The sequence below is a fragment of the Podarcis filfolensis genome, assembly GCF_964270895.1.
Source record: "Podarcis filfolensis genome assembly, chromosome: 6".
Classification (NCBI taxonomy): domain Eukaryota; kingdom Metazoa; phylum Chordata; class Lepidosauria; order Squamata; family Lacertidae; genus Podarcis; species Podarcis filfolensis.
This window is the reverse complement of record NC_139609.1, coordinates 9,261,555-9,332,967: the sequence shown is the minus strand read 5'-3', so window position 1 is coordinate 9,332,967 and position 71,413 is coordinate 9,261,555. Positions and strand designations below refer to the sequence as shown.

The following is a 71,413-nucleotide window of genomic DNA, read 5'->3' as shown; positions in this document are numbered from 1 at the left end:
GCAGTACCTATTTATCTACTTGCAGTCTGACATGCTTTCGAACTGCTAGGTTGGCAGGAGCAGGGACCGAGCAACGGGAGCTCACCCTGTCGTGGGGATTCGAACCTCCGACCTTCTGATTGGCAAGTCCTAGGCTCTGTGGTTTACCCCACAGCGCCACCCGCTCCCTATCATTCAGCCCAATAGCTGACCACAATCCCAGTCTGTTCTTCCCCTGGGTTCCTATGGAACCCTCACCTTGGGTATAAGAATAGGAGAATCTCCCTTGGAAGAGACGCAAGGGAAGCCTGACTGCACACTGTGAAAATCATGTGTGCTCAAGCAGTGAAGGAACAAGGCAACCAAAAGTGACCAAAAGCCCTTGAGCCACAACCGCTGTGGAAATCGGATTAAAAATGGGGAGAGGAGATTCATGGCCAGGCACCAGCTTGTGCTGGATGTGGAACCATGTGCTGGAACTGGAACCACTGGGCTGGACACCCAATGTCTCCATGGTGTCTGGATAGTATAGGAATGACGTGGGTGGTGCTGTGGTCTAAGCCACGGAGCCTCTTGGGCTTGCTGATCAGAAGGTCGGCAGTTCGAATCCCCGTGACTGGGTTCTCTGTTGCTCTGTCTCAGTTCCTGTAAACCCAGCAGTTCAAAAGCATGCCAGTGCAAGTAGAAAAATAGGTACTGCTGCGGCGGGAAGGTAAACGGCGTTTCCGTGCGCTCTGGATTCCGTCACAGTGTCCTGTTGCCCCAGAAGCAGTTTAGTGCTGCTGGTCACATGACCCGGAAAGCTGTCTGTGGACAAACGCCGGCTCCTTCGGCCTGAAAGCGAGATGAGCGCCGCAACCTCATAGTCACCTTTGACTGGACATAACCAGTGGTCCTTTACCTTTACCTTTTACTTTTACCTACCTAGTTTTCCTTCCACCTCAGCCTTGGCCGCATTCCCTGCTATCTCCGTAGCTAGAAAGTGAGGAAAATGTGACTTACTGTCCTATAATTCCTTTCCTTCTACGAAATGCCAAGCAGTATGAAAGCACTGGAGCCCAGAGGGGTTGCTCTTAGGAAAAACCAGTCGAGGGATGATTGCAGGAGAGGTTTTGGTATGTTGGATGTTATGTATATCACTATAATTACTGTAGGATTTGACTCAGAAATGTCAGCGCAGCTAGTGCTTTGGATGAGATTTGTTTTAATGAATTAACTGAAGTTCTTTTTCTCGTATCCTGCCCTTCTTCTCCTAAGAGCCCAGGGAGACTAACGACCATCATGGGAAAAGAAAGCAACTTTAAAATCACCATTTAAAATCACCAATGCACATTAAAATGTTGTCTGTTATGCAGATTTGAATTCCCATGTGTCACAAGTGGAAATTTGTTGAAGCACCATCAGCTAGAATGGGGAAGCCTTGATGAAATCAGGTGTGGCCACGGAACGAGTAATTAAATTTCGGAATATATCTGTCCCTCGTAAATATTAATCTTTCCTTCATTTAAATAATGAATGTCACTATCTTCAACAAAATCCCCATGATGTCTCTAGCCCTCATGTCATTTGTTTTGTTCCTGCCTGAAGAACGTGTAAAAAAGGCCACAAAATGCTTGCAACCTCTCGAAGATAAATTTCGCATGGATATAATTTTAGACTCACTGTCAGGAAGGCGGAGTAGTTTGCACAATACACAGTGCAGATCTGTAACTTTTTTGTAAAAGGAGAAAGAATAGAAAGACCTGTGAAGTGGGAAGATGTTAAGTTTAAAATGATTTAGGATATATCTTACTTACATGGTTAAACTACATGTCTGAGGCAGTTCCAGGAAGGTAAGAGGAGAGCTATAATATCAGAATATATGATGAAAACTGAAATAAATGTTTAAATGTTGGAACAGATACCATCATGAGAATGGTGCTGTAGATAAATATTATGAAAATATTACGTGTAAGTGGAAGGGACTCCACACGGCTCACCTAATCCAACCGCTGTCAGGGATTTTATTTTATTTTTTTTTAAAAGGAGAGCGGGAAAATTCTCAGGGACGATTCACACCCCAGCCAGCACCTCTTTAATCTTCTACCCTCGGGCAGGAGATATAGAAATATAATCAGTCGTACCAACAGGCTAAAAAACAGTTTCTATCTGTGGGCTGTTAGGCTGCTGAACGGAAAATAATATAGTGCAACTGACTTTCGGGGTTGGTGTGTTGTGCGACAAGCACACAGAGTGCAATGAGATTGTTTGTGCGGGAGGAGACTCAGTTAATTTCATTGTACACTGGTTGTACATTGGCAATAAAGGTATTATTATTATTATTATTATTATTATTATTATTATTATTACTAATATGTAAAAAATAGATAAACTAAAGGGGTGTGCTTACAGGTAAACAGTTACCAGTGTGTATGCCCATTCAGGCAAGAATCAAGAAAATACAGTTGGTCCCTCTTAACTGACATTCTTAACTGAACAGAACTGAAGGGAGGGGCTGGTTCTGGAGCAAAGCTGTTTAGATTGGGTTTGGGTGGATGCGAAGAGGATGCCTCAAACTTCTTGGGCTTTGCTTCGCAACTTATTCTGCCTTCTGGGACCCCCCCGCCCCACAGCCCAACACCAGCCACCTCTTGGATAGGTGAGCATGCAGATATTTTGGAATGTGAGTGTGGGGCAGGTTGACCGTGTACGAAAGCTCATTTTAGCACAAGTGCTGGTCCCCCTTTTTCCTACCTCTCTCCCCACTCTTGTCTGGCAAGAGAACACATCTGGTTGCACTAGACTCTGAACGGAAAATCTCAAGCTGGCCAGCTCCTTGTTCAGGGTCTCCAAGGGAGAGAAAAGGGAACCTCAGTTATTATTTGCCTTCTGAGGACAATGTCTCACTCCCAGAGCCCCAATACTTACGGCTGCTGCACAACGGCATCAGGACATTCAAGGGATCATGACCCATCCAGATCAAAGCACACAAGCCCTGCCCACCAGATACCAAGCACTCTGCTGGGAAATTACGGGTTTTTTAATTGGCTGAACAATTAGAGTTTCAGCCCTTGGGGAATTTGATTTCTTAAACGTACACCTTCCTCTACCTCGTGTCCCTGCTGAGGAAAGCCAATCCTGGCTTTCTTCCTTTGATTTGCTGACTCATGAACTCTGTACATGCACAGAGGCTATATCCCTTGAAGGCAAGACCAAAGCCAAAGTCAAACCCCAAAGATGGGCGAGATGGGGCATATCTCTCCAGGGAGTGTTGCCACCTGGCTCGATGGGATATTGCTTATGGCCAATGAAAGCCCAAGCAGGGATTCCTAGTGGGGGAAGTTGCTGTCGTATACTAGAGGAGCAGGAACAGGAGGCTAACTTGGATGCCTGAGAACAGAAAAAAGCAGCAACAAAACAACTACATTTTATCAAAAAAAAAATTTTTATTGGTTTTCACATTTATCACATAAAAAACAAAGAAAAACAAGAAAAAAGAAAAACATTACCACACACAAAAAACAAAGAAAAACACATAAAAATAAATTTTAACTTCCTGACTTCCTTGAATACCCTCTAACTGAATTTTATTATATCACCTATTTAGCAGTTCTCCAAATTCATATTTCTAATAATATTAACTTCTTTCATTTACTAACCTTTATTAATATTCTAATCCTTAATATTTATATTATTTTTTTGGTGAACAGGGAGCGGGTTATTATTACAATAATCCCGCCAGGGTTCTTATCTGTTTACAATTTGTCTGCAATTATTCAATAAACCATTTCCATTCTTTTATAAAAAAGTCTGTTCTCTTGATCCTAGAAACGGTCAGCATGCAACAGAGGCCGCATCCTGGGAACAGCTTCGACTGGCCACCTCAACCAGGTGAGGGCAGCCAAGGAGTCTCAAATGCTCAGTGAGTTTGGAACTTCCCCTGTGTGCAAAGACAGGCTCCAGCAGATTGAGCGGACAAGACCAAGCGTGGGCCCAGTGGTCAAGAAGGTGGTTTCTGCAATGCTGTGGAGGGAAGTGAGGCGCAGATGGGGCTCATTCACCTATAAAGATAGCCCATCGAGGAGAAGGAAAACTCTGATCCTAATTTGCCTCGTGGGATATCTTTGGGAGCTGAAAAGTCTAAGGAGTAAACCCTACACAAATCTGGAGTGGAGTCCCTCAGGCGGTTGGATGGCGCTGTTTACAACCCCTTCTGACAACTCCTGCAGCCCAACTGGTGCCTAATTCTGCTTTCCTTGGAGACACATCTGCAAGGCCAAGAGAGGGAGTCTTGTCATCTGGGAAGCCCAGGAGCTCCAGACACACTGCCCAGTCTTGCTCCCTGGAGAGGTCACTTTGGGACTGCTAAAACAATTCACTTTTTACCTCACCCCCAGAGGGCACTCCATTGCTTCTCAAGACAGACAAATGCCAACATTGAAAAACTATTTGAAAGAATTTTATTTCATTCACAAAAGACAATCTGGCATGTGATTAGGATAAAGGTTTTCAGACAACGGGTGACACGTTTATTGATCCAGCTTGGAAGTCTCTGTCTTGTCTTCGCACATGCGCAGTTCCATCTAGGAGCAACAACAAGGGAAGGAGCCAAACTGTCGACTCCTGCAGCGAGACTCGGGATTTCCACCCATGCTCACAAATGTAGGAAAAAGCACCCCATAGGACAAAAGGATGATCACAGACTAGCATGTTCATAAGGGAACTTTATTAGAATAATATTTATTTATTTATTTCTCTATTTGGGTTTGTAGGGAAGGGGGAACTGGGTCTTGGTGGGGAAGGGAGATCTGTGCTAGAGCTTGCGGCCTCACTGTTGTGGCTTCCTGGAGGAGAAAAGAAAAGAAAATATTTTTATTTTTCCCATTTATTATTACGTTGATAGCCTATCTTTCCTGAAATGATCTCCAGGTGGCTAACACTATTCTCCCTGCCTCCCTTCCTCATCCCATCCCCACAACAGCTCTGTGAGGTGGTCAAGAGGCAGTGAGTACCCAAGACCACCCATTAAGTTCCATGGGTGAGGCGGGATTTGAACCCGGGTCCCCAAGTCCTAGTCCAGCAGTCTAAGTTGGGTTGCCAACCCTTTGAACCCATGGGCACACCTGCAAACCTGAGAGACTGCAGTGAGCGCTACACCGTAATGGAAAAGGACAGAATTAAAGAGAAATCGTTCTCTTTCTTCTTCAAAAGGGATGTCCCGGAAGTCTTCTTGAACTTTGAAGTGTTGGACAATCTTGAATTGTTGGACAAAAGCACCCCCAAGGATAAAGTCATGATCAAAGACTTTATTAGAATAACAATAGAAATATTTATTATATTTATTTTCTAACTGGATTTCTGAGGAAGGGGAACTGCGCAAAGGCAGGGGGAGAGCTGTGCTGGAGCTTATGGCCTCACTGCTGTCACTCCTGGAAGAGAAAAGAAGAAAAAAGATTCCTAATATTTTCATTTATTAAGATCAACACTCACCACTGGTGGAATCACTGGTGACATCCATCCCCTGGTCTCTTGGTCTTACATAAATGGTTCTCACTTTAATCTTTCTTCCATCTACCACCACGCTTTCCTCCTTCAAACAGTCCAGGGGATGGATTTTGATGGAACGGCAACAGAAGGCCAGCAGTTCACCCAGCCTGTGCAGACTGCGGAATCTGGGGAAGAAGAGGGAAAATAGTCAGGAAATGGCTTCTAGTTACTTCCCTGATACTCTCTATCTCTGTGCTGAATTTGGTTCCCTATGTTTCTAAATCTTGAGGGATAGCATAAGAAGCAGAATGCAGAAAGAATGTGGAATCCTACTTACACTTTAGATGAAGAAAGTCTCTTCCTTGCACTAGAAAACATGTTTGCTTCCTCAAAAACGTCCTCCTCTCACATGGACTTTCAAATAATTGTTCTTCCCAAAGTCTTCATCCCATTCCTGAACTCTTCTTGAATAAGGGAGCTGCCTCTCCCCCACCCCCCTTCAGTGAGACAGATTCTCTCCGGCCTCCCTGTTCCTCATGAACAAAGATCAGCACTCACCATCCATGTTGGTATCGGTGGCATCCATCCCCTGGTCCCATGGTTTTACATATATCCTTTGGATTTTCACATTCTCCACCTTCTCGTTCTTTATGATGTTCACTTCCTCTCATTCATCCTTCTCACAGACCAGGGGATGGATCTTTGGCATGCAACAGCAGGAGACCAGCAGCCCATGGAGCCTTCTCAGACTTTGAAACCTAGGGAAGAAGAGGGAAAATAATCAGGGAATGGGTTCTAGATGCTTCCTTGATACTCTCTATCTTTCCTTTCCCTTCTCCATCACCATCACAGTCTCCTCCTCCTCACAGTCCAGGGGATGGATCTTAGTGGCACGACAGCAGGAGACAGATCAACACTCACCACTGGTAGAAGCACTGGTGGCATCCATCCCCTGGTCTTTCGGTCTCACATAGATGGTTCTCACTTTAATTCTCCTTCCATCTACTATGACACTTTCTTCCCTCATACAGTCCAGGGAATGGATTTTGATGGAACGGCAACCGGAGGTGAGCAGCTCTCAAATTCTGCGCAGACAGGAAGATCTAAGGAAGAAAAGGAAGAAGGTCAAGAGGGCACACTCTTTGGTTAGGAAGGGTGCAACCACAAAACGTGTTTTGTTGGAGGCAAGAAGGCAACATCGGTTGGCTCTCCCACCACATCTGGGAGCCTTGCGACCACCATCAAGCTCTGCTCCAGGCGTCAGGTGACCTGGGATTTCCACCCATGCCCACAACTGTTGGACAAAAGCACCCCCAAGGAATAACAATAGAAATATTTATTAATTAATTTTTTTAACTGGATTTCTGGGGAAGGGGAACTGCGCAAAGGCAGGGGGCAGCAGCTGTACTGGAGCTTCTGGCCTCACTGCTGTCACTGCCTGGAAGAGAAAAGAAGAAAAAAGATTTGTAATATTTTCATTTATGAAGATCAACACTCACCACTGGTGGAATCACTGGTGGCATCCATCCCCTGGTCTCTCGGTCTCACATAAATTGTTCGCACTTTAATCTTTCTTCCATTTCTATCACGCATTCCTCCTTCAAACAGTCCAGGGGATGGATTTTGATGGAACGGCAACAGGAGGCCAGCAGCTCTCTCATCCTGCGCAGATCAGAACTTCTAGGGAAGAAAAGGAAGAAGGTCACAAAATGGATTCTAGTTATTGCCTCGATACTCTCTATCCGTGCACTGCAAGCCATTTCCTTCAAAGTATCTAAGGGCCCCTGAGGACAATCTTTAAAAACAAATCTAACCATGACCTGGTTCCCTATGTGTCTAAATCTTAAGGAATAGCTAAAGAAACGGGAAAGAATAAGAGATCCTACTTACAGACGAGATGATGGTTTCATTTTTCCCCAAACCACAATTCACTTCTCACACTTTCCCTCTCTCACTCAACTCTAATAGATGCTCTGCTCAAAGTTCTCGGCCAAGTCACTCAGCAGGGGACATGTCACAATGGAGGACATGACACGGTTACTTTAGCTACCTTGCTTAACAATGGGCATGGCCTCACTGCTGTTACTGCCTGGAAAAGAAAAGAAGAAAAAAGATTCGTAATATTTTCATTTATGAAGATCCACACTAACCACTGTTGGAATCACTGGTGGCATCCATCCCCTGGTCTCTCGGTCTCACATAAATCGTTCTCACTTTAATATTTCTTCCGTCTACCACCACGCTTTCCTCCTTCAAACAGTCCAGGGGATGGATTTTGATGGAGCGGCAACAGGAGGCCAGCAGCTCTCTCAACCTGCGCAGACCGGAACATCTAGGGAAGAAAAGGAAGAAGGTCACGAAATGGATTCTAGTTGTTTCCTCGATTCTATCTCTGCACTGCAAGCCATTTCCCTCAAAGCATCTAAGGTGGCCCTGAGGACAATCTTTAAAAATAAATCTAACCATGACCTGGTTCCCTATGTGTCTAAATCTTAAGGGATAGCAAAAGAAACGGACTGTGGAAAGAAGAAGAGATCCTACTTACAAGCAAGATGAAGAAATCTTCATTTCGTCCCAAAACACAAGTCAGAAACCAACTCCTCTCTCACTCACTATACTCAAATAGTTGCTCTTCCCAAAGTTCTCAGCCAAGTCACTCAGCAAGGGGACGTGTCACAATGGAGGACATCACAGTTACTTTAGCTACCTTGCTTAACAATGGGCATTGTTCCCCTTAACATTTATTTTTCAAATATATCTTCCAGTGGGTTAAGCGGTTTTATTCAATTTATTTAGAAAAGATCTAGAGCTGTCTTCATCCAGCAAGGTGCATTTCTGGACAGGATAGGAAACACATTGCAAACAGACAGATTTTTCAACATGGGGGGTCACCAAGGGAAAACACTTCTGACCTAGACTCCCTTCTGGCCTATTTTTCCCAGTCCTTTTCCTTATTAAGATAATAATAACATTGATAATAGTAACAATAATATTAGCACCATTCATGCCACCTGCTAGCACAACCGAACAGAAAGGGGTCATTTCTCTACCTGGCACGTGTAAGGGCACAGCAAGGGGCGCTCCTAGCCAAGCTGTGCAGATGGCTAAAAAGATTAAGAAGAGGTGCAATCTTCGGTTAGGAAGCGTGCCTCCACAAAACGTGTTTCCGATGGAGGCAAGAAGGCAACATCGGTTGGCTCTCCCACCACATCTGGGAGCCTTGCGACCACCATCAAGCTCTGCTCCAGGCATCAGGTGACCTGGGATTTCCACCCATGCCCACAACTGTTGGACAAAAGCACCCCCAAGGAATAACAATAGAAATATTTATTAATTTATTTTTTTAACTGGATTTCTGGGGAAGGGGAACTGGGCAAAGGCAGGGGGGCACAGCTGTACTGGAGCTTCTGGCCTCACTGCTGTCACTGCCTGGAAGAGAAAAGAAGAAAAAAGATTTGTAATATTTTCATTTATGAAGATCAACACTCACCACTGGTGGAATCACTGGTGGCATCCATCCCCTGGTCTCTCGGTCTCACATAAATTGTTCGCACTTTAATCTTTCTTCCATTTCTATCACGCATTCCTCCTTCAAACAGTCCAGGGGATGGATTTTGATGGAGCGGCAACAGGAGGCCAGCTGCTCTCTCATCCTGCGCAGACCGGAACATCTAGGGAAGAAATGGAAGAAGGTCACGAAATGGATTCTAGTTATTTCCTCGATGCTCTCTATCTCTGCACTGCAAGCCATTTCCCTCAAAGCATCTAAGGTGGCCCTGAGGACAATCTTTAAAAATAAACCTAACCACGACCTGGTTCCCTATGTGTCTAAACCTTAAGGGATAGCAAAAGAAACGGACTGTGGAAAGAAGAAGAGATCCTACTTCCAAGCAAGATGAAGAAATCTTCATTTCGTCCCAAAACACAAGTCAGAAACCAACTCCTCTCTCACTCACTATACTCAAATAGTTGCTCTTCCCAAAGTTCTCAGCCAAGTCACTCAGCAAGGGGACGTGTCACAATGGAGGATATCACAGTTACTTTAGCTACCTTGCTTAACAATGGGCATTGTTCCCCTTAACATTTATTTTTCAAATATATCTTCCAGTGGGTTAAGCGGTTTTATTCAATTTATTTAGAAAAGATCTAGAGCTGTCTTCATCCAGCAAGGTGCATTTCTGGACATGATAGGAAACACATTGCAAACAGACAGACTTTTCAACATGGGGGGTCACCAAGGAAAAACACTTCTGACCTAGACTCCCTTCTGGCCTATTTTTTCCAGTCCTTTTTCTTATTAAGATAATAATAACATTGATAATAGTAACAATAATATTAGCACCATTCATGCCACCTGCTAGCACAACCGAACAGAAAGGGGTCATTTCTCTACCTGGCACGTGTAAGGGCACAGCAAGGGGCGCTCCTAGCCAAGCTGTGCAGATGGCTAAAAAGATTAAGAAGAGGTGCAATCTTCGGTTAGGAAGCGTGCCTCCACAAAACGTGTTTCCGACGGAGGCAAGAAGGCAACATCGGTTGGCTCTCCCAACGCATTTGGGAGCCTTGCGACCACCATCAAGCTCTGCTCCAGGCGTCAGGTGACCTGGGATTTCCACCCATGCCCACAACTGTTGGACAAAAGCACCCCCAAGGAATAACAATAGAAATATTTATTAATTTATTTTTTTAACTGGATTTCTGGGGAAGGGGAACTGGGCAAAGGCAGGGGGGGCAGCTGTGCTGGAGCTTCTGGCCTCACTGCTGTCACTGCCTGGAAGAGAAAAGAAGAAAAAGGATTCTTAATATTTTCATTTATGAAGATCAACACTCACCACTGGTGGAATCACTGGTGGCGTCCATCCCCTGGTCTCTCGGTCTCACATAAATTGTTCGCACTTTAATCTTTCTTCCATTTCTATCACGCATTCCTCCTTCAAACAGTCCAGGGGATGGATTTTGATGGAACGGCAACAGGAGGCCAGCAGCTCTCTCAACCTGCGCAGACCGGAACATCTAGGGAAGAAAAGGAAGAAGGTCACGAAATGGATTCTATTTATTTCCTCGATTCTATCTCTGCACTGCAAGCCATTTCCCTCAAAGCATCTAAGGTGGCCCTGAGGACAATCTTTAAAAATTAATCAAATCATGACCTGGTTCCCTATGTGTCTAAACCTTAAGGGATAGCAAAAGAAGCAGACTGCGGAAAGAAGAAGAGATATACTTACAGATGAGATGGTTTCATTTTTTTTCAAAAACCACAATTTGCTTCTCACGCTTTCCTTCTCTCAAAAAGCTCTAATAGATGCTCTGTCCAAAGTTCTCGGCCAACCAATCAGCAGGGGACGTGTCACAATGGTAAACATGACTCCGTTACTTTAGCTACCTTGCTTAACAATGGGCATTGCTCCCCTTAATATTTATTTTTCAGATATATCTTCCAGTGGGTTAAGTGGTTTTATTCAATTTAGAAAAGAACTAGACCTGGCTTCAGCCAGCACGGTGCATTTCTGAACAGGACAGGAAACACGGTGGAAGTCTTTTTTTAAAAAACACACACACTTTATTTAAGGTAGATAAGGACAAGATGAAATTATACAATTGAATATAAATATAGATGGGAAATGACTATGTATTGTGAGTACTTATCTACTTCAAAAAAATTTCACCTATGATCTTTTTCTTTTACTTCTTTATTTTCCTTTTTCCTTTTTCTGATATCTTTCATTTCACTGCTTTATTGTGAATAGCATTTTATAGAGGTATAAATAACTGTAAATATGAGAAGAGACAAAATATTCTCTAATTTTTTCCCCTTGGTTATATGTAATTTCTTTTTCTTTTCTATTTTCTTTTGTTGTAAATATGTATGTTTTCTAATTTGTACTTAATAAAAATATTTAAAATTTTAAAAAGGGGGGGAGAAAAACCTTGCAAACACACACACTTTTCAACATGGCGGAGTCACCAAGGGACAACACTTCTGGGCTAGACTATGGATGCTGTTTCTCACTTAATAGTTAAAAATAGCCCTTCTCAACACCCTATAGTATTCTGTCCAGTATTATGATGGACAGGAGCAGGACTTCACCCTTAGACCTCCTCATCCCCCTGTTTCTTTCAGTTTCTGCCCAGTGTGTTCTGCCAATAAACAGCTTTCCTTAGGTTGCAAGGAAGTGAAATGTCATGAGTTTGTGGGTGCCAGGCACTGAACCCCTGGACACTGAACATCTAGGGAGTTGATCTAAGCCATGTTTAAATTTACCCAGTGCTTTTTTCTGGGGGGGATGCAGGGGTACACATACCCCTAAACATTTTGGGAATCTAACAGGAGAAGAAACAAAGATTTTAGAATTTCTTAGTTTCTTCTCTAGTACGGTGAATCGTCAGTTCCAAAGCTGCCCCTGATGGCAGCCTCATTTCCATTCCCGGTGTTTCCTGAGTCTCAGACGTAAGCGAGCGTTTAATGTGTGGAATGTGGATGTGTGGTGTTTTAGCGATGAAAGTTTGGCCTCATTGAGGGACAGTATTTTAATATGAGTAGGAAAATTACAAACTATTTTTCATCAACACAGCCAGAAAAGAAGTGTAAAGTTAATGAAGACACTGTAAAAAACAAAAGATGGGACAATGGTGTTGTGTAATATGAGGTAACGCATGTTCTTTGTACTTTTGTCCATTTACTGTTTTTATTTTCCTCAATTTGAACTGTAAAATGGTGAGTCAAAATGAGAGTACCCATAAACATTTTTTTAAAGAAAAAAAGCACTGAATGTACCCCAAGCTCTACATTTGATTATTGGCTATTAAAAACTGGTTGAAAGCATTTTATTTCATTCACAAAAGAAAATCTGACATGATTATGATAAAGGTTTATATAATAAAGGTGACACGTTTATTGATCCTTTTTGCAAGTTGTTTTTTGTCTACTTTAATGTATATATAGTAATCAATAAGGGGCTGGGAAACAGTTTTGAATATGAAACTGGTGGATGGCTGTCATTAATCCACATCAATTTCATAGAATAATAGGATCTTTGAGTTGGAAGGGACCCAGGGGTCATCTATTCCAACCCACTGCGATGCAGGAATCTCAGCAAAAGCATCCATGGCAGATGGCCATCCTAGCTCTGCTTAAAAACCTCCATGGAAGAAGAGTCCACCACCTCTCGTGGGAGTCTGTTCCACTGCCAAACAGCCCTTACTGTCAGAAAGTTTTTACGAATATTTCGTCAGAATCTCCTTTCTTGTAACTTGAAGCCATGGGTTTGAGTCCTACCCTCCAGAGCAGGAGAAAACAAGCTTGTTCCCTCTTCCATGTGACAGCCCTTAAGATTTTTGAAGATAGCTATCAGATCTCCTCTCAGTCTCTTCTTTTCCAGGCTAAACATACCCAACTCCCTCAACTGGTCTTCATAAGGCTTGGCTTACAGACGCTTGATCATCCTAGTTAACCTCCTCTGCACATGTTCCAGCTTGTCAACATCCTTCTTAAATGGTGGTGCCCAGAACTGGACACAGTATTCCAGGTGTGGTCTGACCAAGGCAGGAGAGAGCAGGACTGTGCGTTCCCTTGATCAGGACCCTGGACTTCCGTTGGTGCAGCCTAGAACAGCGTTAGCATTATTCTGCTCCTGCACATTCCTTGTGGCCGAGAGTCAGAGTAACACTGGGATCCTTCAGTTCATGGTGTCAACATGACTGTGAGGTGTTGAAAGTCATTAACTCCTAGCCTTGTGGCCATGTCTCTGAAAACACAAACCATCCCAGCTTTTCAGAGCCGGCTATCATGGCTTCTTTAATCTTTGTGTATTGCTCCACCATGTGGCTGAATCACATAAAGCACTGACTTTTATATATCTATTTTCACTTCCAAACGTTGTGGGGGGCCCTTTTCCCACAGTTTGGCGCCGCTTTGGAGTGAATCAGACAATGATAACTCCAAGATAAGTAATAATACTGGATGCATTCAGGAAATCTTACAATGGGGCAGCAACAAAGAGGAAACCATTCTGTCACACCCCATTTCTGTGCCACTGAAAAACGGCAGCTGTTAAATTTTGGTCTTTTGTCAGCACCTGGTTCTGTAGTTTTTCTGCTTATTTTAAGCTCAGGTCCTCTTTAGACAATCATTGTCTTTTTTAGCCATATTATATGACAACTATGATTATGGTCATGGTTACCAGTAAGATCTGCAACAGAGGCTGGAATGTGGAATGTTCTTTTTTAAAAAAAAGATTAAAAAAAATTCGGCATAATAATTTAAAATAATTTTACATCCTTAAGATATCGATGACTTCCCTTCTTCTCTTTTCATGGTTCATTTTACATATCATAAATCCCTGCATATTTTACAAAAACTGTACCAATCAGTTTTCCATTATTGCATCAACCAAAACTTATTTTCATTGTTGAATTTATCTTAATGCCGCCAGTGGTTTCAGCTGTACACAATTCAATATATTCAATAAACTTTTTCTAATCCTCTTCAAACGTATGTTCTTCTTCTTCACTTCTTCTATATGTTAAGTCTGCAAGTTGTGCATATTCTGTCAACTTAAGTTGCCATTCCTCTTTGGTTGGGACCTCGCTCGTTTTCCATTTTGGAGGTAAAAAAACACGGGCAGCAGTTGTAGCGTACATAAATAACCTTTTTTTTTTTTTTTTTGATACCTGGGAATTTCAGTCTGAATTTTCCCCAACAGAAAGGACTCTGGTTTTTTGTCGGGGTAAGTACTTTTAAACATGCTTTTCAATTCATCATGAATCATTTCCCAATACTCTTTTACCCTTTTACATGTCCACCCCATATGAAAAAACATTGGGAGCTGGGCCAGATGTTCCGGGCATCTCTTAACTCTACACTTGAATCCCCTACTCACATTTTTCCAGGTTAGGAATGGTAAAGCTTGCAGGTTCACTGCATGCGGGCAGATTGCTCAGTGATTACGAGTTTATCTCAGTGAAGACCTTACTAGGAAAATCAATACATCACAGGTGGTTAAGAAAGCCCAACAGAGACTCCATCTCCTCAGAGCATTGCGAAAGAACAATGTCAATCAACATTTGATGATCTCCTTCTACCGGTCCACAATAGAAAGTGTCCTTTCATACTGCATCACAGTGTGGTACGCTGGTTTGACATCGTCTGATAGGAAGTGCCTACAGAGGGTGGTGAATACAGCACAAGATATTATGGGCTGTCCCGTGAATAGCGGAAGAAAGTTGCCTCAGGAGAGTGAGGAAAATTCTCGGGGATGATTCACACCCTGAAGAGTGAGGAAAATTCTCAGGGATGATTCACACCCTGGCCGGCACTTTCTTGATCTCCTGCCCTCAGGCAGAAGATATAGAAGGATGATTAGTTGCACCAACAGGGTAAAGAACAGCTTCTATCCATGGGCTGTTAGGCTGCTGAATGAAAAGATAACAACAGGGCAACTGACTTTGGGGTCTGGTGGGTGTGCGTCAGTAAATGAGGGGAATTAAGACTAAGAGAGCTGAGTGGGGGTGGGTGCTTGTGTAATCTCACTGTATACAAGTCGTACAAGTGACAACAAAGTATTTCAATTTAATTTCAATTAATCATAGCGTTATCCAAAAGGGATGAGACTGTGGCTGCAAAGGATGCTCTCCAACGTCAACTCCTGGCTGCTCCCAAGTGGGGAGACAGGCATTTAACTAATGTGCTACTCTGGCCGAGTAGCTGATCACAGGCTGCAATTCTCACAGTTCATCTGTCTGTTATGCTTCTGCCCCGAACTCTGCCTTTTCCTCCCATTTTGAGAATACGCTCACCAGAGGTATTTGTTTTATTTCCATAAACAGCGAGAAGGTGCAGTCATTAAGTGTGTGCAACTAGACCTCCATGCACCAGTAGCCATGGAAACTCCTCCGAGAGCTTCAGTTTCCTCCTCAAGAATTAATTTACATGAAAATGCAGGTGTGGGAGCAGTGCAGATCTCTAACAAGCAACGCTATTTATAGCACAGATCCATAGGCTTTTCATAGACCGGGAGGCAGGGCTGAGGAGCCCATGGTGCCAGCAGGACACATCTGGGTTTGTCAGGGTTTCCATGGTCTCTGGCTGAAGAAGTTTTGCAGGGTTCTCTCCCCCCCTTCCGCCCGCAATGTCTCAAGGCCCTGCTTTTCAGGTGGTTGAACTTGTACCACCTGATTTACTGCGAAGCACCACTGCAAGGGACACGAGTGGCACTGTGGGTTAAACCACAGAGCCTAGGACTTGCCGATCAGAAGGTCGGCGGTTCGAATCCCCGCGACGGGGTGCGTTCCCGTTGCTCGGTCTGCTCCAACCAACCTAGCAGTACGAAAGCACATCAAAGTGCAAGTAGATAAATAGGTACCACTCTGGCGGGAAGGTATACGGCATTTCCGTGTGCTGCTCTGGTTCGCCAGAAGCGGCTTAGTCATGCTGGCCACATGACCTGGAGGCTGTACACCGGCTCCCTTGGCCAATAAAGCGAGATGAGCGCCGCAACCCCAGAGTCAGTCACGACTGGACTTAATGGTCAGGGGTCCCTTTACCTTTACCTTACCAGTGCTTTAAAGGTACACCCGAAAAGCTGGATTCTGTGCAATTTGCATGTATTTTGCTACAGCAACCTGTGACACCAAGATGAAGCCCTAAGGCTTCCAGATTCACTTTCTGGGACTGGCTGGATGCTGAGGAGTGGTGGGAGGCACAAGCTGGGAAACCCCTCAGGGGAAGCCCCAGGGGAAGAAGGCTCAGACCCAGGGGATTGGTGGTGGGACAACGATTAGTGGTCAGAGGGAGAAGAGGGAGCAGATGATGGTGGTGGTGGTGGTGATGAAGATGATATTTTATATACCGCCCTATACCCAGAGGTCTTAGGTCAGTTCACTGAAAAGATCACAACACACCGTATTGGCCCGAATATAAGCCACACCAGAATATAAGCTGCACTTTTAAAATTCAAGGGGGGGGGGAGACAATACCCAAATATAAGCCTCTCCCTTAATATTCCACAGTCACACCCGTTCCGTTTTACCATATGTCTGTTTCAGCAACAATATCGTAATGCCAAGACCACATAACACCGGTCTTGAAAGACCTACACTGGCTCCCAGTATGTTTCTGAGCACATTTCAAAGTGTTGGTGCTGACCTTTAAAGCCCTAAATGGCCTCGGTCCAGTATACCTGAAGGAGCGTCTCCACCCCCATTATTCTGCCCGGACACTGAGGTCCAGTGCCGAGGGCCTTCTGGCGGTTCTCTCGCTGCGAGAAGCCAAGTTACAGGGAACCAGGCAGAGGGCCTTCTCGGTAGTGGCGCCCTCCCTGTGGAACACCCTCCCACCAGATGACAAAGAGAACAACAACTACTAGACTTTTAGAAGACATCTGAAGGCAGCCCTGTTTAGGGAAGCTTTTAATGTTTGATGGATTGCTGCATTTTAATATTCTGTTGGAAGCCACTCAGAGTGGCCAAGGAAGCCCAGCCAGATGGGCAGGGTATAAATAATAAATTATTATTATTATTGTAAGGTCGCGAATTTAAGCTGCACTTAAATTTTTGTTTGTGGGACATTCCTAGCTTTCTCATGCCTTGAGAGAGTGTCAGCAGCTGGAGTCTGGTGCAGATTAACAATAAAACAACCGCTGTCAGTGAATTCTTTCTTCAAAAAAACACCCCACACCAAAACAGCTCATGCCTGGTGATCACAGCCAGTCTTCCCAGTAGGTCTTGCCCCACTGAAGCTGTTACAAGGACTGAAGGTCCTCAGCTTTCCACCGCTCTCTAAGGCTCCTTCCCCAGCAGCCTAAGGCTCCTTTGTTTTGTCCTCTACATTTATCTGCATGTTCTGCGGCAATGGGAATCTCCCCATCCAAATTACTAGAGCAGGATATAGTCCCAGCTAAAAGAACAGTAACCTGTAAACTAGAGGAGATGGACTTGCAGCAGAAAATGGTTTTGGGCAATGGTACCTGCTCACCTCTAAACCTTGGTTTATTACCCCTCTTAAGGCTCCCAAACTATTTGAATTCCTTGACTTCTTCGGCACATAGATATGCCTTTGTAAAGGCAAGATTCAACACCTTCCCATCGAACGTGCTGAGAAATAGACTCTCCAATGGACAGATATCGCTCTTATGTGATTGTAATTGTGGGGCACCGGAATCGTTGCATCACATAATTCTTGACTGTGCTTTTCACTCATCGGCCAGGAGCAAGTTTCTTGCTCAATATCTAAAGGGAATTGCCGATGATACGAATGAAGCCAAACTGAGATATCTATTAAATGATGATGACCCCCTAAGATCACTCATGGTTGCCAGATTCTTGATCAGCGTCCTATCCCTAAAGAAGAGAAACGGACTCCTGTGCGGCTCGGATAATCCCTTTAAACTATTATCTATATTTTAGGTTGTAATTAGGTGATATCACCATTGATGTCTTCTACTAATTTATGAGCAGAGGGCGATGTTTATGTTACAGACTTATTGTAATGTATGATGTTGGGTTTTGTTTTGTTTTTGCTTTGGTTTTTGTCTGTTGTTTGTAAGCTTTGGCGGTTTTAAATTTGGAGGTTTAAGTACATTATGTTGGTATGGGAAACTGTCGTGTGATGGGCCAATGGCCATAATAAAGATCAATACAATAAAGATCAATACAATCTGCATGTTCTGGGAGACCAGGAGCAAGGGAGCTGGTCGCAGGAGGAGTGGAAGACTCCCTGGATTCTTCAGCAGCCTGCCTGATTTCTGCCTCCTGGTCCCCCTCCTCTCCTGCCTCTGAGTCTGGACTGCTCTCTGCCCCATCCGCTTCCTGCTCACTAAACCCTGTTGCTTCTTCAGCTTCCAACACCTCCTTCTCCTAGCTTTGTTTCCGGGCCCAGTTCAAATTGCTGGCTTTGAGCTATCAAGCCTTAAATGGCTCAGGACCGCAACACCTCAAGGACTGCCTCTTTCCATATGAACCTACCTGGACCCTGAGATCATCTTTGTGTGCCTCCTCCTTGAGAGGTTCGGAGGGTGGCTCCTCATCTGTGGAATGCTCTCCCCGGGCAAGTTCGCCTAACACCTTCATTATACACCTTTAGGTGCCAGGCAAAAATGTTGCTTTTTGACCAGGCCTTGGGTTGACCTGATCAACACCCTATACCCTTTAAAATGTATGTGATGGCCTGGGATTCGGATTCGGATGCTGAACCTGAGGAATCCCAGCCTGCACAGGATTCCCCGCCTCCAGAACCAGCTGAGCCGGGGCTGGGGCTTGAGCCTGAAGGATCCTCACCTGTGCTGGATCCTCAGCTGCAGGCACCAGCTGAGACTGCTCTGGCTCCTGAGGTGATGGAGGACCCATTGCCTGCAGGTGCCCCACTCTCAGCCCCGTCAGGGGAAGCTGAGGTTGCCTCTGGGTCCGGTAACCCTCCAGCCTCTCCTGAGCTGCAGAGGCTCAGGGCAGAGAGGCGGAGGGAACTAAGTTCCAGCAGGAGGAGTGCTTGCCTCCAGACCAGGAGAGGCGAGTCACCTGTGGACTGGGGCCACCCTATGCCTCGGGGCAGATAAAAGCCAGCAAGCCCCAGTCCCAGGTTGCGGGAGCAACATTGTTGGTAGCCTGTTCCTGCCTGCACCCTGTCCTGCTCTTCTGCCAGAGTTCCTGACCTCACCCAACTCCCTGCCTTGGACCCCGCTTCAGCTTTGACAGACAGCCTCCATACTGCACCCTCGACCTCGGACTGGACTTGGACCTCGCCGCACAGTCAACCCTTGGGACCAGCACACCTTCCTTTGTGTGCCTCCTCCTCAAGAGGTCCAGAGGGTGGCAACATGAGAACGGGGCCTTCTCAGCAGTGGCTCCCCGTCTGTGGAATGCTCTCCCCGGGAAGTTCGCCTGACGCCTTCATTATAGACCTTTAGGCGCCAGGCAAAAACGTTCCTTTTTGACCAGGCATTTGGTTGACCTGATTGACATCCTATACCCTTTCAAAATGTGGCTCTTTTGGCAGGGAGGAGGGGCAGTGTTATTGGGTTGTCGTTTCCGTTTTGATTGCAGTGGTACCTCAGGTTAAGTACTTAATTCGTTCCGGAGGTCCGTTCTTAACCTGAAACTGTTCTTAACCCGAAGCACCACTTTAGCTAATGGGGCCTCCCGCTGCTGCCACGCCGGCGGAGCACGATTTCTGTTCTCATCCAGAAGCAAAGTTCTCAACCTGAGGTAATATTTATGGGTTAGCGGAGTCTGTAACCTGAAGCGTATGTAACCTGAAGCGTCTGTAACCCGAGGTACCACTGTATTTGTTGTGGTGTTTTATGTTGATCTTGTTCTGTGAACAGCCCCGAGACCCTCTGGGTATAGGGCGGTATAATTAATTATAATATTCTGTTCACAGACAGAATTATGGAGTAGAAGACCACCAATGGCGACTAATCCCGATGGCGCTTGTACTGCCTTCAGGCACAGAGGCAGCCTCACGGTGGCAGATTTTGGGAATCATGGGGAGGGAGGGAGGGAGCTTTTGCCCCCCTTTCCAGAGGCATCTGTTTGGTCTCTGGGGGAAAGAGGATATTGCATGAAATAAGCCTTTTTTCAGGTCCAGCGGGGCTCCTAAGAAGGGAAGGAAAGAACAGCTGCTGTCATGATAAACATTCAAACAGTTTCAGTGATGAGACTGCAGCTCCACCCCCTTCCCCAGCCCGAGTTGTCACTGAAGCACCCCTCAGTATATCACTTACTGGCAGGGGCAGTCTGGAAAAATAGCAAGGTCCCCCCTGCCCCCCAGGACACTGCTCCTTCCTCCATCCTGGAAGCCTTGCCTGCCAGGGTTCTGCAGCAGCAGTGGATTCCGGCAAGAGATCCACAAGATCCAGCTATAAGCTGCTGCAGCTGTGCGCCCAAGGGAGGTGGCTTCGGGGAACTGTCTCGCAGGATTTGGCCGCCTGAAGTGGCTGCTTCAGTCATGAGCGAGCCGGCCCTCCCTGGCAACCATTTTCACTTCAGCCCCCGATCTCCCTTTTCCTCCAAGGTAAAGGTAAAAGGTATAGGACCCCTGGGCGCTCATGTCACTTTCAGGCTGAGGGAGCCAGCGTTTGTCCACAGACAGCTTTCTGGGTCATGTGGCCAGCAGGACCAAACTGTTTCTGGCATAACCGAACACTGTGACGAGTGCCAGAGTGCACAGAAACACCGTTTACCTTCCCGCTGCAGCAGTACCTATTTATCTACTTGCACTGTTGTGCTTTCAAACTGCTAGGTTGGCAGGAGCTGGGACAGAGTAACGGGAGCTCACCTTGTTGTGGGGATTCAAACCGCCGACCTTCTGACTGGCAAGCCCAAGAGGCTCAGTGATTTGGACCACAGTGCTACCCATGTCCCATGCAAGGAGCTGAAGGTGGCATGAGAAGTTTCCCTCTTCCCAGTTCAGTTCTAGTACAGTGGTACCTCAGGATAAGTACTTAATTCGTTCCGGAGGTCTGTTCTTAACCTGAAACTGTTCTTAACCTGAAGCACCACTTTAGCTAATGGGGCCTCCTGCTGCTGCCGCGCCACCAGAGCCCAATTTCTGTTCTCATCCTGAAGCAAAGTTTTTAACCTGAAGCACTATTTCTGGGTTAGCGGAGTCTGTAACCTGAAGCGTATGTAACCTGAAGCGTATGTAACTCGAGGTACCACTGTACTATGAGAGGGAAAAGAACCTGCTTCCTCCATGCCACACATAATTGTATAAACCTCCATCATTGCTAAGCCTCCCTCTCCCCCTGCTTCGGCAGCCCGGTCATTCAGTAGCCTCCTCCTGAACCTTTTCCCTTTGGAGACAAGCCTGCCTAGAGCTGAACACAAGATCCAATTGTGGTTGCACCACAGATTTGTAGAAAGGGCAGCTGTGATCAAGGTGAACCCCACGCTTGTGGCACGTGAAACACATAACAGTGAAGTACAACATTCCTAGAATGGTCATGCTAGGGGATGCTTTGTACCAGCCAGGAGAAAACTTCCTGTTTCCTCCTGAGCTGGGAAATACTTCCTCTGCATGTGACTAGATGTGGGTGTGGCCTAAACTGGGTAGGGGAGTACACGTTCTTCTTTTGCTGCTTCTTCTCCATTTTGTTTTTTCACGTGTTAGCAGAAGTGACTGTCGGCAGTCACATGGGACTAACTCCCTAATGGGATAGTTCCACATGTATGTATACTTTTGTAACCTAAGTCTGCCTTCAGGGATCCAACTGTGAACTGAATGAATGTGAGTAAATTGCTTTTATACAGACTTTAATAAGATTGTCGTGTCTGTTCTTTTTAAGAGGGACAAGAAGGGATCTTACCAGGAATCTTATACAGAGAGGCTCAGATGAGCCTGCAACAAGCAAACCGCTGTGCGTTTAAAGGGGAATGTTTAAACTCTGCTACGATATAGAGCTTGCTAATGCAAGTTAGGAAGGATATCATTAAACAATATATCCTCTCCTGCCTCCCTGAACATTCCCACAATGGTAAAAGATCATTAGGAAAGGGATCCGAAAAAAGACTGCCAGTGCCATGATCTCTTAACATGACATTTGCCCTTTTCACAGCTGCCACAGGCTGAGCCAGGGGTTGCATTAAGCTGCCTGCTATGAGTTGCAGGATTGGTTCAACCAGGAACTTGAGTATTAGCATCTAAATAAGAGGGAGTGACAGAGAATGGTCCCTAAAATGATGGGGGAGGGAGCCTCCATCGAGTCCTGCTGGTGGCTGTTTTTAGCTGCCTCTTTCGGTTACTCCTCACCCTGCTCCCCCCACAAAAAAATTTCATATCCTCCCACTGTGACTCTGAGATCTCTTCCCTATAAGCCTCGTCCTTTGAAAGGATTTGCTGCCAAGGAACTACATAGCATCACTTCCGAATGGATTGCTTATTCTTTGGAAGAAAATAGGTCATCCCCCCTTCCTTCTGGCTTTCATCCAAAGGAAGACTCCCTCTCCATGCCTGCCCCACTGCTCCCTTCGGCGGCAGCATCTTTTCTAACAGCATAGACCATGCCGAGCGTGCAGAAAGCGTAGCATGATGCTCCGAGTCTGGGACTGAATCATTGACTGTCATACAGCCGTTAAACGCTGACACTCTGTACCTGGGGCAGGGGAAGGGAAGAGCTGCAGCAACAGCACCTAGCTAAGAGGTGAGTCGCAGTATCTGTTGAATTCGGGATGGCCCCCTGGAGTCCTCCCTGGAACTTGCCTTCATCTTGGTTCCTTTGCACCTCTGCCTGCTGGGCAAGCCAGGGGAAGCAAGCCAGGGGAAGGCAGGCCATGTTGCTACCACTGTAATAATAATAATAATAATAATAATAATAATAATAATAATAATAATAATAATAATAACAACTTATTATTTATACCCCGCCCATCTGGCTGGGCCTCCCCAGCCACTCTGGGCGGCTTCCATAGAACCAAAAATACAGTAAAATATCACACGTTAAAAACTTCCCTGAACAGGGCTGCCTTAAGATGTCTTCTGAATGTCAGGTAGTTGTTTATCGCTTTGACATCTGCTGGAAGGGCGTTCCACAGGGCGGGCGCCACTACCGAGAAGGCCCTCTGCCTGGTTCCCTGTAGCTTTGCTTCTCGCAATGAGGGAACTGCCAGAAGGCCCTCGGCGCTGGACCTCAGCATCCGGGCAGAATGATGGGGGTGGAGACGCTCCTTCAGGTATACTGGACCGAGGCCGTTTAGGGCTTTAAAGGTCAGCACCAACACTTTGAATTGTGCTCGGAAACGTACTGGGAGCCAATGTAGGTCTTTCAAGACCGGTGTTATATGGTCTCGGCGGCCGCCCCCAGTCACCAGTCTAGCTGCCGCATTCTGGATTAGTTGTAGTTTCCGAGTCACCTTCAAAGGTAGCCCCATGTAGAGTGCATTGCAGTAGTCCAAGCGGGAGATAACCAGAGCATGCACCACTCTGGCGAGACAGTCCGCAGGCAGATAGGGTCTCAGCCTACGTACCAGATGGAGCTGGTAAACAGCTGCCCTGGACACAGATTTGACCTGTGCCTCCATGGACAGCTGTGAGTCCAAGGACAGCTGTAGCCCTCCAAGGAAGCCCCATCTGGGAAAACTGGCCTAAGAGGCCCTGATGTTGTAACTTAAAAGGGGCTGCCAAATTAAGGGCAATGTTCTGGCACAGCCCTAAACTTCCGGGTCAGGAGACGCCCTGCACATGCCTCCTAAAAGGGATGAGGGTGGCGCTGTGGTCTAAACCACTGAGCCTCTTGAGCTTGCCAATCAGAAGGTCGACGGTTCAAAACCCCATGATGGGGTGAGCTCCCGTTGCTCTGTCCCAGCTTCCGCCAAACTAACAGTTCAAAAGCATGCCAATGCAAGTAGATAAATAGGTACTACTGCAGAGGGAAGGGAAACAGCGTTTCCATGCGCTCTGGTTTCCATTGCACCAGAAGCGGTTTAGTCCTGCTGGCCATATGACCCGGAAAGCTGTCTGTGGACAAACGCCGGCTCCCTCAGCCTGGAAGCGAGATTATCGCCACAACCCCATAGTTGCCTTTGACTGAACTTAACGGTCCAGGGATCCTTTACCTTAACCTTACATGCCTACTTAAAGGGCTTTACTGAAGACCCTGTTGGAGCACTTCCGGAGGCTCAGAGCACCTGCTCTCTGCCCCTTCCCCAGCAAGAAGAGTTGGCCATGGGGCCAGAGCCAGGCTGCCCCCAAGGCAGACTGAAGCATCCACGTTTGGCGGGGGAATCCCATGGGGCGGTTCCCCCATGGATGCCCCACTCATTGCTGCTGGGGTTGCACAGCAGCAGCAGTTTCCAGTCATATCAGGGAGTGCTCCAGCACATTTTACCAGATGCCCCGGTGAGAGAGGCTTTGGTGGCAGGGCTAGCTGTTACCTTCCCCTTTCACCTCAGGAGGTGAAATGGGATGGGCCGCCCCTGGACCGGGGGGAGATAGAGGAGCATATGAAGTGGGTGGCGCTGTGATCTAAACCACTGAGTTTCTTGGGCTTGCTGATCAGAAGGTCGGTGGATCGAATCCCCGTGATGGAGTGAGCTCCAGTTGCTCTGTCCCGGCTCCTGTCATCCTAGCAGTTTGAAAGCACACCAGTACAAGTAGATAAATAGGTACCGCTGTGGCGGGAAGGTAAACAGCGTTTCCGTGTGCTCTGGTTTCCATCATGGTATCCCGTTGTACCAAAAGCGGTTTAATACTGCTGGCCACAGGACCCGGAAAACTGTCTGTGGACAAACGCTGGCTCGCTCGGCCTGAAAGCGAGATGAGCACCACAACCCTATAGTCACCTTTGACTGGACTTAACTGTCCAGGGGTCCTTTACCTTTTACCTTTTTGATTAAGTGGATTGTGGGGTGCTAAGAAAAAGAAAGCAACACCGAACGACTGTCCCTGCAATGGCTGAGAACTGTCCAAAGAGCCTCCACTGAAATGAACTGAACATCTCCTGGCCAACCGCTCAGCAGAGACTCCACACATTCCCAGCATGATTTGGGGTGGGACAACAATGCACCTGTCCATGACTTTGGTTTGTGTTGCTTTCTTCTCCAGAAGCCATGTTACTGGCTTTATAAAAGCTGCTCTGATCTCCCCACCACCCAAGAGAAGGAAGTGAACCAGTAAACCAGAATATTCTTTTACAAACAACCACTAAAGGTAAAGGTAAAGGACCCCTGGACGGTTAAGTCCAGTCAAAGGTGACTCTGGGGTTCCAGCACTCATCTTGCTTTCAGGCCGAGGGAGCTGGCGTTTGTCTACAGGTCATGTGGCCAGCAGGTCTAAACTGCTTCTGGCACAACGGAACATCATGATGGAAACCAGAGCACACAGAAACGGTGTTTACCTTCCTGCTGCAACAAGTATTTATCTACCTGCTCTGGTGTGTTTTTTGAACTGCTAAGTTGGCAGGAGCTGGGACAGAGCAACGGGAGCTCACCCTGTTGTGGGGATTCAATTCGCTGACCTTCTGATCGGCAAGCCCTAGGCTCTGTGGTTTAGACCACAGCGCCACCTGCGTCCCTATAACAAGCAACAACTACAAAATAAGGATCCATGTCCAATCTCAAAAGCAAAAACCCATTAGGTGACGGCAAGAGCGGCTGTCAGCCTTCCTGGTGGACTCCCTGGGGGTGTGCTGGTCCACTCCTAGGAAGTGGGCTCCTTGTCTCCTTAACCTTACCTTCCTGCATGCAGAGGTACAAAACCAGCTGGTCCTAGTTCTGCAACGGGGGCTGCAAGGTAGTAGGATGGGTTTGGAGAAGAATATCAGCTGGAGGGGTTCTCTGCCATAACTTGGCTGCGTGGAACTGGGTAGCTGGCCTCCTGAGAAAGACCAGGAGGAGGATCCTACAGAGATGGACTTCCTGTACAGGTATTTGCAGATGTTGTGCGGACTTCTGGAGAAGAGCAGGGATGAAATTGAAGTGTTGGCAAATAAGACACACAGATAGTGAAAGCAGCTGCCTGCTGGGTGTCCAGAACCCTTTATTACATAAAAACAGAACTGTCTTCAAACAAAATAAAAACAGAGTCCTGTGAAGGGACCAAACTCTCCCTCGGAATTGTGTTGCTTCCCAGGCAAGTGACAACGTGATCTGAGAGTGCCCTCTTGTTGGGTGAGCTCAGCACCTTTCTATAATTCCTTTTTGGGACGGCTGCAGCTGGATGACTCCAAAACACACACCCTGCTGTTACGGCCTGAGAGTAGCGGATTCGTAGGAGTGGTGGATATGCAATGAAGGCCCCCCTGGAGGCAGGGGAGGGTTTCAGGGCCCAAGAGGCTGCTGCTCCCAGCGCAACACCTTGCAAAGCAAGACTCCGCAGCACAGACCCCCTTGAGTCACCCACATTTTCCCGGACACACCCCTCCTCTGCTCACCCTCTGTTTCCATCTCCTCATATCTCTCCCCGCCATTACTTGGTGGAGTGACAATTCCATGGGTCAGAAAGCTCAAACCTTTCCTTTGCCGTTGAGCCTCGGGGTCCCTCTCCTCTGCTGCCATCCGCTTGGAGGCATGGAACACAATGGCTGGGTATCGCTTGCCCGGTTGAGGGGGGGGGAGGGTTAGAGGAAGAAATGGCAGCCCATGGGGTTTGCCAGCCCCCTTCCTTTTGCACCAAGGCCCACCTCCTCAGAGAGGCACCCCATTGTGGGTTTGCAAAAAGGAACTGATGTGTTCTGTTCTGACACCCAGGCCAAGGTATCAAAATGTACAATGAAAACACGGGCTGGTGGCAACCTCAGCACAATTGGGAACTTGACCGCTTGGGCTATGGCAGCAGGCCACCAAACGGGACCCCTTCTCCTGTGCAGCTGAACGGGGCAAGTGAGCAATGGGCCTCATGGCTGAAGGGGGTACAGAGGCGCATGGCGCATGACACATGCAATGGGAGCAGCTGCCCCCAGACACTGCGAGGCTGCCCAGGAGAAGCCAGAGGTTGGTGTGGAAATTGGAGAAAAGATCACCGATAAGGAAGGGGCCACTGGGACATGGCCCTGCTTGGGTGTCAGCCTTATTTGCTGCTAGCAGCTTCAAAGCGGGACAGAGACACTGAAAGACCTTATTTCGGCTTGGATGGGGCTTCCATTCTTGGTAGCGTTTTCATGGTGCTTGGATCTGACTGCTGCCCATCCTCTGCTGGATCTGACTGCTGCTCCTCTGACCTGCACAGAGGGAGTGGCTCCTGCTCTCGCCTAGAGAAAGACTGTGTGGTTTATACAAAAGCAGCCCTGTTTTAAATTCAGCTGCCGCTGCTGCTGCTGCTGGAATAAAAATTAACCCGCATCATCCTTAGGGTTGCAGCTTCCACTTGTAGACCCATCCGGCCGCTCTCCTCACCCTGACCCCCTCTGGCAACCCCCCCCCCTCCAGGACTGAGAGTTGGAAAATGAGAAAATCATCCTACACCCCCCCCCCCAATAAAATAAAATAAACCCAGGAACTTTGTGCTGAATTATTTGACAAAGCATCAGAATGACCCTCACAAAGCATTCCGTTGGCTGTCAAACACTGTTCCTGGCGCGGCTGCCTTAGCACTTTGGCCACGTTGGAGGTCCTCTTTTCCCAGAGAGTTGCCACGCCTCAACTTTTGCACCTACGCCTGAAGAGAACGGCATGGCTGCTGTGAGCAGCTGAACAGAGCCAGGAGCTGCTGCCGGAGATTATAAAACCATCCAGACTCTGCTGGAGTTCCCAGCAATGATCAAACGGGTGTGGCTTTTTCGTCTTAAAAATAAGAAACTGTAAACACAGCCATTTTAAATAAGACACCCGTGTTTACAGGGACACTGGTAAAAGTGCAAGGCCCGATTCTCCCCACCCTCCCCGCACTCCCATCCCCTTCCTTAGAAAAGACTGTGATAACAAAAATCCTCATTTCCGTCATGTTGTGATGCACAGGTAACAAACAGATAGAAAAGATCAGATGCTGACTGGGGCAGAGTTCTTCTCCGGAGGTCCATTTGGTTTTGTTTTCTTTCTAGAGGGCCCCAAGGAAATACCTGAGATGCATGGGGTGTCCCACCACTTTGGGTGTCCCAGAACCTTGTGCCGGGGGTGGGGGCAGCTCTGGGTGCTGGGGTGAGAGCACAACCCCCCTCTCCCACTCCGCCAAGGGAAGGTGAGCGAGCGCCAACGCCCGAGGAGCCCTGTCATGTGTCCAAGATCTCCCTGGTGGGCGACTGCTCATGGGCAATGCCCTGCGAACTGTGGACCGTCTGGTTGTGGGGCACCGAGTTCTGCTGCAGCTCAAGCGCAATGGCGTTTTGGGGAAACTCCTTCACCTGCTTCTTGTATTCGAGGAAAGTGCAGGCCTTGGTGGCGATGGCGATGATGTTCTTGCCGATGAAGATGGTGGAGACTCTGCTGTCTTGGAACAACACCATGTTGATGGCGCGGATGAAGATGGTGACGACGTTGATGGTCACCAGGCTCAGGACAGGGTAGAGCATCATTTTCTGCGGAGCAATGTGCTCCCCTTGCATGCTGATTTCACTGAGCGATACGCAAGGGAGGATCAGGAGAAGAATGTAGCAATAGAAGAACATGAGGCCTTCTGCCCAGATGGGCAGCCCCGTCTTGTGTGGCTCCCACAGGTTGGCTTGAATGTCCAAGATATCCAGGAGGTCTAAGGCTACCCAGAAGAGCCTTCCTCGCAAGTCCTCTTTCTTCCGAAAAGTGCGGATGTATTCCATGCTGTCCAAAGCCACGAGCACCAAGTATAGTCCTGGCACGCAGATGGAGAGCAGCAAGGTCAGTGCCTTCCTGGCCACTGTCTCCAGGTTTCTCTTATCAGCCTTGTAGTTCTGGAATATAAAGTAGAGTTTGATTTCCAGTACGAAGATGTAGAGGAACCACAGAATCATAGCATAGCCACGCTTGGCCGTTTTGACCTCAGCCCCCACCCAGACAGCCACGTAGCGCAGCACAATCAGAAAGCAGATGTCTCCTACCAGGACGATGATGCAGACGCCAATCTTACGGGGCCCCTGATTCTGCTCCACTAGATAAGCATCCATGAATGCCATGCTGGTCATTATAACAATAGTGGTGAGACACACATGCCGCTTGTCCGGGGGTGGAAGCACCATGGTGAGACGATGGAAGCGCCCACTCTTCCCTCGGGCCTCCTTTGCTACAAAGGCAGGCCTACGCTCATCTCTGATGGAGTGTCACGAGGCGGGCAGCAGAAGTCCTCTGCCGCAGAAGAAGTTCCAGCAAAGCAATGGCAGATGGACCAGAGACTTCATGTGATGTCCTCAGGCTCCAGTAGCCCAGAAATACAGCACCCTCGACACAATCATTGCTCCTGGAGGCTTTGCAATGTATGGATGGAGGTTCCTTCATGGAATGACCTCAAGCAAATCCTTCGCTGCCCCCTACTGGAGTTGCCTTCTGCCCAGGACTATTCTCAGTACCCCTGAAAGTACCAACCTTTCCTTTCCTCCCCCTTCTGTCCCTTCCCACTCTCAATTCTCTCTGACTTTTCACTACTAATTTCCTTCTTAGAGGTAAGAGGAGTCCCACAGTGGCCAGAGGGCAATCTTTCTTATGGGCCTCCTGGCAGCAACTTGTTCAGATCGTCAACAATTAGAGAAACTATCGGACAGCCGTATCAGTGTAAAAGGGGAAGATGTTACTCCTCAGTTGGTTCAGACTCTTCCAGAGCTGCAGACAGGACCAGCACAGACATTTCCCAGGGTATCCTTTCTCCTGTGACTCGTTCTGCTCCTCCTGACCCAAACCTATTTGGAGCAGGATCCATGGTGAACAAGACTTTCATTTCCAAGCAAGGGTTCTGCTCGGCCATCGCTTTCCGGGAGACATCCATTCAGATCTGAAATAAACCAAAGAAAAGACATGAGAGGATGTATCGAGAACCTGCATCCCATTCGATGGCGATCTGAGCTAATCCCTCACCAGTAAACATCACATTTTTCATTCATTTAGGCAAAGCTGGGAGATCACAGAAGCTTTTGTCAATCCTGTTCACATCCTGAAAACTTCTGGGGTGCTGGCTGCCAGCTGGCATGGCCAATGTGCTCACAGAGTCACTTGGTGGGGTTTATTAGATCCAATGAAAACATTAAAAAATCGTCCAGTAGCACCTTAAAGGTAAAGGTAAAGGTAAAGGGACCCCTGACCATTAGGTCCAGTCATGACCAACTCTGGGGTTGCGGCGCTCATCTTGCTCTATAGGCCGAGGGAGCCAGCGTACAGCTTCTGGGTCATGTGGCCAGCATGACTAAGCTGCTTCCGGCAAACCAGAGGAGTGCACAGAAAGGCCGTTTACCTTCCCGCCGGAGTGGTACCTATTTATCTACTTGCACTTTGACGTGCTTTTGAACTGCTTGGTTGGCAGGAGCAGGGACTGAGCAATGGGAGCTCACCCTGTCGTGGGGATTTGAACCACCGACCTTCTGATCGGCAAGTCCTAGGCTCCGTGGTTTAACCCACAGCGCCACCTGCAGCACCTTAGAGACCAGCTAAGTCTGTTCTGGGTATAAGCTTTCGTGTGCATGCTCACTTCTTCAGATACCATGCACACGACCGCTTATACCCAGAACAAACTTAGTTGGTCTCTAAGGTGGCACTGGACAATTTTTTAATTTTTTTCGACTGTGTCAGACCAACACGGCTACCTACCTGAATCTAGATTCAATGAGTCTTGGATAACAGATGCATCAAAGGCTCCAAACTGGCCTTCTCCAACTTGGTGCCCTCCAGATGTTTTGGACTATAACCTCCATCTTTCCCAGCAAGCACAGCCCTGGAGGGCAGCTGGTTTAAAATATCTGGAGGGTATCATATTGGGGAAGGCTGCTTGGCACTCCCAGGGCAGAGACGATGAGCAGTCAGATGCGGGGACCAGCAAATGGGAAGGTCTGGATATTGCCACCTTTTGATGCCTGAGACTTTCCCTGTGGCATCTGGCCAGCCGCTGTCAGAATGCTGAGCCATTCCTTTCTCTGTGTGCAGTCCCTGTGCTCTCATTCATTTCCCAGCAGCAAGCAAAGATCTCTATGGAAATCAGAGCTGTGGCAATTGGCAATTGTTGCGATCAAAGGAATGGAGATTCAAAGGCAGTCGGGCTCATGACTTCAGGGGTTCCATTCTGGTTTTGCATGAAAGTGTTTGTTTGTTGCTTCGAATCCCAGATGAGTCCGCAAAGAAACCCAATTTGCATATTTGCTTCCCTCATGAATTTGCCTGGCAAGAGCAAGGCATGGGCCGGCAAAAGTGGAACTCCCAGAATTAACGCAGCAGAACAGCCTGCGGCAAGGTACCAAAGGCAAGTTTATTCCTAAAAGTGGCAGAATTATTTTAATAACTTGACCTCACTTTTCAATATTTAATTATGCCTTTATGTGGGTTGTTCTGAATAGCCTGCAGCCACGCACTGAAGAAAAACGTGGCTCTTCCTACATACCGTATAAAGCAGTTCTCCTCCTCAATATGCCGTATTTTTTGCTCTATAAGACTCACTTTTTCCCTCCTAAAAAGTAAGGGGAAATGTGTGCGCGTCTTATGGAGCGAATGCAGGCTGCGCAGCTATCCCAGAAGCCAGAACAGCAAGAGGGATTGCTGCTTTCACTGCCCAGCGATCCCTCTTGCTGTTCTGGCTTCTGAGATTCAGAATATTTTTTTTCTTGTTTTCCTCCTCCAAAAACTAGGTGTGTCTTGTGGTCTGGTGCGTCTTATAGAGCGAAAAATGCGGCAGTACATGTCTCTGAAGGCAGAGCTTGTCTGTCATCCCTCTTAGGCACCTCCTGCATGCAATTTGGACTGGGGAAACCCAAACACTGGGGAGCATGGAACTCAAGCCCTAGTACACAGGCAGACCCAAGCCCTTCAAAGTGGTTTTGTTGTCGGTCAGGGCCGGATTTAGGTTTGATCAGGCCCTGAGCTACTGAAGGTAATGGGGCCCTTTATATGTCCAGCTGTCCTTTGTCAACAACAAATTGTCCCTGTTTTTTGTGTTGAATATATGCTATATAGTGATTTATGGACCTAATAGGAATCTAAAGCCATTTGCACATGCAGAATGTAGGCACCCTATATATCAGTGGTGTCCAAACTTTTTTCAAAGAGGGACAGATTTGATGAAGTGAACATGCGTGAGGGCCGGCCAAAGTGGTTCCAAGGGTTGACGCTGGAGAGTTGCAGCTCTCCGTAGATGCACTGGTTCCTGTGCAGAACAAGCCGACCACAAGGCGCTCGGGGGCTGCAACAGATTCACTTCTCAGAATTGCTTGGGGGGGCCAGATTAAATCGACCAGGGGGCCGGATTTGGCCCTCGGGCTGGATTTTAGACATGCCTGCTATATACAGAAATGAGCAAACCAGTAATATTTTAGGGAGCAGGCTATAGGAACCTACACAACACAAAACGCTGTTGCTGTTTGTAGGTTTTATTTTATTTGTTTTTTATCTTATATTTTGGAAATGTACATCCAGGTTTTTTTCCCCTTTAAATTTTTTGGGGGCCCCCAAGCGAGTGGGGCCCTAAGCTATAGCTTGCTTAGCTTATTCATAAATCCGGCACTGGTGGTGGTAGTGGTTGCTACTGTTCATTTGGGAGAAGGCTGAGGGAGTGGAACCCTGGCATCTCTGCTTATCAAGCACTGGGATCCACCTCTGCTTGGGATCCACTACCAGTCTGAGTCTACAGAATGGCCATGCTAGTTGACTGCAACAAGGTCACCTTTTTCAGCCAGGGGGCCGGCCCATTGTCCCTCAGACCATGTGGTGGGCTGGACTATATTTGGGGGGGGGATGAACTAATTCCTATGCCCCACAAATAACCCAGGGATGCATTTGAAATAAAATGACACATCCTACTCATGTGAAAACACGCTGATTCCAGGACCATCCGTGGGCCGGATTTAGAAGGCGATTGGGCCACATCCGGCCCCTGGGGCTTAGGTTGCCTACCCTTGCCTTAGATAATGAATGACGTCAATGTTTATTTCCCCGTCCCCATTCCATATCTGCATATATGGGTGGGATACGGGTGGCGCTGTGGGTTAAACCACAGAGCCTAGGACTTGCCGATCAGAAGGTCGGCGGTTCGAATCCCTGTGACGGGGTGAGCTCCCGTTGCTCGGTCCCTGCTCCTGCCAACCTAGCAGTTCGAAAGCACATCAAAGTGCAAGTAGATAAATAGGTACCGCTCTGATGGGAAGGTAAAGGTGTTTCCGTGCGCTGCTCTGGTTCGCCAGAAGCGGCTTAGTCATGCTGGCCACATGACCTGGAAGCTGTACGCCGGCTCCCTCGGCCAATAAAGCGAGATGAGCGCCCCAACCCCGGAGTCGGTCACGACTGGACCTAATGGTCAGGGGTCCCTTTACCTTTACCTTTTACCCACTTAGGTGAGCACCCCTGCTTGATTTCTGCAACAAAAATCTGGGTCAGCCTTAAGTGGGCACCTTTCCCAATCTTGCTTGCATGCTCCCCAATTCTCCTCTCCAGAGCAAAATTGTACCAGGCAGGCAGCCGTGACACAGCGGCTTCTGTCAGATGAGAGATCCACACCTAGCCTCACTTTCTCCTTTCCCACATTTGTCTGAAAAGGAAAAGGTGCAGTTGTAGAGATAGATGGAGATTGGTTTTTGAATAAGGAACACTGCCTTGGGGAAAGGAGCAAGTCTGAAAAGCTGCCTAAAGATAATTGGAGGGGTGGGGGTGGGGAATAAACTGATGCCTCCCCAGGTCAAAGAGATAAGTAACTATACAACCTTTAGAAGACAACCTTTAGAACAATGGCAAGAAAAACTGATGAGCTACGCGGAGTTGGCAAAGTTGACATATAAATTACGTGAGAAGGACAACCGTGGCTTCAAGGAAGAATGGGAACTTAACAAACTGTCTAAAAAAACAACAAAATGACTTGGACTCCTTGGCAGGTTCTGAATAAACATCCACAAATTTATTAGTAGAATATATGACAGATAAGGTAATGATATGTACAATTTTTAACATGCAGAGAATAATATGTGTAAACAAATCAGAGGGGGGAGCTGAGGTAAGTCCTTAGGGGGTGGGAGAGGGAGGGAAGGGGGAAAAGGGGGAAATGTAATTGGTTATTCTGATTGATAATTGTTTTGTTAAAATGGTTTAATAAAAATATTTTTTTAAAAAATAAGACGAAGAAGACATCTGGATGCAGCCCTGTATGGGGAAGCTTTTTCATGTCGAAAGGAATCTGTTCTGGAAGTCCGTTCGACTTCCAAAACATTCGACTTCCAAAACGCGGCTTCTAATTGGCTGCAGGAAGCTCCTGCAGCCAATCGGAAGCCGCGGAACCCCCATTGGATGTTTGGCTTCCGAAAGAACATTCAAAAACCAGAACACTCACTTCCGAGTTTTGATTGTTTGGGAGCCGATTTGTTTGGGAGCCAAGGCATTTGAGATCCGAGGTACGGCTGTATTATTATTGATATTCTAAGCTAAGGAGGGGTGGGTGTACAGGAGGCCAAGTTGCAACAGATTTGCAAAGAATAGACAGCCCTGGGCTCTCCTATAAGCAACCCGGAAGTCACTGTTAATTACTCCTTAGCGCTTTCACTGGATGACAGTTGTGCTAACAGAATCATGGCATAAAAGTATCCCTTCCTTGCTCAAGTAAGCTATAAAATGAGCTCCAGTCTGAGTTCAGCCAGAATCAGCAATGTTTGATCTTCTTATGTCCCAAGCTGCAAAATCTCTAGTTGAGTTAGCAACAGAAAATGAAGGTAGAACGGCGGGGAGGGGGGAGTAGGAAGTAAAATCTGCCATAAATCTAGCATTAGTCTTCTTGAAACTGGTGACTTTGCAACTTACAAAAATTTAAAATGCTCATATCGACATTCTGGTAACAGTTCCAGAGGACCACTCTTGTCTCCCATCACAATTAGTTGTGCAGCTCATAAATATGAAATACTGTTTTTCAAACCTAATGTAAGAAGGAACAGAAGATGATGATGATGATGATAATAATAATAATAATAATAATAATAATAATAATAATAATAATAATTTTTTATTATTTATACCCCGTCCATCTGGCTGAGTTTCCCCAGCCACTCTGGGCGGCTCCCAATCAAGTTTTAAAAACAATACAGCGTTAAATATTAAAAACTTCCCTGAACAGGGCTGCCTTCAGATGTCTTTTAAAGATAGGATAGCTACTTATTTCCTTCACATCTGAAGGGAGGGTGTTCCACAGGGTGGGTGCCACTACCGAGAAGGCCCTCTGTCTGGTTCCCTGTAATCTCACTTCTCACAATGAGGGAACCACCAGAAGGCCCTCGGCGCTGGATCTCAGTGTCCGGGCTGAACGATGGGGGTGGAGACGCTCCTTCAGGTATACATCGTTTGGCCCTCGGTTCATTGTGAGGGGGGAAATGGGCTGAAAGGAAGGCCCCTATTCTCTAGCCTCTGGCCACTGGTCAGGAGAAAGACCCACAGACAGCTCAAGCTGGGGCTCTTGCAGCACAAAGCACAATCCTTCTGCTCATGGGACCCAATCCTGCCTCACTGCCTGCTGCCCTAACTTTCAGCTATTTGCTGCTGAGGAGGTTCGTCCATCTATTCTTCTTTGCTGCCTGCCAGGCTGCAAGCCCACCTGCGGTCTCTTTTCCATAACTCATATCTGAGCACCTGATTCACACTCTAGAGAGAACTTCCTCTCCACCCCAATCCTGAATTTGCCTTCTCTGCTTGCATGCAAATGCCATCATCCTGCACTGTGTGGGCATGCGCTTAATTAAACAATATATAGTGTCAATAATGTTAATCAAATCCAATTTCTAGGCATTATCCACGAGCAAAGACTGGCATTTATTTTCATTTAAAATCTCAGCCGCTAATTCCAGGATGGATCAGACAGTATTGCCAGTGAGGTGAGGAGAGAGAGAGAAAAAACCACCAGGTGAGATCAGGGCACTGATAGTGACACATGCCAAGTAGCTAAAACTGTATTAAGCGAGTAACATTAATTCAAGGTAATTGTGAGAATAACAACAGTGGTGTGAGAGAGCAAGGAGGAGAATGGAGGAGAGTCACTGCTCTCCTAGATCCATCCCACGTGCTGCAGAAGACATGGAGTGATGGGGACTTCTGTGGACTTCACTGACAATTTAGGGAGGTTGAAGATGGGGTCTTGAGAATCTAAGCAACTCTACATGTTATTCCTTGAAGGAGAACTACCAAATTTTTCGCTCTATAGGACACAGCCGACCATAGGACGCACCTTGTTTTAGAGGGGGAGAACAAGAAAAAAAAATCTCCCCCTCTCTGCTCAGCGCCCCTTCAGCGAAGCGGCAGGAGAAACGGAGCCCCTTCCATTTCTCCTCCCGCTTGGTTGAAGGGGTGCTGTGCAGCTCTCCCTCTCTGCTGAAGCCAGGAGAGTCTTGCTCTCCCGGCTTCAGCAAAAGGAGACCGAAGCCTCCGGAGCGCAGCGGCTATCCCTGAAGCCTTCAGAGCACAGTGCGAGTTCCCGCTGCGCTCCGGAGGCTTCGGGTTCCTTTCTCTAAAGCCGGGAAAGCAAGACTCTCCTGGCTTCAGCGAAAGGAACCTGAAACCTGCGGAGTGCGGAGGGAGCACTCCCTCTGCGCTTTGGAGGCTTCACGTTGCTATCGCTGAAGCCAAGGAACCTGCATTCACTCCATAGGAAGCACAATCATTTCCCCTTAATTTTTGGAGGGGGAAATGTGCGTCCTATAGAGCGAAAAATACGGTACTTGAAAATGGTTTACAGATGGTACCTAACTCTGAGTAGGCTTGCTAAGATGTATAAGACTGAATCAGATAATTGCTGGAGATGCAATGAGGTTGCAGGGACGTTCTTTCATATGGGCTGGACTTGTAAAAGGGTAAAAGAGTACTGGGAAATGATTTATAATGCATTGAAAAAAATGTTTAAAAGCACTTTTCCGAAACAAAAAACAAAAGCCCAGAGTCCTTTTTGTTGGGGATAATTCAGACGGAAATTCCCAGGTGTCAAAAAAGGTTATTTATGTATGCCAGCGCTGCGGCCCGTGTTTTGTAAGCCCCAAAATGGAAAACGAGCGAGGTCCCAACCAAAGAAGAATGGCAACTTAAACTGATGGAATATCCGCAGCTTGTGGACTTAACATATAGAATAAGAGAACAAGAAGAACCTACGTTTAGAGAAGATTGGAAAATGTTTATTGAATATATGGGGGGGGGAATTGTGTGCACTTGAAAACGTGGGCAGCATTAAGATAAATTCAACAGTGTAAATAAGTTGTGATGGATGTACAGTGGTACCTTGGGTTACATACGCTTCAGGTTACATACACTTCAGGCTACACACTCCGCTAACCCAGAAATAGTGCTTCAGGTTAAGAACTTTGCTTCAGGATAAGAACAGAAATCGGGCTCCGGCGGCGCGGTGGCAGCAGGAGGCCCCATTAGCTAAAGTGGTGCTTCAGGTTAAGAACAGTTTCAGGTTAAGAACGGACCTCCGGAACGAATTAAGTACTTAACCCGAGGTACAACTGTAATAACACAATACTGAATGGTTTAGTTTATATAAAATATGCAGGGATTTATGTTACACAAAATGAACCATGGAAAGAGCAGAAGGGAAGTCACTGAAATTTTAAGGTTGTTTAAATGAATATTCTAAATTGTAAAACAGAAAATTTTAATATATATGTGTGTGTGTGTGTGTGTTTGTGTGTGTGTGTAAGAATCTAAGCAACTCTACACAGCACCTCATTTCACACCATGTGCACAAGTTGCTGATCAATAAGCTTTTAAATATAAAAGACAGGAAATCCTTCTGCCCCTGCCCTCCCCATGCACACACAGAGCCAGAATCCTCCTGCAATTTGGTCACCTGGAGTTTCCTCCCGTGAGAGCTCTGAACATCTCCTCTCATTCCCCCTGCCAGATTCCCCTTCAGCTCAGACTGGGAGAGCAATCTCTCTAAACAGTTAGGCAGTGGCTGCCACGTTTCCAGCTGAAAGATACTTTAGAATATTAGCAGCCTGGACAGCAAGAGAAGGGAAATAGAGAGTCTGCATTGCAGAAAATTTGAGTGACAAGGCAAGATGGAGTAGGTGGGATTTGAAAGGACTGCAATTTGGTATCCACGGGTAGAGGAATGGTTTGTTTGTACTTGTAGCCAGCGCTTTTTTCCCCTTAAAAAAATGTTTAGGGGTACTCTCATTTTGACTCAAGAAAATCACCATTTTATAGTTCGAATCATGAAAAATAAATACAGCAAACGGACAAAAATACACAGATTCACAAAATGTTTAGGGGTATACGTACCCCTGCGTACCCCCAGAAAAAAGCACTGCTTGCAGCCCTCCCTTCACCACGCAGTTACATAAAATTCATTGAAAATATTAAATTAAAACCACAAAAAATGAAAGGAGCAGCACACCAGGCATGCAACAATGCAACAGGAGGGGAAGGCAGCCCTGTCACTAAAAGAGCCTCCCTTCTTAATCTAGGCAGGTTGAAGACAAATGAGACATTTATTCAGATAGCTAGGGTTGTATATGTCAATATCAACAACACCTTAAATAGGTCTAGGGAGCAGGCTGCAAGATTTTGTAGGAAGACCGGGAAGGCACTAAGGTCCTTTTTATGCTTCTGATCATTAAGGTTGCAAGGTTTTTACCCAGGGCCGTCTTTCTCATAGGGCTTAGTGTTGCATCTCGCCAGGGCGCCGGCCTCTCTGGGGTGCCCCAGCAAGTGGGGGAGCTGTGCAGCTTTGCCAGCGGCCTCCCTTTTCCCTGCACGCCCGCCAGCTGCGCCCCACCAACCATAAGGCTAGCGGGCGTGCAGCTTCCCTCCCAAGCCTCTGTGGGGATCGCTCTCCTCCAGTGTGGTGTAGTGGTTAAGAGCGGTAGCAGTGGCGTCGCGTGGGTTGTCAGCACTCGGGGCAAGGCAAGTAATTTGTGCCCCCTAACCCGTGGATTTGCGCCCCCTAACCCATGGATTTGCGCCCTTAACCCTAACCCCCAGATGTTGCGCCCGGTGCGGCCGCCCCCCTGCACCCCCCACGCTATGCCACTGAGCGGTAGACTCGTAATCTGGGGAACCGGGTTCGCGTCTCCGCTCCTCCACATGCAGCTACTGGGTGACCTTGGGCTAGTCACACTTCTCTGAAGTCTCTCAGCCCCACTCACCTCACAGAGTGTTTGTTGTGGGGGAGGAAGGGAAAGGAGAATGTTAGCCGCTTTGAGACTCCATAGGGTAGTGATAAAGTGGGATATCAAATCCAAACTCTTCTTCTCCTGAGGAGGCTTGGGAGGGGCGCAACTTCACTCCCAAGCCTCTGTGGGGATTGCTCTCCTGCAGCGGCATGGGGAAGAGTTGCGGCCCCCCCCGATGGCTGGCAGTGCACAGCTATGGCCACCCCAACACTATCCATGGTAATTTGGGGGCGCTGGGTGGATATTTGCACCCCGGCGCCGCATCTGCTAAAGACGGCCCTGTTTTTAGCTGGGGCAATCAGAATAAGACCCACATTTGACTCTTGATTCGAAACCCTAAAATGTATTTTACAGTGGTACCTCTGGATACGAACGCTTCTGGTTGTGCACACGTCACGTTACAAGCTGCGCTAACCCAGAAGCAGTTGCTCCCGATGTGAACTTTGCCCCGGTATGCGAGCGGAAATCGTGCGCTAGAGGTGCGCGCGAAGTGGGAGGCATGCTTTTGCTAAGGGTGCCTCATGTTAAGAACAGTTTCAGGATAAGAACGGACCTCTGGAACGAATTAACCGGAGGTACCACTGTACATAATTGACTTTTTCTTTCTGTTCTTTGTATATCGTATTGTTGTTTTATTGCTATGGCCGATGGCTGACGCAAATAAAGATTCATTCATTTATTCATGCTTCTAATCATGTTTTCAAGGTGTGATGGGGACTGAATTTCAGAATGGAGCTTATTCATAATAAACCAAGCTATAATCTATTGAAAGAGAAGGTTCTCAGTTTTGCTGAGCCCAATTCCAAACCAAGCTGCAGCAAGGAGTTACCTTTCTGTATCTCCAAACATCCAAACGCTCTCTCCCAGTGATGCTACCGGTTTGAGAGCATTAAAAGCTGCAATGCCTTCCGTTCTGCACACCCTTCCTGTCCATATTTAGCTCTCCCCCCCCCCCCCGCAACACAGCACTGCCCTATTTATCACCCTCTGCTTCATTTCAATGAAGGGAAAGTAGCAACCGAGGAAAAATATGGCAGAAAGACAGGATGGCAGAAGACTTCCACAAACAGCGTCTTTAACTACAAGTCAGAAAGACCTGACAAATTGCACCACCGAAAGTGATTGAAACAGAGACGAGTTTCCAGAAGGCTGGAGAACTGCAAACGAAGCCTTGAGTGCAAGTCACATCCCTGGAAAGTAATTGCAGCAACATAAAAAAGGGGGGGGATTCACTTTAACATCTAGAAGAAACAGGAATGATATATTTGCAATCAACATGGATTTATTAAGAACAAATCATATCAAACTAACCATGGTAATTTCATTTCATGAATGATTTAGATGAATGATGGAATCACAGGACTAGAATGTGCCCATTTGCCCCCGGCTTGTCTTAATGCAAGATGTGCATTATGTATGTATGTATGTATAGATTAATTCATGCCAATTCACAAAACGGGCACACTTTCAGATTCATTTTTGTTTGGATTCATTAAGACAGGACAAACAGTGCGGCAATGTTTTCAAAAGAAGGGACATGGATTCACAATTACCTCCACCTGAGACCAAGGTCATTTTTTGTGTGAAGCTGCTTCTGTAAGGTTTCTGGTTTCTTGTTCTCATCAGATTTTGGATTCTCACAGTTATTACAGAAGAGCTCTTAAAATCCTGCGCCTGTGATTTCTGCTTCAGAATTAATATTGAGCAATCTTCAAGGCAGTGAGGAGCGCCTGTGGCAGACCCCTTTTGACCAAGTAGGAAGAGGGGCTTTTCTGGGTCATCCCCCCCTTTTGTTTTGAGGGGTTTCCCTTCATTTCTCCTCCCATTAATATCCAGCGTTGGTGGATAACCCTGGCACATTTTCTGGATCTTTCCAGCAGTTTCTCTCCTCCAGTAGCCATAGACCTGGTGTAGGATTGCAGTCTAAGTAAATTAACAACCAATTATTTAAAGTACAGTGGTACCTCGGGTTAAGAACTTAATTTGTTCTGGAGGTCTGTTCTTAACCTGAAACTGTTCTTAACCTGTGGTACCACTTTAGCTAATGGGGCGTCCTGCTGCTGCTGTGCCGCCAGAACACGATTTCTGTTCTCATCCTGAAGCAAATTTCTTAACCTGAGATACTATTTCTGGGTTAGCGGAGTCTGTAACCTGAAGCATTTGTAACCTGAAGCGTCTGTAACCCGAGGTACCACTGTATTCAACTGTCTTTTAAAATTTAAATATAATATCTCAGTTCAGGTGATATTTTGCATCTAGTTAAACTAGGTGGCAGTTTTTAAAAAATCCTAGGGGTTCGTATAGTTTTCTCATGGTCTGCTTCTGCTTTGTTTCCTATCTGGTGTAACAGAAACTCCCCCCCCCCCCCCCCCGGTTTTTAAAAAGTTGCCTACTGGGGGGGGGGTAAAGCCGCCACCGGCTGCCACCACAGCAAACACCTGCAACCCATAAACCAAGAAGTCATGCCAGACTAAACTTATCTCCCTTTTTGATAGCTCTACTAGCCTGATAGATCGGGGGATTTTTGTGGATTTAGTATACCTTCATTTTAGCAAGGCTTTCAACAAGGTGTGCCGTGATGCTATTGTCAGAATGTGGGCTAGACAATGTCGATAGGGGGACAATGCTTGCTGGATCAAACCGTGCTCATCAATAGCTCCTTGTCATTCTGAGAAGAAGTGACAAGCAAAGGGCCAAAGGGCTCTGTCCTGGGTGCAGAGCTGTTCCACACATTTATAAATGACTCGTTGAAGGGAAAAGCAGGGATGCTCATCAAATTCTCAGATGACACAAGACGAGAGGGAAAGCCAATGCCTTAGGAGACAGAAACCGGATCCAAGAGAATAGGATGGACCCAAACAAACAACATGCATGTCAACAGATAAATATAAAGCTCTTTTTACAGGTAGGGAAAATTGGATCCACAAACAGAGGATGGATAACATGTGATAAATACCTAGGTACAAGCTAAAAAAAGGCTAACACAATTCTAAGCTGGATCAAGAGAAGTAGGGAGTTCAGATCATTAGAAATAATGGTACTGTTCTAGTCTGCTTTGATCGGACCTCATGAGGAATACTGTGCCTATTTCTTGGAACCTCAGCAGAAGAAGGTGGAACAAGTCCAGAGGAAGGTGACAAAGATGATGAAGGGCCTGGAAACCCAACTCCTATGAAGGTTGAAAGAGTTAGGGTGTGTTTGGTCTGGAAGCGGGACCATTGATAGGTGAGAGGAGAGCCATCGTCAAAGATATGAAAGGCTGTCACACAACCAGATTTGTTTTCCGTTCCCCCTACGGATGCAATAGATTCACATTACAAGAAAACAGGTTTAGACTAAACATTAGGAAGCTCACCCTGATTATAAGAGCTGTTGTTTGGCCATGGAACAGGTTGCCTCAGAAGGTGGTAGACTCTCTTTAGCTAATGAATTGTAAGTGTTGACCATGTAAAGGTAAAAAAAGAAAAGAAAAGAAAGGTAAAGGACCCCTGAGTGGTTAAGTCCAGTCAAAGGCAACTATGGGCTTGCAGCACTCATCTCGCTTTCAGGCTGAGGGAGCTGGCGTTTGTCCACAGACAGCTTTCCGGGTCATGTAGCCAGCAGGACTAAACCGCTTCTGGTGCAACAGGTAACCATGACAAAAACCAGAGCACACGGAAATGCCATTTACCTTCCCGCCACAGCGGTATCTATTTATCTACTTGCACTAGCGTGCTTTTGAACAGCTAGGTTGGCAGGAGCTGGGACAGAGCAACGGGAGCTCACCCCATCGCGGGGATTTGAACCACCGACCTTCTGATCGGCAAGCCCAAGAGGCTCAGTGGTTTAGACGACAGTGCCACCCGCATCCCCCATGTACCAAGGATGCTGCAGTACAGTGGTACCTCGGGTTAAGAACTTAATTCGTTCTGGAGGTCCGTTCTTAACCTGAAACTGTTCTTAACCTGAGGTACCACTTTAGCTAATGGGGCCTCCTGCTGCCGCGCCATTTCTGTTCTCATCCTGAAGGAAAGTTCTTAACCTGAGGTACTATTTCTGGGTTAGTGGAGTCTGTAACCTGAAGCGTCTGCAACCTGAAGCGTCTGTAACCCAAGGTACCACTGTACTGGGTTGTCTGGGAGTTGGGCTAGATGATGTAGCCCAACTCCATCTTTGTGGCAGTATGGTCACTCTGTGCTTCCTTACACAGAACCTCGTTTGCCCATTTTGCTCCTCATCTCCTAGTTTGGAGAGATCTTTGTAGAGCTCTTCATAATATACATTGGTTTTCATCACCGAGATTTACCATTCTGAGTTCTCTTGTTAACATGCTAGGCATAAGAATGTTATTTTGATGTATTTATATTGATTCGGTTTTTCATGCTTTACCACAAATCACCTTGAGTGTAATGTCCCTGGCAAAGCACTATAAAAGAGAGGCAACCAGATCTCCTCACCATCTTGATCACATTCAGACTTTTCAGACTGAATGTATACTTGCTATATTGAGAATGTCAGTGTGCTGCACACTCGGAACTGTGGGAAAGCCCCTGCGTATGTTTCTATATCGGGTTCTATAAACTGTGATCAAGTTCAATTTGTGCAGGACTTGGAAGACAACCTAATTGTCTACAGCTTCCTATAACATCTATCCAACCATTTCACACTGAACATGTGTTATAATTCTGCTTGTCTTGCAACTGTCGGAGAGCCAAAATCGTATCGATGAAGGTCTGATATACGTACAATTTGATATACAGATGATCTCCCATCTGGCCGGCTCCCAATCAAGTGTTAAAAACAGTACAGCGTTACATATTAAAAACTTCCCTGAATAGGGCTGCCTTAAGATGTCTTCTGAATGTCAGGTAGTTGTTTATCTCTTTGACATCTGATGGGAGGGCGTTCCACAGGGCGGGCGCCACTACCGAGAAGGCCCTCTGTCTGGTTCCCTGTAGCCTCACTTCTCGCAATGAGGGAACCACCAGAAGGCCCTCGGCGCTGGATCTCAGTGTCCGGGCAGAACAATGGAGGTGGAGACACTCCTTCAGGTATACAGGACCGAGGCCATTTAGGGCTTTAAAGGTCAGCACCAACACTTTGAATCGTGCTTGGAAACGTACTGGGAGCCAATGCAGATCTCTCAGAACCGGTGTTATGTGGTCCCGGTGGCCACTGCCAGCCACCAGTCTAGCTGCCGCATTCTGGATTAATTGCAGTTTCTGGGTCACCTTCAAAGGTAGCCCCACGTAGAGCGCGTTGTACTAGTTCAAGCGGGAGATAACTAGAGCATGCACCACTCTGGCAAGACAGTCCGTGGGCAGGTAGGGTTTTAGCCTGCGTACCAGATGGAGCGGGTAGACAGCTGCCCTGGACAAAGAATTAACCTGCGCCTCCATGGACAGGTGTGAATCCAAAATGACTCCCAGGCTACGTACCTGGTTCTTCAGGGGCACAGTTACTCCATTCAGGACCAGGGAATTCTCCACCCCCACCCACCCCCTGCCCCCCAAAACAGTACTTCTGTCTTGTCATCTCACTTTGTATGCACAACAGCTTCCCTGCTTTTTTCATGGCTCACACAGCCTACGAGGAAGTTCATCTCCAGCCTCATGAATCTCACCCACAATAAATGTAGCAATATCTCATTTGGGACCTGGTGTTACGAAGGAGGGTGGTGCCTTCGGCCGGTAGGAGTTGTGTGCAAGGCAGAATAGGACCATTTACAAAGCAAATATCAAACCCTCCAATTGTCCAACAAATGAAATGATACAAGATGTAAAAGATGTAACCCTGGCCTTTACCAGTGCCTCTGAGAGAACATTCCACTATGCCTTTAAGAAACACGGGATTCTCTGTTGTTTCTGCCATGACAGACCAATATTGAAACGGTTCTGGAAGAGTGCTGATGTATGAGGATTCTTAGGAGATACAAGATGTTGATTCTATAGAGTCACTTGAGCAAAGGGCAGCTCTTTTTGCAGCACTGTGCCCATTTGAGCTAAAATAATAATAATAATACCGTAATTTATTATTTATACCCTGCCCATCTGGCTGGGTTTCCGCAGACACTCTGGGCGGATCCCAACACAATTTTAAAAACACCAAGCATTGAAAACTTCCCTAAATAGGGTTTCCTTCAGATGTCTTCTAAAAGTCAGATAGTTGTTTATTTCCTTGACATCTGATGGGAGGGTGTTCCACAGGGCGGGTGCCACAACTGAGAAGGCCCTCTGCCTGGTTCCCTGTAACCTCACTTCTCGCAGTGAGGGAACTGCCGGAAGGCCCTTAGAGCTGGACCTCAGTGTCCGGGCTGAACGATGGGGGTGGAGACGCTCCTTCAGGTATACTGGGCCGAGGCCGTTTAGGGCTTTAAAGGTCAGCACCAACACTCTGCCAAGTTACATGTAACCCTATTTCAGCCGCCTAGTGAATATGTACATGGATCATGTACATAGTGGTTACATACATGTACAGGCGAACTAATGCCAGTCTACTGGAAGAAGCAAAGATCCCCAGTTTCGAAGCAATGATTCTTCAACATCAACTTCGTTGGAATGGTCAAGTTGTGTGGATGCCTGATTGTTGCCTTCCAAAGCAAGTACTCTATTCTGAACTTTAAAATGGAAAGTGTAATGCTGGTGGTCAACAAAAGAGGTTTAAAGACTCTCTCAAGGGAAATCTTAAAAAATGTAGTATAAACACGACAACTGGGAAACACTGGCCTGTGAGCGCTCCAGTTGGAGAACAGCCTTTAGTAAAGGTGTCATGGGCTTTGAAGACACTCGAACTCAGGACAAAAGGGAGAAACGTGCTAAGAGAAAGGCATACTTGGCAAACTCTGTGATCAACTCCCACCCGGAAACCTATGTCCCCACTGTGGAAGGATGTGTGGATCCAGAATTAGCCTTCACAGTCACTTACGGACTCACTGTTAAAACCGTGTTCATGGAAGACCATCTTTAATCGGCTACGAGGGATCGCCAAAGATTTTGTACATGGAAATTTGCTTCCATACATGTATGGCCTCTAGAGTAGGGTTGCCATACATCTGGATTTTCCTGGACACATACGGAATACCACATTTGTCAGTGGCGTCTGGGCGGAAATAGGCTAAATGTCCAGAAAAATCCAAACATATGGCAGCCCATGTTGGCAGTGCCGATTTCCCCTTGAAATAGCTTGAAATAGTTTGAAACGTGGCAACCCTACTGTAGACAATTTAAAGCAGATCAACAGCATATCATAGAATTGTAGAGCAGGAAGGAACCACGGGAGTCTAGTCCAACTTCCTGCAATGCAGGAATCTTTTGCCCAACCGCAGGCTTGAACCCATAGCCCTGCGATTAAGAGCAAAGCATAATGTACCATGGCTTAACTACAGAAGCCAACCGCAACAGAATCGCCTCTGCAAGTACAGACACACAAATCTACATCAGATTAAACAGCCCCAATAAACAATATTAAAAGGATGGTTGGTAAAAGATGCTAAGATTGTTAAAAATGGCTGCAAGCCACTGAAACTCCTGGAAGAAAAGAAAGGCATTTGCTTGCCACAGAAAAGATTATCTCAAGCGGGTACCAGGGAAGCTGTTCTCGAAAGAGGTGTTGCCAAAATTCTTGCCAACTGGAAGTAAATGCACACAAGAGTTTTTAACCCTGTTTTTCAGAGTCAGAAGGGGGAAACAGAGAGGAGCCTTTTCAGCAGGGTTAAAAACTCTCGTGTGCATTTACTTGTACACTTCATTTCATGTCTGGTGGATTTTTGTAATAATAGCATGTGTTTCTTTATAAATAATACTTATTCTGTGCTAAAATTCTTGCTAACTGGAAGTCTTAATAGCGCTATCTGGAAGGAGCAAGTTCCAGAAACGAGGGGCCACTAAAAAATATACCCTGGGCCACGTCACAAGTTATGTCCTCACCTTGAAGTAGTTTTGTTTATTTTAAAATTCATATTTAAACGAACCAATATACCTATGCACGCTGTTCGTTTGTTTTTAAAGTAGTAAACATATGAGGGGGTTTTTTCCAGCATTTTCGTTGTTAAAATATTTGTCACACAAGGCAGCAACAGAATGCTGACTGCCCGGCTGGGTATTCAAATGACACCCCCCACCCGCCAAAAAATGCTAGGAAAATTGAATACAGTTTCCGGGAAAAGTGCACAGCTGACTGGCTGTAACGCTGAACAGAGCACGCCACGTGGCAACCTTTTCTTGCAGGTCCCATTTATCTTCAAAAAATGTCAAAATAGCCGAAGAGGCTTCAGATTTGATGGTTTCTTAAGCCCTCTTTGGGCGTTCAGTTTGAACATGGAAAAGGGTGAGCAGGAGAGCTCAGGGAGACCCCAGCCCCTTTCTTTAATGCTGTATTGTTTTTAACACTCGATTGGGAGCCGCCCAGAGTGGCTGGGGAAACTCAGCCAGATGGGTGGGGTATAAATAAAGAAATAAATAATAATTTCTTGAGTCTGCATGCAGATTCCCAGCATGTTTGCACTCCTGTCTCGGCGATGCCTATGCTGCCTTGGTCATATCCACAGAACAGAAGATGGCAGGAAGAAGAGGAAGAAGAGAAGAGTTTGGATTTGATATCCCGCTTTATCACTACCCGAAGGGGTCTCAAAGCGGCTATCCCTTCTCCTTTCCCTTCCTCCCCCACAACAAACACTCTGTGAGGTGAGTGGGGCTGAGAGACTTCAGAGAAGTGTGACTGGCCCAAGGTCACTCAGCAGCTGCATGTGGAGGAGCGGGGAAGCGAACCCAGTTCCCCAGATTACAAGTCTACTGCTCTTAACCACTACACCACACTGGCTCTCCACACTGGAACCCCAAGGAGCTGCGGGGAGCTGGCTTCTGGCACCAGGCCCGTTGGCAGGCCCACTCTGTGTTGCGAAGATGTCTGCAAACAAGTCATGAAGGCTGGCAACATCAGCCCTGCTGTGTGGGAATCCCTTGCAAACGGTGGCAGTGCCAGGAGACAGTCAAGTCATGTATCCCTAGCAGCGACCGGAAGAGGAATGACCGCGAGGAGGAGCTCAAGGAGAAGAAATGCAGTGGTGCATCTGCAGCAGCACAACTGGATGCCTTCATCTGCCCCGGCTGCAACAAAACATGTCTCTCCTGCACTGGTCTCTGCAGCCGCAGCAGGCACCGTAACCTTCCAACAGGTTGACCTCACCTGCAAAGGCACATTCCTCCGTTGCCTCCTGGGATTGACGGATGCCAACAACTCCCCAGCCAATACAGGATCAGTGCCAGTCTGAAGGGGACTGCCTGACTTGTGAAGGGAGCTTGCCAGACAGAGATGGCCACCGTGATTGACCTGCGTTGCTGCTCCCATGCAGGGGCGTCGCAAGGGAGTGCAGGGTGTGTGTGCAGGGGATGCGGTCCCTCCTGAGTGTCATGCCGGGGGGGGTGACAAAATCCCCCTGGGCAGATCAGCGTGGCGGCACTCACACCCTCGGAGGGCGGATTTTCGTGATTGGCATGATCACCGCTGCAAATATCCACCCACTGATTGTGCAAATACACATGGCGCTGGCCGCCAGGGATGCACCCCTGACGGGCAGTGCTCACATCCCCAGTGGCCAGCGCCACATGTAGGGCATATTTGCGTGATCGGTGGGTGGTGCTGGCACCCCCAGGAGGATCGGTGAGCCCCCCTGGATGGATTTACCCTGGAGAAGAGGAGGTTAAGGGGTGATATGATAGCCATGTTCAAATATATAAAAGGATGTCACATAGAGGAGGGAGAAAGGTTGTTTTCTGCTGCTCCAGAGAAGCGGACACGGAGCAATGGATCCAAACTACAAGAAAGAAGATTCCACCTAAACATTAGGAAGAACTTCCTGACAGTAAGAGCTGTTCGACAGTGGAATTTGCTGCCAAGGAGTGTGGTGGAGTCTCCTTCTTTGGAGGTCTTTAAGCAGAGGCTTGACAACCATATGTCAGGAGTGCTCTGATGGTGTTTCCTGCTTGGCAGGGGGTTGGACTTGATGGCCCTTGTGGTCTCTTCCAACTCTATGATTCTATTCTATGATTGCCCCGCCTCTGTGGGCAGATCACCCTGCCCCCGGGTGCACATCATGTTTGCCCCTCTGCCACTGCCTCCATATTGGAAACCCTGCTCCCCTTAAGCCCCCTTAATACTCACGCGCAGCTGGCATGCATTGGTGGGGTAGGGGGTGCCTGGAGGATGCTGAGCTGTTGAGAGGGTGAGGCCCAGCCCTGGGTGGCTGCTTGCCTCTTTGTGCACTCAAGCCAAATGCCTAAAGAGGGCACCAGTCCGGTATGATGTCAGAATAAGGTAAAGGTAAAGGGGACCCCTGATCATTAGGTCCAGTTGTGACCGACTCTGGGGTTGCGGCGCTCATCTCGCTTTATTGGCCGAAGGAGCCGGCGTACAGCTTCCGGGTCATGTGGCCAGCATGACTAAGCTGCTTCTGGCAAACCAGAGCAGCACACGGAAACGCCGTTTACCTTCCCGCCGGAGCGGTACCAATTTATCTACTTGCACTTTGACGTGCTTTCGAACTGCTAGGTTGGCAGGAGCAGGGACCGAGCAATGGGAGCTCACCCCGTTGCGGGGATTCGAACCGCCGACCTTCTGATTGGCAAGTCATAGGCTCTGTGGTTTAACCCACAGCGCCACCCGCATCCCTTGATGTCAGAATACCATACTGAATAAATTGTTCCAGTTGTTTATGATTTTTGTATTTTGACTTGAATTTACTGATTCCTTTTCCTTGAAAAATGCATCGAAAAGTACTGGGAATAAAGACGAACAATTCCTAGCCGTGCCCTTGCTTTGAAATGCTTTCACCACAAATTGGCACTGATTTCCTTTCAGGGTCAAGTCAAATCCATTTTATTAGCCTAGCACTTTTTAGATATGTTAACGTTAACTATGTTTTATTGTGACATATTGCCAGCTTCACTGTCTTATTTTTTGGTATTATTTTACAGTATCGATTTTGTTTGTTGAGAATCATTGTGTGCGTTGCTTTGGGCTGCAATCCTGTGCACACTTATCTGGAAGTGAGCCGAGTGAATGCAGTGGGACCAGGGCCAGATTATAATGGTGCAATTGGAGCAATTGCACCAGGAACAAGGGCCTCAGGTTCTAAGCTTTCATTTTTTAAAAGGGCAGAATTCAGTGTTGAACAGACTGTCCTCATCTCTCCTTCTCCCGCTCCTCCAGAGCAGATCTGGAGAAGATTTAGTGGAGAGGAGAGGGAACAAAGCTGTGTTGCACTAGCAGCCGTCCTTGTGCTGGCTTCTGATAGCAGAAGAGGGGGGTGAGGACTGAATCTGTCCCAAAGTTTTTATCCCTCCTGGAAGCAAAGTTCTAGACCAAAACATGAAGGCAACTTTCTAAATGATTTTTATGAGATGAGCTGCTCATACTTCTCAGTGTTCTTACCAAATGATGGAAGTCATATCTGTGATTTGCAGGCAAATCCCCTGTCTTGCGGGACATCTTCGGGAGAATTACAGGCTCAGGAGTCAACCCTACACAAATCGAAAGTGGAGTTCCTAAGGCAGTTGGAGGGCACTTTGCACGCCTCCTTCTGGAAACCCTTGCAGCCAAGCTGGTGCCCAATTTGTGTATGAATAGGGTGAGCCTGTGACCTGGATTCAGGAACTAAAGTATTAACCATCACCAAAGAATGGCCAGGCTGCCCAGGTATTGCGATCAGTGACCATTATTAGGTATCTTGGCAGACAGGATTTCTGCTGTAGACCAGTCTCCTATGCTGTATGTATGATGATTTTGGGGTGGTCTTTGGCTAAGGGGGTTGGGCAATGTCCAAAGTCTTTAAAGGTTCCTGCACACTTTTGTTCGGGGTCTCTCCCTCCTTGCAAGGATGCAAGGAGGGAACTCTGTTGCAACAGAACAAATAAATATCTGCCTTGCTTTCCACTGGATCCTCCATCCATTCTCCATCTAAAACATGTAATAATCAGGCCAGGTTAAGATTGGCTTGCAGCCTTGGAGCTGTTCTAATTTGCAGGGTTAACATTCCCAGAGAAATAGGAACCTTTACATACAAAAACACATCACCTGGTTAAGACAATCCAAACTTGATATCTCTGAAAAAGCACTCATCCCCCTTTCGCAGCCATCGTCTATATTCATTAGAGTTGCGCGAGGTCGCTTAGGTTGAGAATAGGTGACAGGCCCAAGACAGGAAGTCAGCAAAGGCATGGACGAGTCAAGTGAACTTAAAATGCTCAGAGTACTTTCTTTATGATTATCAAGGTTTCCGAAATGTTTTTGATGCTGTGAACACCACACGTTCAGTGAATTTTTTGCAGTTCCCAAGGACTTGTGCTATGGTAAATTTCTTAAGTCTTTAAGATACCACCACAAGGCTTTACTTAGCGCAATAACTGTCCCATGTGTTCCTTTTGCAGAGTGGGAACCAGCCCCTATTTGGGGACTGCAACAGGGCCCCCAACCACCTTGAGTGGCACTTATAAAGGTAAAGGGACCCCTGACCATTAGGTCCAGTCATGGATGACTCTGGGGTTGCAGCACTCATCTTGCTCTATAGGCCAGGGGAGCCCATGTTTGTCCGCAGACAGCTTCGGGGTCATGTGGCACCAGTCCAGTATGATGTCAGAATAACGTAAAGGTAAAGGGGACCCCTGACCATTAGGTCCAGATGCGGACGACTCTGGGGTTGCGGCGCTCATCTCGCTTTATTGGCTGAGGAAGTCGGCGTACAGCTTCCGGGTCATGTGGCCAGCATGACTAAGCCGCTTCTGGCGAACCAGAGCAGCGCACGGAAACGCCGTTTACCTTCCCACCAGAGTGGTACCTATTTATCTACTTGCACAATGGAAACTCACCCCGTCACGGGGAGTCGAACTGCCGACCTTCTGATCGGCAAGCCCTAGGCTCTGCAGTTTAGACTACCGCACCACCCACGTCCCTGAGTGGCACTTAGGTAAAGGTAAAGGGACCCCTGACCATTAGGTCCAGTCGTGGCCGACTCTAGGGTTGCGGCACTCATCTTGCTTTATTGGCCGAGGGAGCCGGTGTACAGCTTCCGGGTCATGTGGCCAGCATGACTAAGCCGCTTCTGGCGAACCAGAGCAGCGCACGGAAACGCCGTTTACCTTCCCACCAGAGTGGTGCCTATTTATCTACTTGCACTGTGACGTGCTTTCGAACTGTTAGGTTGGCAGGAGCTGGGACCGAGCAACGGGAGCTCACCCCGTCACGGGGATTCAAACCACAGCCTTCTGATCAGCAAGTCCTAGGCTCTGTGGTTTAGACCACAGCGCCACCTGCATCCCTGAGTGGCACTTATTTCTGAGTAAATAAAATATGCATTTTGTGCTGTTCCTACCCAAACCTAAAGGTGGGGAACCTGTGGCAGCCCAACTTCCCTCACCCCTGAACTGGGGTGTAGCATGGGGAGGGCCAGGAGGGCTGTAGCCCTGGGCACATGATTCTGAGGTGGTGCAAGCCAGGCGCCCCTATCCAGGGATCCCTGCCCTGCCTGCCGCCAGGGTTCTCTGGTCCCCAGAGCCTGGCCTGGCCTTGCCTCCGGTCCTCGCTGAATGTCCGCATGGCCAGTGTTGGTGTGGATGCACCTGCCAAGGGCCACGTCAGCCAGCCTCTGTGCCCCATGCCCGCCTGGTGGTGGTGGTGAGGGTTGGGCTGGTGTGGGTTTTGTTTACCCTCCACCCCCCAGCCCTTGGTCCTGCTTGGTGTGCACGCCCCGGGCACCAGCAAAGGATGCAACGACTCTGTCCCTGACCATTGGCCAACAATTGGATAGCCCTATAAACAAATGAAACTACGCAGCTGCTTCTTTCTATGTTGCAAGAGTGGAAAGGAAAAGATGCAAGGAAAAGATAGGTACACAGATTTCATATCAGCGCTAATTTGTAGTAATCAAGCATCTTCTCCTAGAAATGTGTTAACAAGCATCCTGTAGCGCAGGCAAGAATCAGCTTGAATTGTGGATTAAGCAGCAGCCTATAGCTCCATGGCAGATCTCCTGCTTTGCATGGGAAAGCTCCCAGTTTCAGTCTCTGGCATGACTGGGAAAGACCCCTGCCTGAATGTCCAAAGAGGTGCTGCCTGGACAATACTGGGCTAGAGGGACTCCCTTGGTTTGAGGCAGCTTGCTATGTTCACCTGGAGTCCGCCAGAGCAGCCCTACGGTCTCTAAAAATGTACAGGCCACTTAGGACACCTCGCTTGGCAGATGAATGTAATATTCATTTCACCACTGCCTCATTTAATGCACTCACAGATGCCAGCACTTAAATACTGGATAAGCAAACAAGCTTAACGTTTCCACAGGCTATCTCAATGCTATAGTAGGAAAAGGAAATTGACGTTTTAGCAAGGTGTAACGGTGCTGCTCTACTCTACTTTGTCAGCTCAGTTCTGATGTTCAGTTCTGAGCACTGCAGTTTAAGAAGGAAACTACCAAACTAGAAAATGCCCACAGAAGGTTAACAAAAGCAGTGAGGGCCATTGACCAAGTCCTGGGAGGAAAGGTTGAAGGAGAAGCATAGCCTAGAGGCAAGATGAGAGCCATCTTCAGGTAGCTGAAGGGCTATTATAGAGATGATGGAACAGATTCATCTTGCCATTTCAGAGGGAAGGACCTGTAGCCATGGGTTCAAATTGGAAGAAAAAGCATGTAGAACTAGTATGACAGAAAACTTGTTGACTGCATGAGCTGTTTGACAGCGAAACAGACCAGGGACTCTCCTTCTAACCAGAGGCCGGGTGGCCAACTGTCAGGGATGCTGTCGTGATGGATTTCCTGCATTGGCCATGAGTTGGACAGGATGACCTTTGGATCCCTTCCAGTTCTGTGCTTCTATAGCACATCTGTTTCAGATTAGCGGCATTAGAAACCTCCAAGTCAGTCGATGCCCTAGCAATGTTTGATCCAAAGAGAGGCAATGCACAGAGTGCTCATAAGAACATAGAAAAAGCTCCAGCAGGAACACACAGAGAGAGAGACACAGATGGATGGATGGATGGATGGATGGATGGATGGATACATAGATGATAGATAGATAGATGATAGGAGTTTCTAGGGCTGTCTGGTTTACACGGACAAACCTCCACACCCCACCCAGTACATTTCTCAAATGAGTACTGCTGCAGCCTGCCTGGAGGCCAGTCCTTTCGCTAAAGGCTCACCCCCAACCCTCTCATTCACAGATTCTTTTTTTGGGGGGGTGTAAACTGGTTATTCAGTGAGCATATTGAACAGCTTACCAGGAAAGCCCCAGCCTTTCCGAAGGAGAATGAAAATCCATTTGTGGCTAACAAGCCCCTACGACGTCTCAATCTAGAAACACTCAGAAAAGCAACATGCTCCACACTCGGAACGGCAGCAGCAAAATATCATGCCGACACCGTCTGCATGCACAACGGCGAGGATGCAATGTGTGGAAAAGAAGCTCCCTTTCCTCTCACGACCGGCCGAGTCTCAGCCATCTTAGCCAAGGGATCTTGGAACAGGCTGGCCCTGGGAACCAGAGGGTTGTTCTGTTCCAGGGCCTCCCTGACCCAGGCACCATGGAGAGCGACTGGAGAGCATGTGTACAGTACTGCCTTTGGCTGCTGGGGCTGGGATTCTCGCTTGCATGCTACAAGTAGTGGAGCATTTGGAGAACAGCTCCCGCTTCTTAGGACAGCCATAATCCCTCCGCACCGCTGCCCCAAATCCACATCCGCCCAGCAACACCAGCCTGGCGAGCCCTACTTTGTCAAGATGAAGTGGGACTTTGTCCAAGAGTTGGGAAGATGCAAAATTCGCGAGGATGCGAGCCTTGTCTCTGCATCTGGGAGTAGCAGCAGGGGAAATCCGCTCCCTTTGCATGCACACTGTTCCTCTCCGTCTCCACCTCCTCGGAGCAGCTGAGAGCCAAGAGTCGCCTGGAGAAGCTTTGCAAAACCCCGGTCCCCTAGCCCCCCACACCAATGGCTCACCTGCGCTTGCCCTCCGAGCCGTGGGGCTGGCGGAGGGCCTGGCGTGTGTGCTCAAGCCCCCCCCCTCCAGGGCCGGCTGCTCCCCTTCCCTCTCATCGGGGGCGGCCCAGCGGAGACAGGAGAGGGCCCCCACCCCAAATCCGCCCCCCACCCGTAGGGCCCTGGGGAGGGGAGAGGGACGAATCCAGGGCGCTCGGTCGGAAGAGCATCCAGCTGCGGCCGCCTGGCCCACCTTGCGCGCTCCCCGACGGGCTGCGGGACTGCGGATGGGGCCCGGCAGGCCCGGGGATGCCCGGAGGAAGAGGGCATCGCCGAGGGGGAGGGCGAGGGGCGACCCCTACCCGCCACCAACACCCCCCTGGCGTGCACGCGCCCCGGCATCCTCGACTTCCTGGGCGGGGCGGGGGGCGCCGAGATGCCCTCCTCCCCCGGGGCACCTGGCCACGATCCCGGCCCGCGAGGCACGAAGGGCCTTCTGGCTGGAGCCCCCTTGGCGCTGGGATGGGGGGCGCCCGGCCGGCTCTGCGCTCTCCTTACCTGGCATCGGCCGAGCGGGCTCCGACGGCCGCTTCCAGCCCCCGTCGTGGCCGGGCGCGTACCCGGCCGCCGACCCGCCTCTCGGCGCGGGCGCCGGGCTGGCCGAGGCGAGCTTGGCCGGCGGGGCTGCTGCGCGACGGGGCGAGCGGAGCGGCGGCGGCGGGAGCGCGCGCGGGCGCGCCGCTTGCGATGACGCGGCCGGGGGCGCGGCTCCGCGGATCGGCCTGGCCCCCCCGTCGCAGGAGGACCCCGGTCCCCGCCGCCAGCCAGCCAGCTGCCTCCGATGGGGCGCGCGCGGGGATGCCCGGCCTCGGCGCCCCAGGGGAGCCTCGCCGGAGTCCCCCGAGGGGCGCCTCGCCGCCTCTGCGCCAGGCGCCCATCTGGCAGGAGGATGCAGATATGGGGGCGCCCTCCTTTCCCCGGGGATGGACGCGCCATAGGATGCCCCGGGTGGCGGAGCCAAGCGCAGGTGCCCATCTGGCAGGGGGAAGCAGCACAGCTGGACGGGGCGCCCGCGGGCGCAGATACGGGGGCCCCCAAAGGACCCCGAGAGCCTGCCTGCCGCTGCACGGTGCCCTCATTTCCCCGGGGATGGACGCGCCATAGGATGCCCCGGGTGGCGGAGCCACTTGCGTCCCACCCCCCCTTGGTGTTTCCCTTTTTAAGAAAAAAATATTTATGCTTTTCAGGTTGATACATTTCACTAATTTTACAGTCATTTTAACATTTCAGAACTTGACTTCCCCCTCTTTCTGCGGTTCCCTAAATTTATTTTTAATATCTTCTGCATATCCAAATTAACTTAATTTGCTCATTTATTCATCTACTTTGAATACAGTGCTACCTTGGGTTACATACGATTCAGGTTACAGACTCCGCTAACCCAGAAATAGTACCTCGGGTTAAGAACTTTGTTTCAGGATGAGAACAGAAATCATGTTCTGGCGGTGCAGCAGCAGCAGGAGGCCCCATTAGCTAAAGTGGTGCTTCAGGTTAAGAACAGTTTCAGGTTAAGAACGGACCTCCAGAACGAATTAAGTACGTAACCAGAGGTACCACTGTATATACTCTTGTAAAACTGCAGGTTATTACAATAATCCTGCCCATGTTCTTATCCGCTTACAGTTTATTTGTAAATATTCAAGGAACCATTTCCATTCTTTTATAAAAAGCTTGTTGTCTTTATTTCTTATTCTTCCGGTAAGTTTTGTCATTTCTTCATATTCCATAAGTTTATGTATCCATTCTTCATATGCTGGGACTTCTTCTTCTTTCCATTTTGGGGCAAGTAACATCCTTGCCGCTGTAGCCGCAGACATGAATAAGTTTCTATACAATTTAGGTAGTTCTGTCCCTATAATTCCCAAAAGAAATGCTTCTGGGTTTGGTTGTTGTTTTCACAAACGTTATTTTAAACACCCTTCTCGATTCATTATATATCATCTCCCAGTAAGCTTGGTGTTTCTGTTATCCACAAGCGAATGCTGGCAGGTTGCTTCCCCAACGTGACGCCCCCGCCTCACTTACCTTCAGGGCTCGGGAGGAGCCAGGTGCAACACACAAACAGGCACGTGCGCATAGAGACGGCTGTGCAAATTGAGATGGTGGCTGCCTGGCGTCTTCCCATGCTTTGCAATGTGGCTCACTGCTCCTTCAGCAAAGGCGTGTGTGTGTGTGTGTGTGTGTGTGTGTGTGATTCAAGCCCTGGTTCAAAAGATCCGGGTCTTAGACCCCCGAAACAATGTCCCTAACTCAGAGCTCCTCCCACCGACTAGTTCATTTCACTTTTAATTTGCATACGGCCTTTCTGTTTTGCAAGATCACCCAGGACGGTCCCACCCAGCTCTCCCCATGGAAGCCCACCCTAGCCCCACAGTCACTATGTGGAGCTTTCATATTGGGGGGCCTGTATATCTTTGAATACAGCAGGGAGCCTGGAATACATAATTCTCTTCTTTAAATACAGTGGACACTCGGGTTGCGAACGTGATCTGTACGGGATGCACGTTTGCAACCCGCAGGGTCCGCAACCCGCAGCAGTGCATCTGTGCACCCGCAGGTTGTGATTTGGTGCTTCTGCACATGCGCAAAGCGCGATTTAGCGCTTCTGCACATGCGCAACCGCCAAAATCTGGAAGTAACTGGAAGCGTCTGTAACCCAAGGTATGACTGTATAATTTTTATTAATTTTTCTATTTTACAATTTAAAGTACTCATTTTTACATCCTTAAAATATCAACAACTTCCCTTCCTCTCTTTTTGTGGTTCATTTTACATATCATAAATCCCTGCATATTTTGCAGAAACTAAACCATTCAGTATTCCACTATTACATCCATCATAACTTGTTTACACTGTTGAATTTATCTTAATGCTGCCAGCGTTTTCAGCTGTATGGAATACATAATTCTCCGGAACACCTGGGTCTTATGCATGGGCTCAGGCGTCCCAAAGGATTTCTTTTCACCAGCGATCCTTCAGGGACAGAATTCCCTTCTGAGTTCCCTGTGGCCACAGTCAGTGGAATGACGCTTCCCAGCAACCCGCACTCCTCATGAGTAAACAAAAGGGACTCATTTAAGGTTGACTCCTAATGGCTAGGGATGCGGGTGGCACTGTGGGTTAAACCACAGAGCCTAGGACTTGCCGATCAGAAGGTTGGCGGATCCCCGTGATGGGGTGAGCTCCTGTTGCTCGTTCCCTGCTCCTGCCAACTTAGCAGTTCGAAAGCACATCAAAGTGTAAGTAGATAAATAGGTAGCACTCCGGCAGGAAGGTAAACGGTGTTTCCGTGCGCTGCTCTGGTTCACCAGAAGCGGCTTAGTCATGCTGGCCACATGACCTGGAAGCTGTACGCCGGCTCCCTCGGCCAATAAAGCGAGATGAGCGCCGCAACCCCAGAGTCGGCCACAACTGGACCTAATGGTCAAGGGTCCCTTTACCTTTACCTAATGGCTAGCAAGACTGGTTTGCTTGCAGGATTAAGTCTCCCCCCCCCAAAAAAAAGAAAACATGCACCCCCTGACTAAGCCAAATCAGATGCAAAGGCCAAAAATAATGGCACAGCATCCCACTTTCAAATGCAGTAACCAAAACCCATTTCCACACACAGTTACGTATAAAAATTTTACTTAAATACAAAGTACTAATTTATATAGATCAATAACAATTCATTTTCCTTCGGAACCCTCCCCCCCACCCAAACAGACCTTTCCGGGTTGAAACTCTGCTTGCTTTTTCATCTTGCCTGACCCTCTAAATTTGGTGAGGCTTATTTCAAAACAAACAGACCTAGGTTTGGATTGTGTAATCCTCCGCTTCTGATAAACCGAACGGCGAGCTCTCTGTTCTGCATTGCTTGTCAAGCATGGAAAGGTGAAGTATTTCTGCGGACACCCGGGAACTATGTGGCTGAGCATAAAAAAATAATAATAAAATCAGTCGAGATCATGAGAGATGGAAGCATCTCAACAGTGGCAGCAGCACTGGAATGGAAGAAAAAAAATAAGCAGGTCACCTAGTGACTGTGCCCTAGGAGAGAGCTCCTGAGAGAGAGCACAAATGTGAGAATTTTGTGCATCCTTAAGGTTCTCCTGTGGAAAAACGAGGAGCTCCCCTGCTAATTAATCATTTTAAAGAGGCTCTAATTAACCACCATATGCTCAGCCTCACCGAGTAGGGAGCATACCACATGATGCTATCACTAATCATGTTGCTCATCATTGAAGGAACGGGTAGGTAGCCGTGTTGGTCTGCCGTAGTTGAAACAAAATAATTTTCCTCTTCTTCCAGTAGCACCTTAGAGATCAACTGAGTTGGCCTCTAAGGTGCTACTAGAAGAATTTTTTTTTTTTAAAATCATTAAAGGAAACGCCTTTACAGAAACTTTGGAAAGTGTGGCCGTGCAACAGGAGAGGAGCAATACAGTGGTACCTCAGGTTAAGAACTTAATTCGTTCTGGAGGTCAATTCTTAACCTGAAACTGTTCTTAACCTGAGGTACCACTTTAGCTAATGGGGCCTCCCACTGCCGCTGCGCGATTTCTGTTCTCATCCTGAAGCAAAGTTCTTAACCTGAGGTACTATTTCTGGGTTAGTGGAGTTTCAGGTTAAGAATGGACCTCCAGAATGAATTAAGTTCTTAACCCAAGGTACCACTGTATATCACTTGCCCTCGATCATCGTTTAGGCAGATTATGCTCACGTCCGATTAATTCCATTGCCAATCGCTTGTAGAGCTTATTTTTCTACAGTTGTTCAGAATAGCCAGCACAGAGCCGCCGATATGACTTTGGCCACATTGCAATAATGCAGGAAGACCAAGTGCCTTCCAGGTGCCAGGAAGATTTGTTGTTGTTGTTTAGTCGTTTAGTCGTGTCCGACTCTTTGTGACCCCCTGGACCAGAGCACGCCAGGCCCTCCTGTCTTCCACTGCCTCCCACAGTTTGGTCAGACTCATGCTGGCAGCTTCGAGAACACTGTCCAACCACCTCGTCCTCTGTCGTCCCCTTCTCCTTGTGCCCTCCATCTTTCCAAACATCAGGGTCTTTTCCAGGGAGTCTTCTCTTCTCATGAGGTGGCCAAAGTATTGGAGCCTCAGCTTCAGGATCTGTCCTTCCAGTGAACACTCAGGGCTGATTTCCTTCAGAATGGATAGGTTTGATCTTCTTGCAGTCCATGGGACTCTCAAGAGTCTCCTCCAGCACCATAATTCAAAAGCATCAATTCTTTAGCGATCAGCCTTCTTCATGGTCCAGCTCTCACTTCCATACATCACTACTGGGAAAACCATGGCTTTAACTATACAGACCTTTGTTGGCAAGGAAGATATGTAAGATAATTACTTGAGATTAGGACAAAACCTCCTTACTTGCAGAAGGAAGAATCTGCTTGTCCTAGCATGGCACACCAATCGGACCATCTGATTTTAGCTTCCAGCACTGAACCAAAATTCTGGTTACTGTTTTGTGATCTCTGCTCTTCTTAAATGGAACATGTGTCTGCTGGCAGAGCAATGGATAATCTCTCAAAAACAGGCCCGTTTCTGGCTTCCTTCCTTGATTACAGCCTTCATCCTGGCCTGCCTCTGCCTGGCGACCCACAACTTCTGCCCCTGCCAGGGCTGGACCTTCCCAGTATTGGTATTGCCTAGGGGCCTGGCAGGCAAGTGGTTTTTTTTTTTTTTTTTAATAAATGTTTATTAGGATTTTACAACACATAAAAATCAAACAAATACATATCAACACAAAAAACAAAAAACACACACTTAATAGAAAAAGAAAAAGAAAAAGAATCCACTTTTAAATTTCAAGGTTTTATATCCCTCTTTCCTGACCTCCTCACATCTCCCTTTTTTGTGTTCCTCTTTATTCCGTCAAATTCAGCAAATTCTAACCCTCTTTCACATCTCGTTTATAATTGTGCACTCCCACTTGTTATATCTCTAATTTCCCCTCTTTTTTAGATCCTTTTTTTCATACCTCTTTTAACCATATCCCAAATGCCGTGTTACCTTTACATCCCACATCATTTTAACATTCAAACAATTTACTATATTTCTGTAGATAATCCTTGAACTTTTTCCAGTCCTCTTCCATCAACTCTTCTCCCAGGTCTCGAATTCTGCCGGTCATTTCTGCCATCTCCATATAGTCTATCACTTGCATCTGCCATTCTTCCACGGTGGGCAAATCTTGTGTCTCCCAATATTTAGCGAGAAGTATTCTTGCTGCTGTTGTTGCGTACATAAAAAATGTTCTGTCTTTCTTTGGCACCAATTGGCCGACTATGCCCAAAAGGAAGGCCTCTGGTTTCTTAGGAAAGGTAAATTTAAATACCTTCTTCAGTTCATTATAGATCATTTCCCAGTAAGCCTTAACCTTTGGGCACGTCCACCAAAGATGAAAGAATGTTCCCTCAGCTTCTTTACATTTCCAACACTTGTTATCAGGCAGGTGATAAATTTTTGCAAGCTTAACTTGTTATCAGGCAGGCAAGTGGTTTTGGGAAGCAGTTTCTGACGAGTCCATGACAAGGATCAGATTGAATTATTGTTGGGGATAATTCAGACTGAAATTCCCAGGTGTCAAAAAGGGTTATTTTTGTATGCAACAACTGCAGCCTGTGTTCCGCTTGCCCCAAAATGGAAAATGAGCAAGGTCCCAACTAACGAAGATTGGCAACTTAAGTTGACAGAATATGCACAGCTTGCAGACTTAACATATAGAACAAGAGAACAAGAAGAACATAGGGTTAAAGTAGATTGGAAAACGTTTATTGAATATATGGGAAATAACAGTGTACAGCGGAAAATGCTGGCAGCATTAAGATAAATCCAACAGGGTAAATAACCTTTGACTGATGTAATAATGGAAAACCGATTGGTATAGTTTTTTTTTGGGTAAAATATGCAGAGATATAAGATACGCAAAACGAACCATGGAAAGAGAAGAAGGGAAGTCGCTGATATTTTAAGTATGTAAAAGGTTTATCTGGAATTGTAAAATGGAAAATTTAATAAAAAATATATTATGCATACAGTGGTACCTCGGGTTAAGTACTTAATTCGTTCTGGAGGTCCGTTCTTAACCTGAAACTGTTCTTAACCTGAAGCACCACTTTAGCTAATGGGGCCTTCTGCTGCCGCTGCGCCGCTGGAGCACGATTTCTGTTCTCATCCTGAAGCAAAGTTCTTAACCCGAGGTACTATTTCTGGGTTAGCGGAGTCTGTAACCTGAAGCGTATGTAACCTGAGGTACCACTGTACATACATACCTCCATGGAAGGAGAGTCCACAATATCCTGAGGGACACTGTAAATGTAGGCTTGCCTGCGAAATGTGCACTTGTCCATTTGCTGAAAAAACGGGGCCAGGGTGGTATTCTCCTTTTCAAAGCAAAATAAGCAAGTGTGGGAGGGAGATGAAAGCCCCCACTCTCCTCACCTTGCTCTCTTTGGGTAGCTTAAGGACTTTCGCCAAGACTAGTTCAGATACCATAAATGGGCTTATCAACGCATCTTTGCCCCACTAGTGCAGTGGTGGCGAACCTATGGCCCACGTGCCAGAGAGGGCACTCAGAGCCCTCTCTGTGGGCACATGCGCCGTCGCCCCAGCAGGGCCGTAGTTCCGTGCTGGGCGTGGGTGAGGAAGAGGAGGAGGGCTTGCGCCGTCCAAAGCCTGAAGCACCAGGGCCTGGCGAGTGAGTGAGGGGCTGAGCGGGCATTGACTTTTGATGCTCCAGAGCCTCCCGCCTTGAGTTCAGCAGGGCTTAACTCCCAGGTCAGTAAGCATATAAAGATGGCAACCTAAGAAGGGGCTGCTGGGTTTACATGTTCACTGGGCTTCCCTGCAGAAGCCAACAGAGAAATTCATTCTGTGGAGGCTGTGATCTGATGGCAGCCGAAGAAACGGCAAAATATAATAATATATTTATACACCACCCATCTGGCTGGGTTTATTTATTTATTTATATTTATCTGTATGTGCGCACGCAGACAATCATTATTGTCTCATATTAAAAATTGGAAGAGGGTGGCTTGTAGTACAGCCTTCCAGAGTACACTAGTGGCCAAAATTGTGGACCCTTCTGGGAAAAATGTATTTCCGAGGTTTGATGGTTCATAACAACACTTTGTTTTGGAGTATTACCAGTGCTTTTTTCCTGTGGGGATGCAGTGGGACGCATACCCCTAAACATTTCGTGAATTTAACGGGAGAAGAAATTCACTGTATTTATTTTTCCTGATTTGAACTGTATTTACTTTGCAGGGATTCAAGCCGCCGACCTTTCAATCGGCAAGCCCTAGACTCAGTGGTTTAGACCACAACGCCACCCGTGTTGAAAATATGCTATATGGTAATTTATGGACCTATAGGTATTTTTCCTGATTTGAACTGTATTTGCTTTTCCCCGGTGGTGATTTTCTTGTGTCAAAATGAGAGTACCCCTAAACATTTCTTTAGGGAAAAAACCACTGAGTTATAAAATTATATATCAATGGAAAGATAATTTAATGAAGAATGTAATGCAATAACTTTTATGAAGCATTCTTTATTACAACAACAGTCGTAAAGAAGAAATGTGAGACACACAGAAAAAATGAGATACAGGTTAAATTGCCATGTTGGCACTTTGCGATGAATAAGTGGGTTTTGGGTTGCGGTTTGGGCACTCGGTGTCTAAAAGGTTCTAAAAGGTTCACCATCACTGCACAGTTCAACTAGGCCCCAATTTTTGCTTTCTCTGCTGTGCTTGCACAAATCCTTGCAGAGGGAACCTGAAGACGCCCGAGGGTGTACTTGGAGTGCCAGCCAGATTGTGCACCCTCACGCCCTGAAAAACACGGCACAACTGACAATCGCCATAAAGAGCGCAGTTGGCGATGCGACCTTTCAGTTACAAAGGGCATTTTTTTCCTCACGCTCATAGCTGAAAATGTTTTACTGTATTGCCTTGCAGGCTCTTTTGGTTCCTCAAGTCATGTGCTATGCTCATGTCACCGCTTATTTGCATGTTAATTAAAATTGCCTAGTTGCCTTTCATGATGCTTAGCTACGAGGGGAGAAAAAAAAAACCCTAACAGATTGGCACCGCTGAGTGTGTTGCGCTTGGCCAATCAGTGTCTGGTTCGCAAGTATCACTTTCCTTAATTAGCGAGCTCTTCGGAGACTTCATCTCGTCCATCTGAGAAGCAGTCGAGTTTGTCGCTGGACCAGGGCTGTGCCATTTCAAGCTGCGCATAAGTGCGCCTGGCCAGGCAGAGATGCGATGGTTAAGAGCTCTGCTCCACTGGCCTTTTCCTGAGCAATAAACTCCTTTCTGCAGTTAATTAAGGACTGCATGCCAGTTCCCCAGAGCAGCTGTAGCCACACTTCAGTTTAGCATTGGCCAGAATGACCATTCCAGGGCTTATTTTCACTCGGTAATTGCTCCTTTTGTTTTCCTGTGCTAGATGTGAAGTTGTGGCCAGGAGGGAGAAGTCTTATTCCAAGTGCCTAATTTCATTTCATTTCATTACATTTTATTTATGCTTTTCAGGTTTATACATTTCACTAATTTTACCATCCTTTTAACATTTCAAAACTTGACTTCCTTCCCCCTCTTTCTGCGGTTCCTCAAACTTATTTTTAATGTCTTCTGCATATCCTAATTAACTTAATTTGCTCATTTATTCATCTACTTTAAATATATACTCTTATAAAATTGCACGCTATTACAATAATAATCCTGCCAATGTTCTTATCTGTTTACAATTTATCTGTAAATCTTCAGTAAATCATTTCCATTCTTTTATAAAAAGTTTGTTATCTTGATTTCCTATTCTTCCGGTGAGTTTCGCCATTTCTACATATTCCCTAAGTTTTTGCATCCATTCTTCCTTTGCTGGGACTTCTGCTTCTTTCCATTTTGGGGCGAGTAACATGAGTAACATTGTTGCCACTATAATTGGCATACATGAATAAATTTCTATACAGTTTTGGTAGTTCTGTCCCTATAATTCCCAAAAGAAAAGCTTCTGGGTTTTTTTGTTTTTTGTTTACTCAAGACATCGATTCCATAAAACATATTTTGTTGCACTATGCAAAATATGAGCAAGCCAGGGCTGAACTGATACTACCCTTGCTGGTACCTTTCCTGGGAAAATCAAAGGCTCACTATGTCAGGTTCCTATTGGAAGACCGGACAAATGCTAGAACATTAGCAGTGGCAAAGTTTTTATCGGTGGTTGCAAGAACCAATGATCCCTATATTCTGAACAAAATGCTTGTTTAACCTGGAGGTAGGCTGTATGAATTGTGTATTGCTTTGTAACGATTTGTTGGGTCTCTGGACTGTAATAAAGATTGTTGTTGTTGCTGTTGTTTTTTACAAAGGTTATTTTGAACATCCTTTCCATTTCATTATATATCATTTCCCAGTAAGCTTTAAACTTACTACAAGACCGCCACATATGATAAAAAGAGCTCTCTTCCTCTTTACATTTCCAACACTTATTTGATTTAGATTTATACATTTTTGCCAGTCTACTCGGTGTTAGGTACCATCGATATATCATTTCTGTATACGTACAGTCGTACTATGGAAGTTGAACGGAATCCGTTCCGGAAGTCCGTTCAACTTCCAAAATATTTGAAAACCAAATCGCGGCTTCTGATTGGCTGCAGGACGTTCCTGCAGCCAATCAGAATACGCGGAAGCCCCACTGGATGTTTGGCTTCCAAAAATAGTTCCCAAACCGGAACAGTCACTTCCGGGTTTGCGACGTTCGGGAGCCAAAATGTTCGGGAACTAAGCTGTTTGAAAACCAAGGTCCGACAGTAATTTTCTCTTAAACCATAGCAAGCTGTGAATTTTATATCCCTATTCCACAATCGTTCCCATGCTTCCATGTCTATATTATGACCAATATCTTTTGCCCAATGTATCATTGAGGATTTTGTTATGTACTGAAGTTCTCACCCTGGGCCAGCAAGGGGATACTGTAGATAGTTATGCAAATAAGGGATCGAAAGTGACATTCAGTGATTGGATAGTTTTAGAAAATTGTTACAGTTACGTTGTACTGGAGCTCTATATAAGCAGGCTGACTGAACCCTTCAGTTCAGTTCTGTTCTGGCCTGTGAATAAACAAGAGCTGTTTGAAGAATCGCTGTGTCGTCTGATATGCTCACCCACAACTTAACAGATTTTACTTGCTCATCCTTTCTCTCCCATTCCAATAATATTTTATACATTTTAGGCAGCACTTTTACATTACATTCCAACAGGTCCCTTTCCAGTTGTGTCACTGTCATGATTTAGCCCCTCCACATTCAATCCAGACTAAGGCAAAAAGCCACTGAGAACTGGAAGGAAGTTCCAAAACCAATGGCGGAAGGGCGACTGGCCTATTGTGGACTCAGACTTGTTATGATAAAGTTCTTTATGATGTCATAGTTATTACATCTCAGGTTCATATTTATTTCACTATATTATATATTAGGTGCCCTTAGAAAATCTGTTTGTAAAAAGCTAGAATTGCATTCCTCAGGTTTATTCCACGGAAATAACACCCTGTGAACCTTTACACAACGAAGGGGGTCCTTTCGCGTTCCTTCCAAGGGAAATACTTTTCATCACCTGAGCATAAGAAAATAAGGAGCACATCTAAATGTTGAAGGTTGGCTTCCCTTAATCTCCCTAAAGGGCCTGAAGGGTCTGAAATGTGTTGGGTCAATAAATATCTCCTTGGCCTACCCTTGTCGCTTTTTGCTCTTACTTCCAGTTCCTTCTGAAGGTTCCTCCTTTCGTTTCGTTTAATCACCAAAAAGCCCTAGAATTGCAGAGTTGGAGGAGGCAGTCCAGTCGAACCTGCAGCTCAGTGCAGGATCTGCAGGGCAGAATCAGCTACTGCGGCTTCTCTGGCAGCTGCCTGCCTGGCCTCTGCTTAAATGCTTACAGTGAAAGAGAGCTCCCACCTCCCAGGGCAGTCTATCTGTCCCACTGGCTTGCAAAGTCAGGCCTGTGAATTGGGCAGGGGCAGCTGGGCACACGTGGGACGCGGGTGGCGCTGTGGGTTAAACCACAGAGCCTAGGACTTCCTGATCAGAAGGTCGGCAGTTTGAATCCCCGCGACGGAGTGAGCTCCCGTTGCTCCCTGCTCCTGCCAACCTAGCAGTTCGAAAGCACGTCAAAGTGCAAGTAGATAAATAGGTACCGCTCCGGCGGGAAGGTAAACGGCGTTTCCGTGCGCTGCTCTGGTTCTCCAGAAGCGGCTTAGTCATGCTGACCACATGACCCGGAAGCTGTATGCCGGCTCCCTCAGCCAATAAAGCGAGATGAGTGCTGCAACCCCAGAGTCGGTCACGACTGGACCTAATGGTCAGGGGTCCCTTTACCTTTACCTTTAGCTGGCCACACTTGCCCCAGGCCAGGGGTCAGCAACTTTTTCCAGCTGTGGGCCAGTCCACTGTCCCTTAGACCATGTGGTTGGCCAGACTATTTTTGGGGGGGAGGGGGGGAGGAAATGAACGAATTCCTATGCCCCACAAATAACCCAAAGATGCATTTTAAAGAAAAGCACACATTCTACTCATGTAAAAACATGATGATTCCCAGACCGTCCGTGGGCCGGATTGAGAAGGCGATTGGGCCGCATCCGGCCCCTGGGCTTTAGGTTGCCTACCCCTGGATTAACCCCTACATTGCTCCATGGGATAGCTCAACCAGACATGCCGTCATGGGATAGCTGTGTTCAGGATCTCGTGTGTGTGTGTGTGTGTGTGTGTGCACGCTTGTTTTGAAAAATTAGAGCCATGAGGCTTCTTCTTTGAGCTAGAAAAAGGCAATCCTCCCCCAGGCTGCTATTTTCCCTCCCCACCCTCCCCAAAGCTGCTATATTTCCTACAGAGGAAAGCATATAATACAGTGGACGTTTGGGTTGCGTACATGATCCGTGCGGGATGCACATTCGAAACCCGCAGTGTTCGCAACCTGGACCGGTGCATCTGCGCACATGCGGGTTGCGATTCGGCGCTTCTGCACATGTGCAAAGCGCGATTTAGAGCTTCTGTGCATGCGCGACCGCTGAAACCCGGAAGTAACCCGTTCCAGTACTTCCGGGTTTCGGTGGTCCGTAACCCAAAAAAACACAACCTGAAGCATCTGTACCCCGAGGTATGACTGTAATTCAAATGGTTGCTGTCTGTTTTCCCAAGCAGAGAATATATATTTAATTTGTAAGTGAAAGAACAGCTCGCTCCCTCAGTGTAGCATCACAGGTCAAATTAACAGATTTATGCAGCTGCTTGAAAATGGGTGATCTGGACCACTGATCTCCCCGTGGCACCTAGTCTGTCCCTGGGATGCAGCATCAAATGTTTTTCCAGGATATGTTCTGCGGAGTGATGCTTGGAGGCTGCAGCCTGCCAGGAGGTTGGTAGAAACTTCCATGGGCTCTGTAATTTGTCTACCTCTTCCGTGGTTCCGCAGCTGGGCTGCCCTCCTTTGTGCCTGTCATCTGGCAGGCCCAGACACACCCAGACCGCATTATTACAAAGGAAATTAGAGGCCTGCTCACAGCTGTCTTGTGCCTCCTTTATTCTGAGCCTCATTTTCAGCTGTAAGTAAAGGTTTGCAGCAGTTGTAATCACTAGGTTTTCATTTAGCGTCTTTAGTTTCCAAAGCAGAGGGTGGGAAGGGAGTGGGGTTTTGTTGTTGCTTTTAAAGGTTATGGGGAGCAAATATATATATTTGTGTGTGTGTGTGTGTGTAAGTAAATTACTGTCTTGCATTCTATACTTTCAGCAAATTCCACGGGGCTGCTGCTCCATATATATAGCGGTACCTTGGGTTACAGATGCTTCAGGTTACAGATGCTTCAGGTTACAGACTCCGCTAACCCAGAAATAGTACCTCGGGTTAAGAACTTTGCTTCAGGATGAGAACAGAAATTGTGCTCCGGCGGCAGCGGGAAGCCCCATTAGCTAAAGTGGTACCTCAGGTTAAGAACAGTTTCAGGTTAAGAACGTACCTCCAGAACTAATTAAGTTCTTAACCTGAGGTACCACTGTATAACATTTCTATATATTTTCTATTTTATAATATACTACGTTCACATCATAACAGTCCACTTTACGTCCCTGGCTCTTTAGAGCCTGTCAACTTCCTTCCCTCCCGCCTCATAGATTTCAAAATTAACCTTTATATAAGTGCATTTTGCACGTTTTCCAATTCTGGTTACACACATTACAAAGTAACTCAAAATTTAAATAAATATAGAAAGGTAGAAAGTTTCTCATTACAAGTCTTCAACCAACCCTGCTAGTAATATTCATTGCTTACAATAATCATTGAGATATCGTATAAATTTACTCCAGTCCTTTTGGAATGCTTGATCGGGCTGGTTTTGGATTTTTCCTGTCAGCTTTGCCAGTTCTGCAAAGTCCATCATCTTTATCTGCCACTCTTCTTTTGTTGGTACTTCTTCTTGTTTCCATTTTTGGGCTAAAAGAATTCTTGCCACAGTTGTTGCATACATAAACAGTCTTTTATCTTCCCTTGGTATCTCTTCACCCACTATACCCAATAAAGTATTTTTAAACATTTTCTTTAACTCATTATATATCATTTCCCAGGATGCCTTTACCTCTTTAAAAGTCCACCACATGTGGTAAAAGATACCTTCCTTTTCTTTACATTCCCAGCACTCATTAGTTCTTGTCTTGTACATTTTGGCAAGTTTAGCTGGTGTTAAATACCATCTATACATCATTTTCATAACATTTTCTTTAAGGGCACTGCATGCAGTAAAATTAATACCTTCCTCCCATAACCTTTCCCATGATTCTAATTGAATATTATATCCAAAATCTTTAGTTCAGTGTATTGGGGCTGCTGCTCCCTCATCTCTTCTCAAATTTATCTCAAACCTCTCTCTCTTCACCCCTTGCCTGCCTACCTGCTTTGGAGCAACACATTGCTCTTACATTTGCTAACGGGAGTAGGACAATTTCTGTGCTCAAGGCAGCATGAGCACAATCTCTGCTTTTCGTTTTTGAATCAAACCAGTTTCTGACAGCGAAAATTGACCAGTCTGTTCACCATCCCAGAACATTTCATTTCCTGAAAGCACCCTTGCACCCAGTGCACCCAGACAGAGAGAGGTGCTTGTGCACTTGACACACTCCTTTCCAGTGGCGTAGCGTGGGGGGTGCAGGGGGGCCCGGCCGCACTGGGCGCAACATCTGGGGGTTAGGGTTACGGGGTGCATATCCACGGGTTAGGGGGCGCAAATTACTTGCCTTGCCCCGGGTGCTGACAACCCACGCTACGCCACTGCTCCTTTCCCCTCTGAAGAAGCCGTGTTATATGGCAGTATAGGATTTGCACAAATGGGACGCAAGTGGCGCTGTGGGTTAAACCACAGAGCCTAGGATTTGCTGATCAGAAGGTCGGCAGTTCGAGGTGAGCTCCCGTTGCTCAGTCCCTGCTCCTGTCAACCTAGCAGTTTGAAAGCACGTCACAGTGCAAGTAGACAAATAGGTTAGCGGAGTCTGTAACCTGAAGCGTCTGTAACCTGAAGCATCTGTGACCCGAGGTACCACTGTATTTGCAAAGTCTACCTCTCTGCCGATACATGCTGCTTTTATCTTCTCACAGAACATCTGCTTGCAGAGTGAGGAGTTACAGTTGCACACATTGTACATCGACACCCTTTTCCCTCTCAGATGCTCTCTGGTGAATGTCAGGTGCTCAGCCTACACTCGAGTAGGACCCTGGCAGAGACACATGCCCGACTGGCATGTTCTCTCCCTCCTGGTCGATCGTTCAGAAGCTTCAGAAGCTTTCTTCAGCCTTAACATCACAACGACCGATGCCAACAGACATTGGCACACTTAGGGTTCTGCAGAGTTTGCACAGTTGCGTAACAGACCTCAGCAACTCAGCATTTTGGCTAATCTACTTTAGTTACATATAAACACACACGGAGCACTGCAACATGGCTCCCTCTCTCTCTAGCATCAGACAGCAAAGAGAGAAAGAACAAAGGCCAATAGTCCCACTTCACGGAACACAGTAACACAAACATCCTGCCTCCGTCACTTCCCACTCTGTGGAGTCAAAACATATACCGTCATGTGATAGACAACAATCCCATGACTGCAATCACGGAGCAGGAATTCTAACAGTGAGCCGGAGGGTACCCAGAAGTGCCAACAACTATAGCTTGCATCTGGGTGGGGTGGAGAGGTAGTCAGGGTCCCACACCCTGCTCAAAAGGCAAAATAAGGGCCTGGTTCAGATGTTACCTTTATCCTAGTCCATAGCACCGAGT

The 71,413-nt window shown here is 47.2% G+C and overlaps 1 protein-coding gene and 3 long non-coding RNA genes across 5 annotated transcripts; 1 reads left to right on the top strand and 3 right to left on the bottom strand.

Annotated features, from left to right (window-relative positions):
- Positions 1–2,413: 2,413 nt before the first annotated feature.
- Positions 2,414–4,121, top strand: LOC310765987. The gene is made up of 2 exons (XR_014549903.1): positions 2,414–2,617; positions 3,787–4,121. It is a non-coding gene; the product is annotated as an uncharacterized lncRNA (long non-coding RNA).
- Positions 4,122–4,401: 280 nt separating this feature from the next.
- LOC310765976 lies at positions 4,402–8,248 on the bottom strand. The gene is made up of 2 exons (XR_014549890.1): positions 8,153–8,248; positions 4,402–7,495 (listed from the first exon to the last, which is right to left on the bottom strand). It is a non-coding gene; the product is annotated as an uncharacterized lncRNA (long non-coding RNA).
- Positions 8,249–11,341: 3,093 nt separating this feature from the next.
- Positions 11,342–12,327, bottom strand: LOC310765989. The gene is made up of 2 exons (XR_014549905.1): positions 12,233–12,327; positions 11,342–11,713 (listed from the first exon to the last, which is right to left on the bottom strand). It is a non-coding gene; the product is annotated as an uncharacterized lncRNA (long non-coding RNA).
- Positions 12,328–27,795: 15,468 nt separating this feature from the next.
- Positions 27,796–55,698, bottom strand: TMEM121 (transmembrane protein 121). 2 transcript variants are annotated; one of them, XM_083621652.1, is made up of 3 exons: positions 55,599–55,698; positions 28,878–29,761; positions 27,796–28,730 (listed from the first exon to the last, which is right to left on the bottom strand). In XM_083621652.1, exons 2-3 carry the CDS (start codon positions 29,013–29,015, stop codon positions 28,077–28,079), a joined length of 792 nt encoding a protein of 263 aa, XP_083477778.1. In that variant the 5' UTR covers positions 29,016–29,761; positions 55,599–55,698; the 3' UTR covers positions 27,796–28,076. The 2 variants fall into 2 exon arrangements, with proteins under 2 accessions (XP_083477778.1, XP_083477777.1); XM_083621651.1 differs by having other exon boundaries at positions 27,796–29,761.
- Between the last annotated feature and the right edge of the window lie 15,715 nt (positions 55,699–71,413).

Coding starts and splice junctions, on each gene's coding strand:
- TMEM121 (XM_083621651.1), bottom strand. CDS start 29,015: ATGGTGCTTCCACCCCCGGACAAGCGGCATGTGTGTCTCACCACTATT.